General features: G+C 39.1%; 1 long non-coding RNA gene across 1 annotated transcript; it reads right to left on the bottom strand.

Annotated features, from left to right (window-relative positions):
* Positions 1–11,665: 11,665 nt before the first annotated feature.
* LOC120099301 (uncharacterized) lies at positions 11,666–59,567 on the bottom strand. The gene is made up of 4 exons (XR_005498379.2): positions 58,054–59,567; positions 56,347–56,434; positions 25,240–25,418; positions 11,666–13,418 (listed from the first exon to the last, which is right to left on the bottom strand). It is a non-coding gene; the product is annotated as an uncharacterized LOC120099301 (long non-coding RNA).
* Between the last annotated feature and the right edge of the window lie 6,025 nt (positions 59,568–65,592).

Raw genomic sequence — 65,592 nt, forward strand, 5'->3', positions numbered from 1 at the left:
GGAAGCAGACAAGGAGGGGGAAGAGGGGAACATGAACTGGTATTGGGTGGGAGAAAGGGACTGGGGCCCTGAGAATCAGCAGAAAGAATGGAAAGAGACAACCTTAGGATGTAGGAAGTAGGGGGACCCTCGAGAATGTACCACAGACCTGGGAGGCGAGAGGCTCTCAGGACTCAAAGGGAAGGACCTTAGATGAAATGCTCTACAGATGAAATGCTCTACAGTGGGGAGAGGGAACTTGTAGACCCCCACCTCCAGCAGAAAGCCTGGACATCAAGTGAGGAATGGGATTGCCATTCCCCAATCAAAAACTCTGACCCAGAATTATCCCTGTCTGAAGGAAATGCAGGGAGAAAAATGAAGAAGAGCCTGAGGAAAAGGAGGTCCAGCAATAGACCCAAAGCAGGATCCAGATCAAGGCGAGGTACCAAGACCTGACACCATTACTGATGCTATGGAGAGCTACAAAAAGGGGCCTATCATGACTGCCCTTCAAAAGACCCAACAGGCAGCTGGAAGAGTCAGATGCAGATATATATACCCAACCAGTACACAGAAACTGCTAACCTCTGTGATTGAATTAGGGAAAAACTGGAAGAAGCTGAGGAGGAGGACGACCCTCTAGGGGAACCAGCAGTCTCAATTAACCTGGACCTCTGAGATCTTTCAGACATTGGGCCGCCAACCAGGCAGCACACACCAGCTGTTATGAGGACCCCAACACGTATACAGCAGAGGACTGCTGGGTCTGGTTTCAGTCAGAAAAGATACACCTAACCCTCAAGAGACTGGAGGTCCCAGAGAGTGAGGAGGTCTGATGGGGTGGGGGATTGGGGGTGGATGGAACCTCCTAGTGGAGAAGGGAGGGAAGGAGGTATGGGATGAGAAACAGTCAGAGGGTGGACTCAGAGAGGTATAAAACATGGAGTGTTAAAAAAATTAAAACAAAATTTAAAAGAGAGAAAAGAAAAAGAGAGAAAGAAAATAATCTTTTTTTTCTGGAGCTGGGGACAGAACCCAGGGCCTTGGGCTTGCTAGGCAAGCGCTCTATCGCTGAGCTAAATCCCCAACCCCTCTTTTTTTTTTTTTTTTAAGGAACCATCCATTTTATTGTTCTGTAGTAAGGCACAGATCTTTGACCATGCAGACTTCCTCAAGGAGCTGCCACAGACACCCACTTTTAGCAGGTTACCAGGTGACCATGGAAACCAAACCAGGGAGGCTGCCTTCTGTTCTCACCAGGCTAACCAGGGTGTTCTTCCCCCTTCACTCATTCTGGCTGAGCTCTGCCAATGGTCAAATCCTACAGCTTTCTAATCTACTCCCTTAGCCCAGGAATCCCTGCTCATTCACTTCCTGCGGCAAAGGAGATCATACTCTGTCCTTGAATGGTAGGCAAGCACACTATCACCCAGATATGCCTCCTAGACCCCCTCCTCATTAGTCTGTATCGGTAACATCATAATTAAGGTACTAATAATCAATCCAGGGGACCAAATTAAACAAGACATAATTACTCCTATGTACCAACTTCAAGACAAAACGGTCCTGCCCAGACCTCTCTGCCTCACTGTTCTGTCTCCTTCGCCTGTTCCTCACCGCAGGTGCCCAGGATGTATCCACTGTACCTATTTCACAGGGAGGCTCAGGGGTGGGTTTTTGATCTATTTGGAGGGTTTTTTTAATTCAGAGTGAGAGATAGAGATCGAGTTTCCTCTTCTATGTGTGGATACCTAATTTTGCCAGTATCATTTGTTGAAATGGCTATCTTTTCTCATGTGTATTTTTAAATATATTTATTTATTTAAAATATATTAAATATATTTATTTAAAAATAGAGTAGCTGTATCTATGTGTGTTATATCTGGGTTATTCTATTCCTCTGACCTGTTTAATTTTGCGCCAGTACCATGCTTTTTTTGTTGTTATTGTAAAAAGCTAATTCTTTAAACTGGCTAAGAAAATTGACATATTTTCAGGAATATTGACAAAGCAAAAGAGAAAAACAATTGCATTACCAGTATGACCAGTATCCAGAATGAAACAGGAGACATCATTATATATTCTATCACCATGAAAGAGATAATAAGATAATGCTACAACTTCACATATTTCTTTGACTGTGTGGAGTACATAAACTGATTCCTTGAAAACCATAAATTAACACTAAGCACGTCATATAAAATAGAACATTTGAATAGTAGGATAAATGCAGAAAATTTAACTTGTAGTTTAGAAAATTCCCCAAGCAGAAATATCCAGGTGTTTGGATTGTTATTTCTCTGGATTATTCTATAAAACATTTCAAGAAAGATAAACCAATTTTGTATATTTTTCCAGAAAATAGAAGAGACTAGGAATCTTCCCAAATCCTTTTGTTTCATAGATTCAAAATCTAAACATAGTCTAAAAAAGGAATCTATGTCTTTTGACTGTACATATAAAAAAATCTGAACAAATGTTACCAGATAGAATTCAATTTTATATAAAAGAACATTATACAGCATGAGCAAGAAAAATTTGTTCAAGAAATATGGCTGTCTTCAAAGTTCAAGTAATATAACTTGTCATATTAACATGATAAAAAAATTATATGCCAATATTCATCAATGTTCAAATAGCATTCAGTCAAGTCAATAATACCTGTGCATAACGGGAAACTTTCAGAAAATAGGTAGGAGCATCACCAACAAGGATAATGGCATCTTGATAAGAACTACTTATAAAAGTCCTAGGGCTGACAGTATACTAAATGATGAAAACTGTGTGTTCTCCTCTAAAAAACAAAAGCAAAACAATACTATCTGCTCTCACCTGTCACTTGCCATAAAACTAGGAATTCTAGCTAATGTGATTTGGATGTGGCTTATCCCCAAGGACTTCTATATTGGAAACTATTCCTGGGATGGTGATATGTTAAGAGGTGGGAGTTAATGGGGCATCACTCGCAGAAAAGATTAGATAGTAGTTCTCAGGAGACTACTGGATTTGTTTTCCTTATTGAAGTTGTTGTGGTAGTGGGGGTTATTTGCTTTGCTTTGGTTTGGGTTTGGGTTTTTGAGACAGGGTTTTTCTGGGTAGCCTTGGCTGTCTTGAAACTCATAGACCAGGCTGGCCTCAAACTCACAGAAATAAGACGGCCTCTGTCTCTGGAGTGCTGGGATTAAAGGTGTGTGCTGCCATTGCCTGGCTTACAATTAAAGTTTAAAAAACACAAACTAAAGCAAAAATACACACACAAAAACCAAGCCTGAGCTCTACCGAGTTTTCTGGTTTCCCGTCCAGTTATGTAATCTCTCCTTCTGGCAGTCTTTCCTATGATGCCCTTTGACATTTGAGCAGTAGTAATTTGAATCTAAACCTGGACTTTCAGCCTCCAAAACTGTGACTTTAAATGAACTACTTTTGTAAAGTTATCTTACCTCAGGTATTCCATTATAGTAACAAAATAGACTAATGCATGCATAAGATATAGAAAAATGGCATATTGGATCAAAGTGTAGGAAATAAAACCATCCTTATTAGTAGACAATACAATAACCTATTTTTTTTAAAAAAAAGAAATCCAAAAGCACCTACAAGAGCCCTTGGTCCTGCCAAGACTGAACCCCCAGTGAACGTGATTGTTGGGGGGAGGGTGGTAATGGGGGAGAGGATGGGAAGGGGAACACCAATATAGAAGGGGAGGGGGAGGGGCTAGGGGGATGTTTCCCTGGAATCCGGGAAGGAGAATAACAATCGAAATGTAAATAAGAAATACTCAGGTTAATAAAGATGGGAAAAAATAAAATAAAATAAAATAAAAAGAATAAATGAATGAATTGTACCAACTTTTGGGATACAGAACAAATATTGTGATGGCTCATGGCTGTAATACCGACACTAGAGAGGTAGACAAAAGAGGAAAGCTTTAAGGTCAAGGCCAGGTTGAGCTACATAATGCATTCTGTCTCTGTAGAGACAGTGAGATCTGACTCAAAAATAGATAAAATAAAATCAATCAATAAACACAAAGACATGCTGTATTCAGAAACTTGGAAAACCCAACACAATTAAGAAGCAGTTTCTTCGAAAAATTTTTTATAAATTCAATGTAATCCATACAAAAAGTGATCAAAACTTTTGTGCATACAAATGAGAATATCCCATACAAACTAGAATATCTAAAACAATTTTGAAAAAGAATGAAATTAGAGAAATCAATGCCTTGATTTCAATGTATTATACAACCAGAGTAGTCAGGACGGTGTGGAAGAATCAATGGACCATGCAGAGTGTCTAAAGCTAAATCCACCCAAATATGTCTAACTTACTGTGTTTTTAGAGATGAGATTTTGTGGTATACCCAGGACTGTCCTCAGACTCACAATCCTACTTCAACTTCCTTGGTATCTTCAATCATAGTCACACATACCCAACATAGCCACTGGCTTCCTACACTGGTTTTTGAAAAATTTAAAGAATTGATTTAAGGTATAAAATATAGCCTTTTCAATATATAGGGTTGGGGTAATTGATCACCATCAGTTAAAAAAGTGAAACTGGATTTAAGTTTTATGCTTTATATAAATATTAATTGAAATTCATCTCAGGTTTAAACATAAAATATAAACTGTATAACTAAAAAATGTGGTCTAGGGTTGGGTAAAGAGTTCTTAGATTTGATTCCAAATGCATATGCCATAGAAAGAATATTGTAGGTCTGGGGAGATGGTTCAGTAGGTTAAATGTGTCATATAAGTATGAGGAGTCAAATTCAATCCCTCAGAATATACATGATTTCTTTTTCTTTTTGGAAAAGCCAGACATGATGGTATGTGCTCATAATCCTCCTACTGGGTACATAGAGTCAGCAGGATCACTGAGGTTTATTTTGGCCAGGTAACTAAGGCAAATTGACGAACTAAAGGGGCAGCAAAAGACCTTTTCTACAAAGATAGGGTGGAGAGCTGGAAAGATGACTCAGAGGTTTAGAGCACTGGTTGCTTTTCCAGATGTCCTGAGTTCAATTTCCAGCAAGCACGTAATGGCTCATATCCATCTATAATGAAATCTGGTTCCCTCTTCAGGCCTGCAGGCATACATGCAGGCAGAACACTGTATACATAATAAAAATATTTTTAAAATAATGAGGTGAGAGCAATTAAGGAAGATGTTGCACATTGTCTCTCTATTTTCTATCACACATGTGCATACATACACATAAACACATACACATGAACATGCCGAAAAGAAAAAGAACAATTGATAAACTTTTTTAACTGAAATTTGAAACTTTACTCTGAGAAAAAGCCCACTGTGGTCAGAGATGTTAATATGTCTGGAACTTTAGCACTCAGAATGCTGAGGCAGGAAGATTGTGAGTTTAAGGAGTACCTGGGCTACACAGCAAATTAGACTTAATAAATGAGTTCTGTGAGCCCATTTATTCTTAGAGTTCTTAGAATAAATAAATATGTTAATAAATTAATATTAATTAACTTTGCAAACTCACTTATTCTTAGTGTTCTTAAAATAAATGGCTTGATAAAGTGATAATTAATTAATTAGTTCTGAGAACTTTCAGGATACAGAGCAAATCCTGTGATGGCCAATGCATAAGGCATAAATGCAAGTTCATGGCCAACTTGGCCTGCATAGTGAGTTGTTTCAAGTGTTATTTCTTTGTCTGGAGATAGATAAGCCCAAAGAAAATAAATACAAACTATGTAGCTAAGAAAAGACTAATATGTAGAATTTATTTTGTTTTCTTGGATTTTTCTTTGTTTTTGTTCATTTGTTTGTGGTTTTTTGAGACAGGGTTTCTCTGGGTAGTCTTGACTGTCCTTGAACTCTGGTTGTAGACCAGGCTGGCCTCCAACTCACAGAGATCTGTCTCCCTCTAAGTGTTGGGATTAAAAGTGGCTGACATCCCTGCCAGTTTAGAATTTGTAAAAAATTCTCAAAACTTATTAGGAACAAACAAACAAAATCCAACATGAGCTTGCAGGATGGATCAGTTTGTAAAGTGCTTTTGCTTTTTAAATACAGGGCCCTGAGTTCAAAATCCAAAACTACTCATGAGCCTAAGGAGGTAAACAAAGATTTCCATATCTGGGGGAACAGAAACTTGAGAGTCTCACAATTCCTCCCTAGCAATATAAAAAGGAATAAAGAACTAAGAACTTCTATGGCATATATGCCCAGCAGTGGTATAGTTGGGTCTTCAGGTAGAACTATTTTCAATTTTCTGAGGAACTTCCAGACTGATTTCCAGAGTGGTTGTACCAGTTTGCAATCCCACCAAAAATGGAAGAGTGTTCCTCTTTCTCCACATCCTTGCCAGCATCTGCAAGATGAGTTTTTGATCTTAGCCATTCTGACTGGTGTCAGGTGGTATCTTTTTTTTTTTTTTTTTTTTTTGAAATAGCAATTTTTTTTTTATTTTTTTTTATTTTTTTTTTTTTTTAGGGAAAATTTCCAAAAGTTTATTTGTATCAACACAGGCAAATACGTATTAAAAAGAGCATGAGATATGCTTTTCCTTTTATTTTTTTTTTTATTAACTTGAGTATTTCTTATATACATTTCGAGTGTTATTCCCTTTCCCGGTTTAAGGGCAAACATCCCCCTCCCCCCTCCCCTTCCTTATGGGTGTTCCCCTCCCAACCCTCCCCCCATTGCCGCCCTCCCCCCATAGACTAGTTCACTGGGGGTTCAGTCTTAGCAGGACCCAGGGCTTCCCCTTCCACTGGTGCTCTTACTAGGATATTCATTGCTACCTATGGGGTCAGAGTCCAGGGTCAGTCCATGTATAGTCTTTAGGTAGTGGCTTAGTCCCTGGAAGCTCTGGTTGCTTGGCATTGTTGTACTTTTGGGGTCTCGAGCCCCTTCAAGCTCTTCCAGTTCTTTCTCTGATTCCTTCAATAGGGGACCTATTCTCAGTTCAGTGGTTTGCTGCTGGCATTCGCCTCTATATTTGCTGTATTCTGGCTGTGTCTCTCAGGAGCGATCTACATCCGGCTCCTGTCGGTCTGCACTTCTTTGCTTCATCCATCTTGTCTAATTGGGTGGCTGTATATGTATGGGCCACATGTGGGGCAGGCTCTGAATGGGTGTTCCTTCAGTCTCTGTTTTAATCTTTGCCTCTCCCTTCCCTGCCAAGGGTACTCTTTTTCCTCATTTAAAGAAGGAGTGAAGCATTCACATTTTGATCATCCGTCTTGAGTTTCGTTTGTTCTAGGGATCTAGGGTAATTCAAGCATTTGGGCTAATAGCCACTTATCAATGAGTGCATACCATGTATGTCTTTCTGTGATTGGGTTAGCTCACTCAGGATGATATTTTCCAGTTCCAACCATTTGCCTACGAATTTCATAAACTCGTTGTTTTTGATAGCTGAGTAATATTCCATTGTGTAGATGTACCACATTTTCTGTATCCATTCCTCTGTTGAAGGGCATCTGGGTTCTTTCCAGCTTCTGGCTATTATAAATAAGGCTGCGATGAACATAGTGGAGCACGTGTCTCTTTTATATGTTGAGGCATCTTTTGGGTATATGCCCAAGAGAGGTAGAGCTGGATCCTCAGGCAGTTCAATGTCCAATTTTCTGAGGAACCTCCAGACTGATTTCCAGAATGGTTTTACCAGTCTGCAATCTCACCAACAATGGAGGAGTGTTCCTCTTTCTCCACATCCTCGCCAGCATCTGCTGTCACCTGAGTTTTTGATCTTAGCCAATCGCACTGGTGAGAGGTGAAATCTCAGGGTTGTTTTGATTTGCATTTCCCTTATGACTAAAGATGTTGAACATTTCTTTAGGTGTTTCTCAGCCATTCGGCATTCCTCAGCTGTGAATTCTTTGTTTAGCTCTGAACCCCATTTTTTAATAGGGTTATTTGTTTCCCTGCGGTCTAACTTCTTGAGTTCTTTGTATATTTTGGATATAAGGCCTCTATCTGTTGTAGGATTGGTAAAGATCTTTTCCCAATCTGTTGGTTGCCGTTTTGTCCTAACCACAGTGTCCTTTGCCTTACAGAAGCTTTGCAGTTTTATGAGATCCCATTTGTCGATTCTTGATCTTAGAGCATAAGCCATTGGTGTTTTGTTCAGGAAATTTTTTCCAGTGCCCATGTGTTCCAGATGCTTCCCTAGTTTTTCTTCTATTAGTTTGAGTGTGTCTGGTTTGATGTGGAGGTCCTTGATCCACTTGGACTTAAGCTTTGTACAGGGTGATAAGGATGGATCGATCTGCATTCTTCTACATGTTGCCCTCCAGTTGAACCAGCACCATTTGCTGAAAATGCTATCTTTTTTCCATTGGATGGTTTTGGCTCCTTTGTCAAAAATCAAGTGACCATAGGTGTGTGGGTTCATTTCTGGGTCTTCAATTCTATTCCATTGGTCTATCTGTCTGTCTCTGTACCAATACCATGCAGTTTTTATCACTATTGCTCTGTAATACTGCTTGAGTTCAGGGATAGTGATTCCCCCTGAAGTCCTTTTATTGTTGAGGATAGCTTTAGCTATCCTGGGTTTTTTGTTATTCCAGATGAATTTGCAAATTGTTCTGTCTAACTCTTTGAAGAATTGGATTGGTATTTTGATGGGGATTGCATTGAATCTGTAGATTGCTTTTGGTAAAATGGCCATTTTTACCATATTAATCCTGCCAATCCATGAGCATGGGAGATCTTTCCATCTTCTGAGGTCTTCTTCAATTTCTTTCCTCAGTGTCTTGACGTTCTTATTGTACAGATCTTTTACTTGCTTGGTTAAAGTCACACCGAGATACTTTATATTATTTGGGTCTATTATGAAGGGTGTCGTTGCCCTAATTTCTTTCTCGGCTTGTTTCTCTTTTGTATAGAGGAAGGCAACTGATTTATTTGAGTTAATTTTATACCCAGCCACTTTGCTGAAGTTGTTTATCAGCTTTAGTAGTTCTCTGGTGGAACTTTTGTGATCACTTAAATATACTATCATGTCATCTGCAAATAGTGATATTTTGACCTCTTCTTTTCCGATCTGTATCCCTTTGATCTCCATTTGTTGTCTGATTGCTCTGGCTAGAACTTCGAGAACTATATTGAATAAGTAGGGAGAGAGTGGGCAGCCTTGTCTAGTCCCTGATTTTAGTGGGATTGCTTCAAGTTTCTCTCCATTTAGTTTAATGTTAGCAACTGGTTTGCTGTATATGGCTTTTACTATGTTCAGGTATGGGCCTTGAATTCCTATTCTTTCCAGGACTTTTATCATGAAGGGGTGTTGAATTTTGTCAAATGCTTTCTCAGCATCTAATGAAATGATCATGTGGTTCTGTTCTTTCAGTTTGTTTATATAATGGATCACGTTGATGGTTTTCCGTATATTAAACCATCCCTGCATGCCTGGGATGAAGCCTACTTCATCATGGTGGATGATTATTTGATGTGCTCTTGAATTCGGTTTGCCAGAATTTTATTGAGTATTTTTGCGTCGATATTCATAAGGGATATTGGTCTGAAGTTCTCTTTCTTTGTTGTGTCTTTGTGTGGTTTAGGTATAAGAGTAATTGTGGCTTCGTAGAAGGAATTCGGTAGGGCTCCATCTGTTTCAATTTTGTGGAATAGTTTGGATAATATTGGTATGAGGTCTTCTATGAAGGTTTGATAGAATTCTGCACTAAACCCGTCTGGACCTGGGCTCTTTTTGGTTGGGAGACCTTTAATGACTGCTTCTATTTCCTTAGGAGTTATGGGGTTGTTTAACTGGTTTATCTGTTCCTGATTTAACTTCGATACCTGGTATCTGTCTAGGAAATTGTCCATTTCCTGAAGATTTTCAAATTTTGTTGAATATAGGTTTTTATAGTAAGATCTGATGATTTTTTGAATTTCCTCCGAATCTGTAGTTATCTCTCTCTTTTCATTTCTGATTTTGTTAATTTGGACACACTCTCTGTGTCCTCTCGTTAGTCTGGCTAAGGGTTTATCTATCTTGTTGATTTTCTCAAAGAACCAACTTTTGGTTCTGTTGATTCTTTCTATGGTCCTTTTTGTTTCTACTTGGTTGATTTCAGCTCTGAGTTTGATTATTTCCTGCCTTCTACTCCTCCTGGGTGTATTTGCTTCTTTTTGTTCTAGAGCTTTTAGGTGTGCTGTCAAGCTGCTGACATATGCTCTTTCCTGTTTCTTTCTGCAGGCACTCAGAGCTATGAGTTTTCCTCTTAGCACAGCTTTCATTGTGTCCCATAAGTTTGAGTATGTTGTATCTTCATTTTCATTAAATTCTAAAAAGATTTTAATTTCTTTCTTTATTTCTTCCTTGACCAGGTTATCATTTAGTAGAGCATTGTTCAATTTCCACGTATATGTGGGCATTCTTCCCTTATTGTTATTGAAGACCAGTTTTAGGCGGTGGTGGTCCGATAGCACGCATGGGATTATTTCTATCTTTCTGTACCTGTTGAGGCCCGTTTTTTGACCAATTATATGGTCAATTTTGGAGAAAGTACCATGAGGAGCTGAGAAGAAGGTATATCCTTTTGCTTTAGGATAGAATGTTCTATAAATATCCGTTAAGTCCATTTTGCTCATGACTTCTCTTAGTCTGTCGACATCACTGTTTAATTTCTGTTTCCATGATCTGTCCATTGATGAGAGTGGGGTGTTGAAATCTCCCACTATTATTGTGTGAGGTGCAATGTGTGTTTTGAGCTTTAGTAAGGTTTCTTTTAAGTATGTAGGTGCCCTTGTATTTGGGGCATAGATATTTAGGATTGAGAGTTCATCTTGGTTGATTTTTCCTTTGATGAATATGAAGTGTCCTTCCTTATCTTTTTTGATGACTTTTAGTTGGAAATTGATTTTATTTGATATTAGAATGGCTACTCCAGCTTGCTTCTTCTGACCATTTGCTTGGAAAGTTGTTTTCCAGCCTTTCACTCTGAGGTAGTGTCTGTCTTTGTCTCTGAGGTGTGTTTCCTGTAGGCAGCAGAATGCAGGGTCCTCGTTGCGTATCCAGTTTGTTAATCTATGTCTTTTTATTGGGGAGTTGAGGCCATTGATATTGAGAGATATTAAGGAATAGTGATTATTGCTTCCCGTTATATTCATATTTGGATGTGAGGTTATGTTTGTGTGCTTTCATTCTCTTCGTTTTGTTGCCAAGACGATTAGTTTCTTGCTTCTTCTAGGGTATACCTTGCCTCCTTATGTTGGGCTTTACCATTTATTATCCTTTGTAGTGCTGGATTTGTAGAAAGATATTGTGTAAATTTGGTTTTGTCATGGAATATCTTGGTTTCTCCATCAATGTTAATTGAGAGTTTTGCTGGATACAGTAATCTGGGCTGGCATTTGTGTTCTCTTAGGGTCTGTATAACATCAGTCCAGGATCTTCTGGCCTTCATAGTTTCTGGTGAGAAGTCTGGTGTGATTCTGATAGGTCTCCCTTTATATGTTACTTGACCTTTTTCCCTTACTGCTTTTAATATTCTTTCTTTATTTTGTGCGTTTGGTGTTTTGACAATTATGTGACGGGAGGTGTTTCTTTTCTGGTCCAATCTATTTGGAGTTCTGTAGGCTTCTTGTATGTCTATGGGTATCTCTTTTTTTAGGTTAGGGAAGTTTTCTTCTATGATTTTGTTGAAGATATTTACTGGTCCTTTGAGCTGGGAGTCTTCACTCTCTTCTATACCTATTATCCTTAGGTTTGATCTTCTCATTGAGTCCTGGATTTCCTGTATGTTTTGGACCAGTAGCTTTTTCCGCTTTACATTATCTTTGACAGTTGAGTCAATGATTTCTATGGAATCTTCCGCTCCTGAGATTCTCTCTTCCATCTCTTGTATTCTGTTGGTGAAGCTTGTATCTACAGCTCCTTGTCTCTTCTTTTGGTTTTCTATATCCAGGGTTGTTTCCATGTGTTCTTTCTTGATTGCTTCTATTTCCATTTTTAATTCCTTCAACTGTTTGATTGTGTTTTCCTGGAATTCTTTCAGGGATTTTTGCGAATCCTCTCTGTAGGCTTTTACTTGTTTATTAATGTTTTCCTGTGCTTCCCTAAGTGTGTTCAGGTCTTTCTTGAAGTCCTCCAGCATCATGATCAAATATGATTTTGAAACTAGATCTTGCTTTTCTGGTGTGTTTGGATATTCCATGTTTGTTTTGGTGGGAGAATTGGGCTCCGATGATGGCATGTAGTCTTGGTTTCTGTTGCTTGGGTTCCTGTGCTTGCCTCTCGCCATCAGATTATCTCTAGTGTTACTTTGTTCTGCTATTTCTGACAGTGGCTAGACTGTCCTATAAGCCTGTGTGTCAGGAGTGCTGTAGACCTGTTTTCCTCTCTTTCAGTCAGTTATGGGGACAGAGTGTTCTGCTTTCGGGCGTGTAGTTTTTCCTCTCTACAGGTCTTCAGCTGTTCCTGTGGGCCTGTGTCTTGAGTTCACCAGGCAGCTTTCTTGCAGCAGAAAATTTGGTCTTACCTGTGGTCCCGAGGCTCAGGTTTGCTCGTGGGGTGCTGCCCAGGGGCTCTCTGCAGTGGCAGCAACCAGGAAGACCTGTGCCGCCCCTTCCGGGAGCTTCAGTGCACCAGGGTTCCAGATGGTCTTTGGCTTTTTCCTCTGGCGTCTGAGATGTGTGTGCAGGGAGCAGTCTCTTCTGGTTTCCCAGGCTTGTCTGCCTCTCTGAAGGTTTAGCTCTCCCTCCCACGGGATTTGGGTGCAGAGAACTGTTTATCCGGTCTGTTTCCTTCAGGGTCCGGCGGTGTCTCTGGCAGGGGTCCTGCCGCTCCTGGGCCCTCCCCCACGGGAGCCCAGAGGCCTTATACAGTTTCCTCTTGGGCCATGGATGTGGGCAGGGGTGAGCAGTGTTGGTGGTCTCTTCCGCTCTGCCGCCTCAGGAGTGCCCACCTGACCAGGCGGTTGGGTCTCTTTCTCACCGGGTCTCCAGGTGGTATCTTGATGTCGTTTTGATTTGCATTTCCCTGATGAATAAGGATGTTGAACATTTCATTCGGTGTTTCTTAGCCATTCGATATTCCTCAGCTGGGAACTCTTTGTTTAGCTTTGTACCCCATTTTTAATAGGGTTATTTGACTCTCTGGAGTCTACCTTCTTGAGTTCTTTGTATATATTGGGTATTAGCCCTCTATCAGATGTAGGATTGGTAAATATCTTTTACCAGTCTGTTGGTTGCCATTTGTCCTAATGACAGTGTCCTTTGACCTACAGAAGCTTTGCAGTTTTATGAGGTCACATTTGTCGATTCTTGATCTTAGAGTATAAGCCATTGGTATTCTGTTCAGGAAATTTTCCCCAGTGTCCATGTGTCCGAGGTTCTTGCCCACTTTCTCTTCTATTAGTTTGAGTGTATTTGATTTTATGTTGAGGTCCTTGACCCAATTGGACTTGAGCTTTGTGCAAAATGGACTAGGGGTCCCTTTGCAGAGGGGAGACCTGTAAGGGGGACAATATTTTACATGTCAATAAATAAAATAATCAATAGAAATAGTAAAATAAAATATTGTTTAAAAAAGAACTGCTAGAAAGACTCAGGACTACAGAACTGCAGAGAAGATAGTCTAACTATCCGAGTTGTCTGCAAGTAGCTCTTCGCATGTTAGAGTGTGCTATCTGGAGATGCAGTAGTTCTTCACATGTTAGAGTGTGCTATCTGGAGATGCGATGCAGCTCTTTTAAGTCATCCATACACCATGCTAATACCCCCACACATATACCTGTTAATAATTCATTGGTTTGCTATATAACACACACACACATACATATGCATATACATATACATACCATGGAGCATAGCAGCACATATCTGCAATCCCAGTGCTACGAAAACAGAGACAATAAGGTCCCTGGGGTTCACTGGTCAACAAGTCTAGCCTAACTGGTGTGTTCTAGACCAATGAGAGTCCCTGTTTCCAAAAACATAGATGGAATTCCTGAGGAGGCCTCCATATGCATGCATTCACATGCAAACACCCATTCCACCCCACCACTATGTTGGGTATTTTATGTCAAATTGACATGACTGTAGTTATTGGAGAGAAGGAGGGAGACTGGTCTGAGAATATGCCTCCATCAGATTGGGCCACATGGAAACCTGTAGAGCATTTTCTTAATTACTAATTATCAAGGGAGGGTTTAGTCAATTTTGGGTGGTGCCACCCTTGGGCTGGTGGTCCTAGGTTCTATAAGAAAGGAGGCTAAGCAAGCCATAATGAACAAGCCAGTAAGCAAAATTTCACCATAACCATCAGGAGCTGTGGGATTTTGCATGTGAATGGATATATGTGAAGTCCTCCTCAGTTCCTGCCCTGTTTGGGTTCCTTTTCTGACTTCCTCCAATGATAAACAGTGTTCTAGTTAGTTTTATGTCAACTTAACACAAGCTAGAGTTCTCTGAAAGGAAAGAACCTCAATTGATAAAATGCCAACATAAGATACAGCTGTAGGATATTTTCTTAATTAGTGAATGATGGGGAAGGTTCCTGTCTTTAGTGGGTGGTGCCATCCCTGGGTTGGTGCTCCTGCTTTCTGTAGAAGGGGAGGGAAGGGGAGGGATTAGGGGGCTAATGGACAGGAAACCCGGAAAGGGAATAACATTTGATATGTAAAGAAGAAATACCCTATTTAGTAAAAATGGAAGGAAGAAGGAAAGAAGGAAAGAAGGAAAGAAGGAAAGAAGGAAAGAAAGAAAGAAAGAAAGAAAGAAAGAAAGAAAGAAAGAAAGAAAGCTGAGTAAGCCAGGAGGAGGAACCCAGTAAGCAGCATCCATCCATGGGTTCTGCATCAGCTCCTGCCCGCAAGTTCCTGCTTGGTTTGACTTCCTGTCTGGACACTTTCTTTGATGATGAAGAACAGATGAAGTATAAGCCAAATATATCCTTTCCTCCCCAATCTGCTTTTGGTCATGCTGTTTCAGCACAGCGATGGTAACTCTAACGCACACTAAATAGCAACAAAACCAAACAGTAGAAAGTGTGGGAAAGAAATAACATTTCATCAAAGAACATATACTGGCATGTGCAAATCAAAACCATAGTGAAATATGATTATAGCCTGTCAAAAATAATGGCAACTCTCTAAAAAATAGCAAGAATTCAAAGTACTTATCATTCATGCATTGCTGGTGGGCTTTTAAAATGGTTTTGGAACTAAGCTCTGTTAATTTCTTTTCTGAACTGACCATATAACTACCATATGAGCCAGAAATGCACAAATGTGAATTCCCATGTTCATAACAGCACTGTTCACAATAGCCAAGAAATGGGAGTACCTTGTATGTTCCACATATGTACCACAGAAAAACAAAATATGATATATACATAATTGGAATATTATTCCATTTTTAAGGAAAGAAATACTGTCATATGATAGATACCATGTGGGTAAATCTTAAGGACATTATGCCAAATGAAATAAGGCAGCCCCTCAAATACACATGTTGTATGGTTCCTTATGTGAAGTATCTAAAAGAGTCAAATGCATAGCTTCAGAGGACTGGATAGTCATTATCAGGAATCAGGATGAGAATGAGGAGTTACTTAATGAGTACAGTTTATTTTCTCAAGATAAAAACAGCACTGGAGATTTACTGTACAATTATATGCTTGTACTTAACACTGTCTAACTGCACACTAAAATTGCTAATGTGGTAAATATGATGCTCTGTTTATTTTACTACAATTAATAATAAAATAAATAATTCATACTACACTATAAATTTCTATTTTCTAAACACAGCAATTATTCTGAATGACTATATTGTGTAATGTTATACATGCTAAGGAAAACCATTAAATAACCTAAGTGTGTACCTTAAAAATATGCCACAAATTTTAACTTGATTGGCGTTTTTTCTTTAATATATCCAGAATAATATTGACTAGATTTCTTTAGACTTTTTAAGAGTCCCTAATTTCTATTCAACCATTTTCCATTATCTTTTCCTTTTTTTAAACACCACTCAAGTTACTCAGCTTTCTGGCACTGTGACTCCACGTCTCTCCCCAGAGCCTTCAACTTGGCAGTTCTTAACTTCAGGAACTTCTATCATTTCTGCTGCCCACTCTTATTGGATCCTGCACTTAACTCCCCGAGACAGAAGTACAGATCAAGAAAGCTGCCATGAACTGCATACAACTGAAGAATTTCCAGACCCACAAGCCAGGGACTTGAATGGCATGTTCTAGAACTGGTATAAGGAACACTATAGTAGACAGCAGCAATCTTATTTGGAAGTGGTGGTACATGCCTAGGATCCCAGCACTCTTAGAGCAGAGGCCAAGGCCCACGCAGGAGGATCACAAATGTCAAGACTGCTTGAACAATCTTAGTCTTAAAGGGGCGTAGAGTTAAGTACCTAGCCAATTCTAGGTAAGTTTATGTTATGTAGGGGGTTCCAAATCTGTTTCGGCTACATAGTGACCCTTTCTAAAACCAAAACAAATAGAATCAAGCAAAAATCACCAAGGCGTGTAGAGGTAGCTCAGCAGAAGAAAGGCTTCACTGTACTGTGTAAAGACACTGGGTTTTTCCTATGCACTGCAAAAAAAGGTAGCAAAACTTTTAGAACAGAATTTTACAAGATACTGAAATCAAAAGTGTTCAAAATTACCTCCAGAGCAAGGAAGAGAAAATTGAACACAGTTGGAAAAAGCTCTTACTAAACATTCTCCTGTCAGATCCATCTGTCTAAAACACAATTGGAGTTACTAATAAGAGATCACAGAGTCAGTCCACAAATACACAATTTTAAAAAATTAATTGTATCAGTATTGGACCTCTAACACACACTAGCTCCTAGAAGCAGTGGAAGCCAGAGTGTAATTCCAGACATATACTTAGTTAAGCTTTCAGCTTTGTGGAGAAAAGCCTGGAGCAAGAAACGCAGTCAGTCCCACTTAAGCATGGTGTACTAACCTGCCGTGTAGCTGGTGGTTTCATGTGTGTCTCTTGCTAATGGTATCTAGAAGCAGCCCTCTCACACACACCATTATTAGGTCACAAACGAGCTTTCAGGAAGTAAAACCTTAAAATCACACAGGATCTGTTCCTTCCAAGGTCCCAGATGTGACTTAATACTGTCACTACTTTAAATTCTTTTTTTTTTTTTTTTTGGTTCTTTTTTTCGGAGCTGGGGACCGAACCCAGGGCTTTGCACTTCCTAGGTAAGCGCTCTACCACTGAGCTAAATCCCCAGCCCCACTACTTTAAATTCTTAATAATTTGATTTGTAAATATGTACTTTCTAAATGACTTCAATGAGACAGTACATTATACACATAAACAGAAAAGAGTTGTGTAAGAAAGGAAAAGGCACAGTTGGTAGAACACCTACCTAGCACGCACAAGCCCTGATTGTAATTCCAAGTCACATAAAACCAGGCATAGTAGCACATGCCTCACATGCTTCCAAATGTTGTCATATGGGACTGAAAAGATGACTCAGCAGTTAAGAGCACTTGCTGCTTTTTTGAAGGTCCTGGGTGTGATTCCCAGCATTCACATGTTGGCTCACAACAGTCTATAACCCAGTTCCAGGGTATCTGACATCTTCTTCTGGTCTCTGTGGCTACCAGACATGCAAAATGTTCATACACATAAACTATTTTAAATGTTGGCATATATGCAATTTATATGTACATATGCAAATTTATGTTAAATTAAATGGTATTAAACCACACAGTCTAACTACTCTCGTTGTTCAATGTGTTAGTTTATTCCTGATAGCTCTCATATTACTAAATGTATATACTATTTTCATTTTAATAAGCAGATTACTTTGTTGATTCTTCTAAATATAAAAATATTAGGTCATGTTATCTGGACTCACCCCAGATAGAAAGCCCATGACTGTCTAAGGTATGGAAACCACCAAAGTCCCACTCAGTGAACCAACCAGTTTTATTGGGCTTACTTACAGGAGTATGGGTGAAGGGTGACTTACAGGAACAGAAATGACTCAGTGACAGCTGTGTCACCAAGGCCTACCTCAGCAAGGGTGACAGGTCATAAAGCCAGGAACTTGGAGCAATTGTACAGCCTGCAGGCAGCTCAATATACTGGAGTGGGTTCTTTCCAGGTACTTCAGTTTGTCTAAACCCCTTCCAGACAGCTGGTCAAACTAGTTTTGCTTCTCATTTCCCTGATGACTAAGATGTTAAGCATTTCCTTGTTTCTGACCAATTGAGATTCTTTTACAGAACATTCTCTCTTTAGAAATTTTAATTCTCCAAAACACCATTCTTAATTTGATTTTTTTGATGTCTACTTTCTTGAGTTCTTTGTAGATGTTGGATATCTAATGTGGAGCTGAAAAACCTTTTCCCTACTTGTAGGCTGCTGCTTTGTTGGATTGATGGTGTACTGTCCGGCGCGCGACTTTCCTCCGGCAAGAAGCACGCGGACATTAGAAATCCTTGCTATGACCAAACTGTATTTTAATCTTAGAAGAGGAAGCGCCCGCCGCGCCAACATGGCGTGCTTATAAAACCCTAGTGCGGCGCACCCACACCTGATTGGTTGTTTACCCATGATCTCATAAGGCACACCCCAGAGTGGGCAAAGACCTGGCACGAAGGCACTCTTGCACATGCGCACAGTTAACTTCCTGAAAGGGGGCCGGCTGGCGCGGCAAAGGCTGGCGCCATCTTGTAATGGCGGAGGCTATCCTGGCCTTCCACGTGGGGTGCAGTGGAAGCCAACGCCATCTAGTGGTGGCAAATGTTATTGCGGCCCTCTACAGTGTACTTTGCCTTACAGAAGCTTCTCAGTTTCATGATGTCACATTTATTAATTGTTGTTCTTAGTGTTCCCATTCAGAAAGTTGTCATCTGTGCCAATGTGGTCAAGGCTATTCCCTGTTTTCTCTTCTATCAGATCTGTGAGAGAGGAGTGGGTGGTTTTATGTGGAGGTGTTTGATCAATTTAGTCTTGGATTTTATGAAGAATGATAAGTATGTATCTTTGCATTCCTCTGCCTGCCAACATCCAGTTTGACCAGCACTATTTGTTGAAGATGCTTTCCTTCTCCACCAGAAACTTGAAGTTCTTATTATATAGGGCTTTTACTTGCTTGGTTAGAGTTACACCAAGGTATTCTGTACTATTTATGGCTATTGTGAAGGGTGTTGTTTCTCTGATTTTTTTCTTAGCTCATTTGTCATATGTATACAGGAGGGCTACTAATTTTTTTAGTTGAATTTGTATGAAGCTACTTTGGTGCAGGAGTTTATCAGCTGTAAGAGTTCCCTAGTAGAACTTTTGGAGTCGCTTATGTACGTTATCATATCAAGTACAAATTGATACACTGATTCTTCCTTTCCAATTTGTATCACCCTGATCCCCTTTAGTTGTTTTATTTGCTCCTGCTAGAACTTCAAGTACTATGTTGAATAGATATGGAGTAAACAGCCTTGTCTTGTTCCTGATTTTAGTGAAATTATTTTGAGTTTCTCTACATTTGATGTTGAGTATTGGCTTGCTGTAAATTGCCTTTATGATTGTTTAGATATGCCACTTGTATCCATGATCCCTCCAAAACTTTTGTCATGAAGGCGATATTTTGGCATCTGAAGAAGAAACTTAAGGGTTCTTTGGAAAGTCAGTTGTGTTGGAGGGTGTGTTGCTGGGGCAAACAGGTGAAAGTGTCTTTGCCTGAAGTGGGCAAGATGAAAGGCTAAGGCAGACTCATGAAGGAATGTTTTGCTGAAGCAGACACAGGAGAAAGGATGGTCTGTGTTGTACTAAAGCAAGCGTGTGAAAGAACACGTGATGGAGGATTCTTTGCTAACAACACACATTTATTGATCCTCAATATATTGTGTAGGTGAGCTCTATTTGTCAGGACTCCATAGAAGGAAATGCACCAAAACCATTCTGGTGGTGTTCTGCAGCTTCTTGTCACCTCCTTATACTTGAGCTGATTGGCAGAGTGATGTCATGTGGAGCCATTTACTGAGGCAAGACACATGCTGAGGCAAGACCTGTGATGTTTGGAGAGATAGAGAAAGGACTCCGCAGACAGTGACTGAGGCTGAGCTTTGCTTGCTATACAGCTAGCTGTACAACACTTGCTCTCTGGTCTTTGCTGATCTTAGCTTTGCTCAGAGAATCATAGCCCAGAACTCCTGGCATTCTTGCTAGTCCCTCCTGCTGACTCCTGCTGTACCTAGGCTTTCTCTGCTAGGTAGTGGTTGAATACAGGTTGTTAAAGTATATCCTTATGATTCTCTGGATTTTCTTTGTGTCTGTTGCTCTGCTCTTGGTTTGTTTCTGATATTGTTAATTTGGATATTCTCTGCCTCTTAGTTTGGAATTTCCTCAAAGAGCCAGCTCTTTGTTTGACTGACTCTTTGTATTCTTCTGTTTCTACTTTACTGATTTCAGCCCTCGGTTTGATTATCTCTTGCCACCTACTCCTCCTGGCTGTCCTCATTTTTTTTGTTCTAGAGCTTTCAAGAGTGTTGTTAAATTGCTAGTATTTTTATAGGCACTTAGTGCTATGAACTTTCCTCTTAGAGCAGTTTTCATCATGACCATAATTTTGGGTATGTTTTGCATTCATTTTTGTGGGGCACTGAAAGACACCCTGGTTCCTGGTTGAGGTTTGAGTCCTGGAGACTCTGAAAGGGATGGTAGCTGCTTTGCCTGGCTCCCAGGAAACAAGGCAGGTCAGAAGCCTGCAGCCCCTCCCACCCCCAGATTTGTGACCATCACTCACATAAGGGCAACACCCCAAGACCCTTCATATGTAGAGGATGTGACTACAGGTCATGTAGGCTCAAGACAGATCTCTATTACAATGAGGACCTAAAGATCTGGAGGCTTGGGCAATGACTTTCCCTTCCCAGACACTCCTCCCTGCAAAAGGTATTTAATGTCAGGCTAACTCTGAGAAGTGGGGTACGGTTTCATTCATCTTACTTCTGCCATGACAATAAATGCCTTGAGACCATGGACTGCCTCTTTTCATGGGATCCACCATGGGGAGCCATAGAGAAGCCCTTCTCCTACAGAGGTACAATCTCATCTCCGGCAGAAGGACTCCCTGTGCTCCCAGCAGTGGCCACCACCAAGCCCAAGCCTGCAGCCCACACAGTCCAGCCAAAGACTCTTCCCCTGAAGAACCAGCCAGAGCCCTCCCCCTCTTTTCCCCTCAGCCCGGGAATAGATCTAGCCCTGAGGACCCCCACTCTATTCTCAGCTCTTCTGAGGCACCAAAGTGATGCCTGGATGCCCAAGAGCTTAAGAACATGGCCCGGCCTCCTTACAGGCCCAGGGAATCCTGAACCAGCGCCAGTTGTTTCCCATGCTCAGACTTTACTTACCCCCAGAGCGGTGTCCAGCAGCTTCTCACAGCCCTACAACCAACCAGCGGTGGCATGGGGTAAGCCTGTCAAACTTCCCATGTCCAGCGTCCCAGCAGCCTGAGCCCTGTGTTGGAGGGGGGGGGCACCTAATCCTACATATTTTCATTGAATTCTAGGAAGTTACTAATTTCTTTATTTATACCTTGACCCAGTAGTCATTCAGATGGGCATTGTTCAGTTTCCATGAGGGTGTATGCTATTGTTTCTGTTGTTATTGATATCTGGTTTTAAACCATGGTGGTCCGATAGGATTCAGGGAGTTATTTCAATTTTCTTGTATCTATTTAGACTTGCTTTGTGCCTGAATGTGTAGCCAATTTTGGAGAAAATTGTATGAGGTGCTGAGAAGTGGTATTTGTTTTTGTGTGTGTTTGGGTAAAATATTCTGTAAATATCAGTTAGGACCTTTTGGTTTATAACATCTGTTAGTTCCAGTATTTCTTTGTTTACTTTTTGCCTGGATGATCTATGCCTTGGTGATAGTGGAGTACTTAAGTCTCATACTATCAGTATGTGAGAAATAATATGTGATTTTACCTGTAGTTGTGTTTCTTTTACAGAAGTCGGTGCCCTTCTGTGCTCTCATGTTAAGAGTTGAAATGTCATCTGGTGGTTACTTCTTTAATAATTATGTAGTGTCCTTCCCCATCTCTTTTAATTAAATTTGGTTTGAAGTCTATTTTGTTTGATATTGAATTGGTTATAGTATCTTGCTACTTTGATCCATCTGATTGGAATGTCTTTTTCTAACTCTTTACCCTAAGGTGATGTCTATCTTTGATGTTGAGTGATGCTTTTGTATACAGAAGGATGGATCCAGTTTCCCCATGTTACTCCCCAGTGTTACTCTGTGTCTTTTTATTGTAAAATTAAGACTATTGGTATTGAGAGGAACAGCAGGCCTCACTGACAAGGCGATGGCTACTTCTACATAAACCTTGGTAAACAGCTAGTGGGTCCCACACAGCTGTGGAGGTAACTTCCACAAGAGGGCAAAATAAAGCCTGACTGAGAGTCTAGAGATTGGTGAGGCAGACAATGACAGCCAATCAGGAACTGCTACTGCTCCCAGAATCTGAGCTTTTGATTCTGCACCTTCTCAACCACTGCCCCCAAAGGATACTCCAGGCAGGAAGGAGGACACAGGCAACAGGGTATCAATGACTAATGATTGTTAATTCATGCTATTTTGTTGTTATTGTTGCTGTTGTTGGTGGTGATAATGATAAGAGGGGAGAGGGGAGAGGACATTTCTTTGTTTTGCTGATGTCAGATGATTTAGTTCCTGTGTTATAGTGGGTGTAGTGACTCACCTTGGGTCCTTCTGTAGGCCTGGATTTGTAGATATTGTTTAAATTTGACTTTGTCATAAAGTATCTTGTTTCTCCATCTCTGGTAATTGAAAGTTTTGCTAATCTGGGCTCGTATCTGTGGTTCCTTAGAGTCTGCAGCACATCTGTCCAAGGCCTTCTGGCTTTTAGAGTATCCATTGAGAACCCAGGTGTAATTTTAGTAGACTTGCCTTAATTTTAGTAGACTTGCCTTTATGTGTTACTTGATCTTTTTCTCTTGAAGCTTTTAATATTTTTACTTTACTTTATGTTCAGTGTTTTGATTATTATTGGCTTGGATACCTGCTTTCTCATTGAATCTATTTGGTTTGGATTTTTGTATGCTTCTTGTACCTTGATAGTCATCTCTTTCTTTAGGTTAGAAATTCTTCTATGATTTTGTTTAAAAAGTCCCCTGGACCTTTGAGCTGGAATTATTATCCTTCATTTATTTCTATTATTTTTAGGTTTGTTTTTTTCATAGTGTCCTAGATTCCCTGGATGCTTTGTGTCAGGAATTTTTTAGATTTAACATTTTCTTTGACTGATGGTTCCATTTCTTCTATCATACCTTCAATGCCTGAGATTCTTTCTTCCATTTTTTATTCTGTTGATAAAGCTTGCCTCTGTAGATCCTTTTCTCATTCCTAAATTTTTCATTTCCAGAATTTCCTCTGCTTGTGCTTTCTTTATTAATTCTTTGTTTTTCATTTTAAGTGCTTGAAAAGTTTTGTTTCCTTCAACTATTGTTTTTTCTTGGCTCTTTAAAAATATCATATTTATTTCTTCCAAGTGTTTGTTAGTGATTACCTGAATTTCGTTAAGGAAGTCATTAATTTCCTTTTTAAGAACCATTATCATCTTCTTATAATTGCCTTAAAGGTCCTTTTCTTGTGTTTCAGCTATATTGAAATATTCAGGACCTGCAGTAATAGGATAGCTAGGCTCTGGTGGAGACATATTGCCTGGGATGTTTTTTGATTATGCTCCTCCTCTGGTGTCTAGGCATCTGGATTTAGGGTGATTATAAGTCTAGGGGCTGATTTCTGGGGTTGTCTTTGTTGGGTGGGTGTTTTATTCCTTTCTGTTTCCTCTCTGGATTTTCAGAAAGTGCGCTGACTATGTATTTCCTGTTTTACTTGCCTCCTCAGCTGGTTTGTTCAAGGGACAGTTCTTGCTGGTATTGGAGGCTGGGGGAAGGGGAAGCCTAGAAGGCACCCTCTGGAGACACAGGAGACATGGACCAGTGGGAAGGGAGGCTCCAGGTCGTGTTCTGTTGCAGTAATAGGGAGCATCTTGAGTATTAGATTTGTTGAAAAATCCAAATATCTATCCTCTACCCCAAGGTAATATCTGTCCTTGATGTTGAAGTGTGCTTTTGTATGTATAAATACTGGGTATGGTGTGCCCAAAATCATAGAAGAAAAATTTTCTAACCTAGAGAAAGCAATGCATATGAAGGTACAAGAAACATATAGAAACCAAATAGATTCAACAGGAAAAGCAGGTCCCAATGCCACATAATGGTATGCACTTGCTGATAAGTGGTTATTAGCCCAAAAGCTCAGAATACACAAGATACAATTCACAGATTATACCAAGCTCAAGAAGAAGGAAGAAAAAATGTGGATGTTTCAGTTATTTTTAGAAGGGGGAACAAAATACTCATGTGAGGAAATACAGGTACAAAGAGTAGAGTGGGGACTGAACGAAAGGCCATCCAGAGACTGTACCACCTGGGGATCCATCTCATGTGCAGCCACCAAACCCAATCACTATTACACTATTGCTGATGCCAAGAAGTGCTTGCTGACAGGACCCTGGTATGGACTCCTGAGAGGCTCTGCCAGAGCCCTACTTAAATAGATGAGGATGATTGCAGCTAACCATCAGGGGACTCCAGTGGAGGAGTTGGAAGAACTGGGAGAGCTGAAGGGGTTTACAACCCCATAGGAAGAACAATAATGTCAGTCAACCAGACCCCCCCCAGAGCTCCTAGGGACTAAATCACCAACCAAAGAGTACACGTGGAGGGATTCATGGCTTCATCCTCATATGTAGCAGAGGATGGCATTGTCTGGCATCGATGGGAAAGAAGCTCATGGTCCTGTGAAGACTTGTTTCCCTGGTGTAGGGGAATGCCAGGGTGTTGAGGTGGGAGTGGGTTGGTGGGAAGAAGAACATCTTCATAGAAGCAGGGGAAGGAGGGATGGGAGAGGGTGGAACCAGGTAAGGCAATAACATTTAAAATGTAAATACATATAATATCCCATGAAAATATGCAAAATATAATCAAAACACTAAATACACAAGAATAAAGAAAGAATATTAAAAGTTTCAAGGGAAAAACACCAAGGAAAGGTCAGAGACTGCACCACCTGGGGATCCATCCCATGTGCAGCCACCAAACCTATTTAGAATTGTGCCTGTCTTCTCAATAGATACTTTAAAAGCTAGATGGTCTTAGACAGATTTGCTATAGACTCTAAGAGACCACAGATACAAGCCCAGGTTAGTATATTCAGCAATACCAAGAGAGAAGGTCCACAAGCAACCTACCTGGTCTTCTGGCAGATATGAACTATGGTGGATCAGGAGGGTGTCCTCTTGAGTTGAGGCTGGGATACAGTGATGAAGGGGGAATGGTCTGTAGGATCCAGAGGATATGTGGACAGGGAGGACGGTATGCTGAAGCTGGTATTCTGTGACACTGCTAGGGACAGCCCTGAGGATTGGGTCTGGAAGAACAGAGAGAGTGAAAACGTCCATGGGTAACCTACCTGGTCTTCTGGAAGGCAGAGCCTGTCTCATTGTCTTTCTTTTTTTTTTCTTTTTATTTATTTATTTTATTTTTTTAACTTGAGTATTTCTTATTTACATTTCGAATGTTATTCCCTTTCCATTGTCATTGTCTTTCTTAAACAACAGGTCTTGTATATAATTACTTTGCCAATTCCTTGCTTTTTAACAACTGAGGTCATCTCATTTTGAACTTATTGAAATGTGACCATATGTTCAATGATTGAGTTGTTTTCAGATCTTGTTGCTGTAAAATTATAAAAAATGCCGTCTTTTATCCTGCACAAGTTCTGGCACCATAGTGCCCCATAATATCTGGTAGATATCTTCATCTCAGACAGCAAAGTGTCTCACCTGCTTTGCTCTATTCCATATCACACTGCCAATGGCTACTCTCTGAGCCTGGCAACAATCTCTCTACCCATCTAGTTCCCAAGGCAGGTTGCCACCATGCCAGACTACACATCCCAATTCTGGGCGGTCAAGTGTCTCTAGCTACCACACACTGTCTTAAATTCAATTAAATCACTACATGAAAGAACATACAACACAGTAACCTCTGATCCAATTGATAATTACCCACCTAGAGAATATACAGTTTGCTCCTCTAGATACACAAAATTCTGTACACATCCATCCCTTAAGAATATTCATAACAACCTGTAAAGGTACAGAGAAGAATCTTACCATCCGCATCTATGCTACTCCCCCCCCCCCATGTTTCCTCCTCTTCTCTAAAACTTTTTTCCTGCCTATCTTTCCTTCTCATCCAGTGACAGGCCTTGTTCTATTTTGTACCTGCCTTCACCTGCATAATGACATCATCCTACAAGATTTTCCTATTTTTAAAACCACTACAATGAATTTTTGGTTTTATGTGTTTCTGTGAGGGTTCATATTTGATATCTTGTTGGGCTATTTCTTTAAAATAAACTAATTTATGTATAATAGCTGAATTTATCCTTTTCAATGCAAGGGACTGGCTCTAATGCTTTAAGAATTGTCTGAACTTATTAATAATCATCTACATTTCCTTCCTAGGAAGCTTTTTCCAGTAACCAGAACTACAGTTCACTTATTACTACACAGATAACAAAATGTTCTCTTCTTCTCAAAGTAGGGTTTACCCTCTCCATTTCCTGAATGTACTTATTGGTACAAAATTTCAGATTAACAAAATTAAAAATAAATTAGAAGATACTTCAAAAAAATTAATGTCACATACAATTTAATGCCTTAAGCATATTATTAAATAACCCTCCAAAACACCATACCAACGTAAACTGTAAGTAATGATTGTCCTTGTTCACAGGATTTCAACAGCATGCACAAATCTAGGCAAATTTATTTCATATAATATTTTATAATGTAAACCTTTTAGTTTATCTTTCCAAGTACTTTGGAAGTTAAGCTTTTATAATTTGTTTTTGTGAATATTCTATTTAATCTTTGTCCATTATTCTATTTTGTGCTCTTCTTATTAATTAATAAGCATATTTAATTAACATATTAACACAGCTTTACCATTTTTATTTAATTTATGTTAGTATATGCTTTTCAAATTTTAAAATTTTTATGAAGTCCAAACTTATAATTTTCCTTTCCATTTTTGTTAAAAGAGCAATCCATATGCTTCTCCTATGAATGTGTATCTACATGTTATTCTGTAACTCAATGGTTTCATCTAAGCATATATTCTAATCTTTATTTGAGTGGAAAATGTGAAATAAGGACCCTTTTCACTAAATAAGTGGTCCTAATATTCTGGTACCCTTTATAAAGATGAAAAATATAATCCTTGTAATTTTCTAGAACACTGTAGCCTCAGAGTAGTAATCATATGTAACTACCATAAACCTCTATATCTGACATTATGCCAACTTTAATTAATCTAGAGTTACTTAAATTCAACTTTCTTGTTCTTTAGTCTATATTTAAATATTGCTAAGCTGAAAGAATATTTCCAGATGTGTCCTGAAGATATATAATGCCCTCTGCTCTGTATCACATGTTCTGAAAAGTCAGTAGATGGGATTTCTTAATAATTTTCTGACCAAAGTTTTAGAATTCTTGAATATTTCTACTACTTGATTGTTTCAAGTATCATCCCTGAATAAAGTCAGAAACGTTCATTTAAGAAAGCCTAGTGATACAAACAATCACTTTGGCAGAAATATCAGCTGAACAAAGAATCAATTATTTTAGAGTGGAAATCCCCCTACACTGTTAAGGAAGTTAACCAATTACTGGAGAGCCCCTAGTTTTCCATTCTAATATCCTTTATAAAGAAAGAAGGCTTGCTTATCTCAAAGACTGACATGTCTTACAGAGCATGGAAAATCAAGAACCTTCAAGGCACAAGAGGTACAACTATGGTGCCATTGGCAAGATGGTGGCATATATCAACAAGAAGATTAACTTCAACAAATACCCCCAAATTACTTTTAGAAAGTCAGTAGGAGGCATGACCACTCAAAAGAGAAACAGAGTTTCTCCAAAACCGTCAGCCTTAGAAAATCATAATTATTGGTCAGTGAACAGGCTGCTAAAAGTAAAACTATCCTACACTGATATGGTGTGATTGGGGTACTCTAAAGTTCTGGGGAAGAAAAAATTTCCAAAGTAGGCTGCCATCATAAAGGTCAAATTTTGTGTTGGAAATACAGAAGAGATTTTTGGTTTTTTTTTTTCAGAAGGGAATTATGCCCTAATGTTTGAAGCAACATAATAGATTCACTAAATTTTCATAAATGCTTAAAGCAAGAAGGAAGTGGAGAAGGAGGAAAAAGATGAAGAAAAGGAAAGAGGAGGAAGAGGAGCAGGTGGAGGAGGAGGAAAAGGAGGAGGAGATGGTGGTGGTGGTGAAAAAGGAAGAGGAGGAGGAGAGGAGGAGGAGAAGAAGGAGGAGGAGGAGAAGGAGAAAGAGGAGGAGGAGAAAGAGAAGGAGAAAGAGAAGGAGGAGGGGGAGGAGGAGGAGGAGGAGGAGGAGGAGGAGGAGGAGGAGGAGGAGGAGGAGGAGGAGGAGGGAAGCAACCACATCATGCCAATAAGTAAAATTTCCATCTTCATCTACTTTTATTCTTGCCTGGCTTACTCTAACATGCTCCTAAGTTATTAAAACCAAATTTCAAATCTATAGAAAGAATTATTTAATTAAATTTCTTTCAAAATGCATTGCCTTACTCTTTAATTTGGTTTTGGCCAAAGTACACAGTGCTGGAAGGTACTAGGTAAAGGCATGTTACTTCAAAATTCTTTTAAGTTTCTTTTATACACAAGACACCACCAGCTAAAGATACTATGCAAATCAGAAAACTCTATTTTTAACAAACAAGAATAGTATTTGTAGAATTTTTAAACTTCTATATCTAGAATAGGTTAAAACAACAAGCTGAGAACCTATCAGAGAACATAAAGTCCCAGGGAGTCTGAGATACTGCTTCACCCCAAGAAATATCAATAACTTAAATATTGTATCCATCTAGGATAAGATAGGATTATAATAACCCACTAGTTAGATCAAAAAGGTATTAAGTAAAATATGCATAGCAAATGTCAAGGGTATTCTGAATAGAAAATGAAAAGAAAATGAGAAGATGGATAATCTTCCAAAGGGTTTTCAACTTGTCTAATGAGAGTTATCCATACATAGGCTACACTCTTTACAACAAGAAACTCCCACACTTGGCCAGAAAGGTACCCCAGTAAATTCCCATTCACATACTCACACTTGTAAAACATAAAATTAGACCAAAAAAGCATGAATTGAACAAACACTTAATATTGTTTATGTGGCACATATAATTAAAATGATATAGAATCAATGAAATCAATTGTGGTCCTGTTAAAGTATAGTGAAGGTAGACATGTTAAGTGCATAATACAGTTAACCTGATAATATTAGTATGATTCAAAATGTACAGGAAAATCCTAGAAGGGCCAATGGTTCATGATGTAGTAGAGGCTGGCCATGAACTCCTACTTTTGGTTACCAAATTCTTGGATTGAAAGTATATGCCACCATGCCTGATTCCCTTTGCAATTTCCAAATACAAAATACTTGTGTTTATTTTAAATATGCAAAAGCATAAATATTGAACAACATGTTTTATTAAAATGTAAGAATTGGACAAAAGCATCTTTCCGTGCCCATCCATCATTTTTAAACAAGTGTATACATTTACTTGTGCAAATATAACAGTTTCTTTTTTTTTTTTTTTGGAGGAAAAGGTTTATTTGGTTTGCATAGATCAAGGCACAGTCCCCTGAGGCAAGCCAAGGCTATAACACAAACTCAGCAGAAACTTGGAGGCAGGAATTGATGTTAAAGCCATGTAGAAGTGCTGCTTACTGGCCTGGTCCTCATGATTTATTCTGCCTGCTTTCCTTTGTTTTGTTGGATATTTACATTTTATTTTATTTATTATTTTTTTTTATTAACTTGAGTATTTCTTATATACATTTCGAGTGTTATTCCCTTTCCCGGTTTCCGGGCAAACATCCCCCTCCCCCCTCCCCTTCCTTATGGGTGTTCCCCTCCCAACCCTCCCCCCATTGCCGCCCTCCCCCCATAGACTAGTTCACTGTGGGTTCAGTCTTAGCAGGACCCAGGGCTTCCCCTTCCACTGGTGCTCTTACTAGGATATTCATTGCTACCTATGGGGTCAGAGTCCAGGGTCAGTCCATGTATAGTCTTTAGGTAGTGGCTTAGTCCCTGGAAGCTCTGGTTGCTTGGCATTGTTGTACTTTTGGGGTCTCGAGCCCCTTCAAGCTCTTCCAGTTCTTTCTCTGATTCCTTCAATAGGGGACCTATTCTCAGTTCAGTGGTTTGCTGCTGGCATTCGCCTCTATATTTGCTGTATTCTGGCTGTGTCTCTCAGGAGCGATCTACATCCGGCTCCTGTCGGTCTGCACTTCTTTGCTTCATCCATCTTGTCTAATTGGGTGGCTGTATATGTATGGGCCACATGTGGGGCAGGCTCTGAATGGGTGTTCCTTCAGTCTCTGTTTTAATCTTTGCCTCTCCCTTCCCTGCCAAGGGTATTCTTTTTCCTCATTTAAAGAAGGAGTGAAGCATTCACATTTTGATCATCCGTCTTGAGTTTCGTTTGTTCTAGGGATCTAGGGTAATTCAAGCATTTGGGCTAATAGCCACTTATCAATGAGTGCATACCATGTATGTCTTTCTGTGATTGGGTTAGCTCACTCAGGATGATATTTTCCAGTTCCAACCATTTGCCTACGAATTTCATAAACTCGTTGTTTTTGATAGCTGAGTAATATTCCATTGTGTAGATGTACCACATTTTCTGTATCCATTCCTCTGTTGAAGGGCATCTGGGTTCTTTCCAGCTTCTGGCTATTATAAATAAGGCTGCGATGAACATAGTGGAGCACGTGTCTCTTTTATATGTTGAGGCATCTTTTGGGTATATGCCCAAGAGAGGTATAGCTGGATCCTCAGGCAGTTCAATGTCCAATTTTCTGAGGAACCTCCAGACTGATTTCCAGAATGGTTTTACCAGTCTGCAATCCCACCAACAATGGAGGAGTGTTCCTCTTTCTCCACATCCTCGCCAGCATCTGCTGTCACCTGAGTTTTTGATCTTAGCCAATCGCACTGGTGTGAGGTGAAATCTCAGGGTTGTTTTGATTTGCATTTCCCTTATGACTAAAGATGTTGAACATTTCTTTAGGTGTTTCTCAGCCATTCGGCATTCCTCAGCTGTGAATTCTTTGTTTAGCTCTGAACCCCATTTTTTAATAGGGTTATTTGTTTCCCTGCGGTCTAACTTCTTGAGTTCTTTGTATATTTTGGAAATAAGGCCTCTATCTGTTGTAGGATTGGTAAAGATCTTTTCCCAATCTGTTGGTTGCCGTTTTGTCCTAACCACAGTGTCCTTTGCCTTACAGAAGCTTTGCAGTTTTATGAGATCCCATTTGTCGATTCTTGATCTTAGAGCATAAGCCATTGGTGTTTTGTTCAGGAAATTTTTTCCAGTGCCCATGTGTTCCAGATGCTTCCCTAGTTTTTCTTCTATTAGTTTGAGTGTGTCTGGTTTGATGTGGAGGTCCTTGATCCACTTGGACTTAAGCTTTGTACAGGGTGATAAGGATGGATCGATCTGCATTCTTCTACATGTTGCCCTCCAGTTGAACCAGCACCATTTGCTGAAAATACTATCTTTTTTCCATTGGATGGTTTTGGCTCCTTTGTCAAAAATCAAGTGACCATAGGTGTGTGGGTTCATTTCTGGGTCTTCAATTCTATTCCATTGGTCTATCTGTCTGTCTCTGTACCAATACCATGCAGTTTTTATCACTATTGCTCTGTAATACTGCTTGAGTTCAGGGATAGTGATTCCCCCTGAAGTCCTTTTATTGTTGAGGATAGCTTTAGCTATCCTGGGTTTTTTGTTATTCCAGATGAATTTGCAAATTGTTCTGTCTAACTCTTTGAAGAATTGGATTGGTATTTTGATGGGGATTGCATTGAATCTGTAGATTGCTTTTGGTAAAATGGCCATTTTTACCATATTAATCCTGCCAATCCATGAGCATGGGAGATCTTTCCATCTTCTGAGGTCTTCTTCAATTTCTTTCCTCAGTGTCTTGAAGTTCTTATTGTACAGATCTTTTACTTGCTTGGTTAAAGTTACACCGAGGTACTTTATATTATTTGGGTCTATTATGAAGGGTGTCGTTTCCCGAATTTCTTTCTCGGCTTGTTTCTCTTTTGTATAGAGGAAGGCAACTGATTTATTTGAGTTAATTTTATACCCAGCCACTTTGCTGAAGTTGTTTATCAGCTTTAGTAGTTCTCTGGTGGAACTTTTGGGATCACTTAAATATACTATCATGTCATCTGCAAATAGTGATATTTTGACCTCTTCTTTTCCGATCTGTATCCCTTTGATCTCCTTTTGTTGTCTGATTGCTCTGGCTAGAACTTCAAGAACTATATTGAATAAGTAGGGAGAGAGTGGGCAGCCTTGTCTAGTCCCTGATTTTAGTGGGATTGCTTCAAGTTTCTCTCCATTTAGTTTAATGTTAGCAACTGGTTTGCTGTATATGGCTTTTACTATGTTTAGGTATGGGCCTTGAATTCCTATTCTTTCCAGGACTTTTATCATGAAGGGGTGTTGAATTTTGTCAAATGCTTTCTCAGCATCTAATGAAATGATCATGTGGTTCTGTTCTTTCAGTTTGTTTATATAATGGATCACGTTGATGGTTTTCCGTATATTAAACCATCCCTGCATGCCTGGGATGAAGCCTACTTGATCATGGTGGATGATTGTTTTGATGTGCTCTTGAATTCGGTTTGCCAGAATTTTATTGAGTATTTTTGCGTCGATATTCATAAGGGAAATTGGTCTGAAGTTCTCTTTCTTTGTTGTGTCTTTGTGTGGTTTAGGTATAAGAGTAATTGTGGCTTCATAGAAGGAATTCGGTAGGGCTCCATCTGTTTCAATTTTGTGGAATAGTTTGGATAATATTGGTATGAGGTCTTCTATGAAGGTTTGATAGAATTCTGCACTAAACCCGTCTGGACCTGGGCTCTTTTTGGTTGGGAGACCTTTAATGACTGCTTCTATTTCCTTAGGAGTTATGGGGTTGTTTAACTGGTTTCTCTGTTCCTGATTTAACTTCGATACCTGGTATCTGTCTAGGAAATTGTCCATTTCCTGAAGATTTTCAAATTTTGTTGAATATAGGTTTTTATAGTAAGATCTGATGATTTTTTGAATTTCCTCCGAATCTGTAGTTATGTCTCCCTTTTCATTTCTGATTTTGTTAATTTGGACACACTCTCTGTGTCCTCTCGTTAGTCTGGCTAAGGGTTTATCTATCTTGTTGATTTTCTCAAAGAACCAACTTTTGGTTCTGTTGATTCTTTCTATGGTCCTTTTTGTTTCTACTTGGTTGATTTCAGCTCTGAGTTTGATTATTTCCTGCCTTCTACTCCTCCTGGGTGTATTTGCTTCTTTTTGTTCTAGAGCTTTTAGGTGTGCTGTCAAGCTGCTGACATATGCTCTTTCCTGTTTCTTTCTGCAGGCACTCAGCGCTATGAGTTTTCCTCTTAGCACAGCTTTCATTGTGTCCCATAAGTTTGAGTATGTTGTATCTTCATTTTCATTAAATTCTAAAAAGTTTTTAATTTCTTTCTTTATTTCTTCCTTGACCAGGTTATCATTGAGTAGAGCATTGTTCAATTTCCACGTATATGTGGGCATTCTTCCCTTATTGTTATTGAAGACCAGTTTTAGGCCGTGGTGTTCCGATAGCACGCATGGGATTATTTCTATCTTTCTGTACCTGTTGAGGCCCGTTTTTTGACCAATTATATGGTCAATTTTGGAGAAAGTACCATGAGGAGCTGAGAAGAAGGTATATCCTTTTGCTTTAGGATAGAATGTTCTATAAATATCCGTTAAGTCCATTTGGCTCATGACTTCTCTTAGTCTGTCTACATCACTGTTTAATTTCTGTTTCCATGATCTGTCCATTGATGAGAGTGGGGTGTTGAAATCTCCCACTATTATTGTGTGAGGTGCAATGTGTGTTTTGAGCTTTAGTAAGGTTTCTTTTACATATGTAGGTGCCCTTGTATTTGGGGCATAGATATTTAGGATTGAGAGTTCATCTTGGTTGATTTTTCCTTTGATGAATATGAAGTGTCCTTCCTTATCTTTTTTGATGACTTTTAGTTGGAAATTGATTTTATTTGATATTAGAATGGCTACACAGCTTGCTTCTTCTGACCATTTGCTTGGAAAGTTGTTTTCCAGCCTCTCACTCTGAGGTAGTGTCTGTCTTTGTCTCTGAGGTGTGTTTCCTGTAGGCAGCAGAATGCAGGTTCCTCGTTGCGTATCCAGTTTGTTAATCTATGTCTTTTTATTGGGGAGTTGAGGCCATTGATATTGAGCGATATTAAGGAATAGTGATTATTGCTTCCCGTTATATTCATATTTGATGTGAGGTTATGTTTGTGTGCTTTCATTCTCTTTGTTTTGTTGCCAAGACGATTAGTTTCTTGCTTCTTCTAGGGTATAGCTTGCCTCCTTATGTTGGGCTTTACCATTTATTATCCTTTCTAGTGCTGGATTTGTAGAAAGATATTGTGTAAATTTGGTTTTGTCATGGAATATCTTGGTTTCTCCATCAATGTTAATTGAGAGTTTTGCTGGATACAGTAATCTGGGCTGGCATTTGTGTTCTCTTAGGGTCTGTATAACATCAGTCCAGGATCTTCTGGCCTTCATAGTTTCTGGCGAGAAGTCTGGTGTGATTCTGATAGGTCTCCCTTTATATGTTACTTGACCTTTTTCCCTTACTGCTTTTAATATTCTTTCTTTATTTTGTGCGTTTGGTGTTTTGACAATTATGTGACGGGAGGTGTTTCTTTTCTGGTCCAATCTATTTGGAGTTCTGTAGGCTTCCTGTATGTCTATGGGTATCTCTTTTTTTAGGTTAGGGAAGTTTTCTTCTATGATTTTGTTGAAGATATTTACTGGTCCTTTGAGCTGGGAGTCTTCACTCTCTTCTATACCTATTATCCTTAGGTTTGATCTTCTCATTGAGTCCTGGATTTCCTGTATGTTTTGGACCAGTAGCTTTTTCCGCTTTACATTATCTTTGACAGTTGAGTCAATGATTTCTATGGAATCTTCTGCTCCTGAGATTCTCTCTTCCATCTCTTGTATTCTGTTGGTGAAGCTTGTATCTACAGCTCCTTGTCTCTTCTTTTGGTTTTCTATATCCAGGGTTGTTTCCATGTGTTCTTTCTTGATTGCTTCTATTTCCATTTTTAATTCCTTCAACTGTTTGATTGTGTTTTCCTGGAATTCTTTCAGGGATTTTTGCGATTCCTCTCTGTAGGCTTTTACTTGTTTATTAATGTTTTCCTGTGCTTCCCTAAGTGTGTTCAGGTCTTTCCTGAAGTCCTCCAGCATCATGATCAAATATGATTTTGAAACTAGATCTTGCTTTTCTGGTGTGTTTGGATATTCCATGTTTGTTTTGGTGGGAGAATTGAGCTCCGATGATGGCATGTAGTCTTGGTTTCTGTTGCTTGGGTTCCTGTGCTTGCCTCTCGCCATCAGATTATCTCTAGTGTTACTTTGTTCTGCTATTTCTGACAGTGGCTAGACTGTCCTATAAGCCTGTGTGTCAGGAGTGCTGTAGACCTGTTTTCCTCTCTTTCAGTCAGTTATGGGGACAGAGTGTTCTGCTTTCGGGCGTGTAGTTTTTCCTCTCTACAGGTCTTCAGCTGTTCCTGTGGGCCTGTGTCTTGAGTTCACCAGGCAGCTTTCTTGCAGCAGAAAATTTGGTCTTACCTGTGGTCCCGAGGCTCAGGTTTGCTCGTGGGGTGCTGTCCAGGGGCTCTCTGCAGCGGCAGCAACCAGGAAGACCTGTGCCGCCCCTTCCGGGAGCTTCAGTGCACCAGGGTTCCAGATGGTCTTTGGCTTTTTCCTCTGGAGTCCGAGATGTGTGTGCAGGGAGCAGTCTCTTCTGGTTTCCCAGGCCTGTCTGCCTCTCTGAAGGTTTAGCTCTCCCTCCCACGGGATTTGGGTGCAGAGAACTGTTTATCCGGTCTGTTTCCTTCAGGGTCCGACGGTGTCTGTGGCAGGGGTCCTGCCGCTCCTGGGCCCTCCCCCACGGGAGCCCAGAGGCCTTATACAGTTTCCTCTTGGGCCAGGGATGTGGGCAGGGGTGAGCAGTGTTGGTGGTCTCTTCTGCTCTGCAGCCTCAGGAGTGCCCACCTGACCAGGCGGTTGGGTCTCTCTCTCACCGGGTCTGGGAGCAGAGAGCTGCTGCGGGCCGGGATCAGTATAACAGTTTCGATGACCATTTACTTTTACTTTGCGCATCTGTGCCAGTGTGTATTAAAACTGGTATTCTAGCAAAAGAATTTCAAGATTGAGAAAAAACTTACTTAAGGCTCTGTTAGATACACACACACACACACACACACACACACACACACACACCACCACCACCAACTGTTTGTTAAGAAGAGTGTTCCCAATTATGCTCCTACCAATAGTAAAAAAAAAAAAAAAACAAAAAACAAAATCAAAAAAACTCATTTCTTTACATTAGACAAGCAGACAGTGTGTTATGTGTGGTGGGGGCTGGCATGAGCTTTTGAAACCTCAAAGCTCATGCTAGTTGCACACATTCTTCAACAAGGCCACACCTCCTTCGACAAGGCCACACTGACTAAGCATTCAAATATATGAGTATAGAGGCATTTTATTCAAACCACCAAAACACTCCTCTTGGGCATATTTTCAAAGGATTTTTAAAAAATCATTTAAGAATATCAATTCTGGAAAGTAACCAAGAATTCAATGTTAAGAGAATTTATAGGAATTCACTGACCAAAAACCAGAGAAGAAGTAGCTCATAACTGGAACAGGGCTCTTCATATAATAAATATATCCCACTTATATATCTTTCTTTACACACACACACACACACACACACACACACACACACACACACACTGCACACACAAATCAAGGTAGATGATAGATTGATAATACATTATACATAAATACATATATATACACACACAAATATTGTTTCAACATTTAAATATACCTCAAATATACTAACTCCTCAATGTCTTACTAGTCAATATCATATCTCATTTGTGTTGTTACAAGCATCCTACTAATTGGTTTTCATAGTTGTATTCCTGTAACAAGCTAATCCATACTGCATTTCTTTTCTTTTACCTGATTTTTAGGTTAGCATACAGACTAAAGTTTCATCATACCATCTTCACACAGTGTGCCAGTATGTTCTCAATCCTTATTTTCCCTGTTGCTCTCTCCTATATGCAACTTTAATTTTTTAAAGCCTATTTTTAAATAAACTTTATTTGAGAAGAAGGTTTATTTATTCCTATATATCTCTTGAAAATATATAATATTTTATCATTTTCAGATAAATTTATAAAGCAGAATTCCATAGCTGTGATTAAACTACATACTTTGAAAATACTACTACATGACAGATCTCCTGGGAGTGATTACTCAGACCACTTTTTGTTGTTTTTTATTTACATTTCTTTTTTTTTTTTGGTTCTTTTTTTTGGAGCTGGGGACCGAACCCAGGGCCTTGCGCTTCCTAGTTTATTTACATTTCAAATGTTATCCCCTTTCCTGATTTCCAGTCCATAACCACCGTGTCCCATCCCCTCTTCCTCTTCTTCTATGAGGATATTCCTTCACCCAACCACCCACCCCGTCCCGCCTCCCTACCATGATATTCCCCTATACTGGGGACTCCAGCTTTGGCAAGACCAAGGGCTTCTACTCCATTGATGCCAAACAAGGCCATCCTCTGCTACATGTGGAGCTAGAGCCATGGGTCTGTCGATGTGTACTCTTTGGATGGTGGTTGAGCCCTTGGGAGCTCTGGTTTGTTGTTATTGTCGTTCTTATGGAGTTGCAAACTTCTTCAGCTCCTTCAATCCTTTCTCTAACTCTGTTAATGGGGACCCCATTCTCAGTTGAATGGCGGTCTGCTAGCATTTGCCTATGTATTTGTCATACTCTAGCAGAGCCTCTGAGGAGACAGTTATATCAGTCTCCTGTCAGCCTGCACTTCTCAGAATTAGCAATATTTTCCGGGTTTGGTGGCTGTATATGGGCTGGATCCCCAGGTAGGGGAGGTTCTGAATCGCCATTCCTTCGGTCTCTGCTCCAAACTTTGACTCCATATCTCCTCCTGTGAATATTTTTGTTACCCCCTTCTAAGAAGGACTGAAGGATCTACACTTTGGCCGTCCTTCTTCTTGAGTTTCATGTGGTTTGTGGACTGTATCTTGGGTAATCGGAGCTTTTGTGCTAATATTCACCTCTCAGTGAGTGCATAACATGTGTGTTTTTTGTGATTGGGTTATGTTACTCAGGATGATATTTTCTAGTTCCATCCACTTGCCAAAGAATTCCATGAAGTCATTGTTTTTAATAGCTGAGTAGTACTCCATTGTGTAGATATACAATATTTTCTGTATCCATTCATCTAGTAAAGGACATCTGGGTTCTTTACAGCTTCTGGTTATTATAAATAAGGCTTCTATGAACATAGTGGATCATGTCCTCATGATACGATGTGCATCTTTTGGGTATATACCCAGGAGTGATATAGCTGGGTCCTCAGGTAGTAATTACTATATCCAATTTTCTGAGGAACCTCCCAATTGATTTCCAGAGTAGTTGTACCAGCTTATGATCCCACCAACAATAGAGGATTGTGCCTCTTTCTCCACATCTTTGTCAGTATCTGTTGTCACCCGAATATTTATCTTAGGCATTCTGACTTGTGTAAGGTGGTATCTCAGGGTTGTTTTGATTTGCATTTCTCAGATGACTAAGGATATTGAACATTTCTTTTTTCTTTCTTTTTTTTTAATTAACTTGAGTGTTTATTATTTACATTTCGAGTGTTATTCCCTTTCCCAGTTTCCAGGCAAACATCCCCCTAATCCCTCCCCTTCCCCTTCTTTATGGGTGTTCCCCTCCCCATCCTCCCCCCATTGCCGCCCTCCCCCCAACAATCACGTTCACTGGGAGTTCAGTCTTAGCAGAACCAAGGGCTTCCCCTTCCACTGGTGATCTTACTAGAATATTCATTGCTACCTATGAGGTCAGAATCCAGGGTCAGTCCATGTATAGTCCTTAGGTAGTGGCTTAGTCCCTGGAAGCTCTGGTTGCTTGGCATTGTTGTACCTATGGGGTCTCGAGCCCCTTCAAGCTCTTCCAGTTCTTTCTCTGATTCCTTCAACGGGGGTCCTATTCTCAGTTCAGTGGTTTGCTGCTGGCATTTGCCTCTGTATTTGCTGTATTCTGGCTGTGTCTCTCAGGAGCGATCTACATCCAGCTCCTGTCGGCCTGCACTTCTTTGCTTCATCCATCTTGTCTAATTGGATGGCTGTATATGTTTGGGCCACATGTGGGGCAGGCTCTGAATGGGTTGAACATTTCTTTAGGTGCTTCTCAGCCATTGGATATTCCTCAGCTGAGAATTCTTTGTTTAGCTCTGTACCCCATTTTTAATAGGGTTATTTGATTCTCTGGAGTCTAACTTCTTGAGTTATATATATATATATATATATATATATATATATATATATATATATATATTGGGTATTAGCCCTCGATGGGGTGCAGGATTGGTTGCCATTTTGTTCTAATGACAGTGTCTTTTGTTTTACAGAAGCTTTGCAATTTTGTGAGGTCCCATTTGTTGATTCTTGATCTCAGAGCATCAGCCGCTGGTGTTTTGTTCAAGAAATTTTCCCCAGTGCCCATGTGTTCCAGGGTCTTTCCCCACTTCTTCTCTATTAATTTGACTGTATCTGGTTTTATATGGAAGTCCTTGATCCATTTGGACTTGATCTTTGTACAGAGTGATAAGAATGTGTCAACCGCATTCTTCTACAAGCTGACTGCCAGTTGAACCAGCACCATGTTATTTTTTTTTCTACTGGACAGTTTTAGCTCCTTTGTCAAATATCAAGTGACCATAGGTGTATGGGTTCATTTCTGGGACTTTAATTCTATTCCATTGATCTATCTGCCTGTCTGTGTACCAATACCATACTGTTTTTTTTTTTTTATCACTGTTTCTCTGTAATGCAGCTTGAGGTAAGGGATGGTGATTCCCCCAGAAGTTCTTTTATTGTTGAGCATAGTTTCCACTATCCTGGGTTTTTTGTTATTCTAAATGAACTTCTTAATTGCTCTTTCTAACTATGAAAAACTGATTTGGAATTTTGATGGGAATTGAATTGAGTCTTTAGATTGTTTTTGGCAAAATGGCCATTTTTACTATATAAATCCTGCCCATCCACGAGCATGGGAGATCTTTCCATCTTCTGAGATCTTATTAAATTTCTTTCTTCAGAGACTTGAAGTTCTTGTCATACAGATCTTTCACTTGCTTGGTTAGAGTCACACAGAGGTATTTTATGTTATTTATGACTATTGTGAAGGCTGTGGTTTCTCTAATTTCATTCTTAGCCTGTTTATCCTTTGAGTAGAGGAAGGCTACTGGTTTCTTTCAGTCAATTTTATATCCAGCCACTTTGCTGAAGGTGTTTATCAGGCTCTTCAGGTCACATAAGTATACTATCATTTCATCTGCAAATAGTGATATTTTGACTTCTTCCTTCCCAATTCGTATTTCTTTTTCTTGCTTTTGTTCTCTGATTGCTCTGGCTATGTCTATGAGTACTATATTGAATAGGTAGGGGGAGAATGGGCAGCCTTGTCTAGTCCCTGATTTTAGTGCGATTGTTTCAAGTTTCTCTCTATATAGTTTGATATTGGCTACTGGTTAGCTAGCTGTACACAGCTTTTACAATGTTTAGGTATGGGCCTTGAATTCCTGATTTTTGAAGACTTTTACCATGAAGGGCTGTTGAATTTTGTCAAATGCTTTCTCAGCATCTAATGAGATATGTGGTTATTTTTTTTTTTACTTTGAGTTTGTTTATATAGTGGATTATGTTGATGGATTTCTGAATATTGAGCCATACTTGCATCCATGAGATGAAGCCTACTTTATCATGATGAATGACTATTTTCATATTTTCTTGGATTCTACTTGTGAGAATTTTATTGAGTATTTTTTGTGTAGATATTCATAAGGAAAACTGGTCTGAAGTTCTTTTTCTTTATTGGGCCTTTGTGTTGTTTAAGTATAAGCATAATTGTGGCTTCATAGAAGGAATTGTGTAGTGTTCCTTCTGTTTCTACTTTGTGGAATAATTTGGAGAATATTGGTATGAGGTTTTTTTATGATGTTCTGATAGAATTCTGTACTAAACCCATCTGGTCCTTGGCATTTTTTGTTTGGGAGGCTTTTGATAACTGCTGCTACTATTTTAGGAGTTATGGGATGGTTTAGATGTTTTACCTGATCCTGATTAAAATTTGGTACCTGGTATCTCTCTAGAAAACTGTCCATTTCATCCAGATTTTCCAGTTTTTTGACCATAGACTTTTGAACTATGATCTGTTGATTTTTTTTTAATTTCCTCAGATTTTTTTTGTTATGCCTCCCTTTTCATTTCTGATTTTGTTAATTTGGATGCTTTCTTTGTGTCCTCTGGTTAGTTTGGCTAAGGGTTTATTTATGTTGCTGATTTTCTCAAAGCCCCAGCTCCTAGTTTTGTGGATTCTTTATATAGTTCTTTTTGTTTTTACTTGGTTGATTTCAGCCTGAGTTTGATTCTTTTCTGCCATCTATGTAGCTTGGGTGTATTTGCTTCTTTTTGTTATAGAACTTTATGGTGTGCTATCTAACTGCTAATGTATGCTCTCTCCAGTTTCTTTTTGGAGGCTCTATGAGTTTTCCTCCTAGTGCTGCTTTCATTGTGTCCCATAAGATTGGGTATGTTGTGCCTTCATTTTCATTAAATTCTAGAAAGTCTTAATTTCTTTTTTACTTCTTCCCTGACCAAGTTTTCATTGAGTAGAACATTGTTCAGTTTCCACATGTACGTGGGTTTTCTGTTGCTCTTGCTGTTATTGAAGACCAACTTTAGGTTATAGTGGTCTGATGGGATGCATGGGATTATCTCAATCTTCTTGTATTGGTTAAGGGTTCTTTTGTAACCAATTATATGGTCAGTTTTGAAGAATGTACCATGAGGTGCTGAGAAGAATGCACATTCTTTGGTTTAAGATGAAACGTTCTGTAGATACCTATTCAATCCTTTTCGTTCATAACTTATGTTAGTTTCACTGTGTTTCTGTTTACATGATCTGTCCATTGATGAGAGTGGGGTGTTGAAATCTCCCACTATTATTGTGTGAGCTTCAATGTGTGTTTGATCTTTAATATGGTTTCTCTTATGAATGTAGGTACACTTGCTTTTGGAGCATAGATATTCAGGATTGAGAGTTCATTTTGGTGATTTTTCCTCAGATGAATATGAAGTATTCTTCCTTACCTTTTTTGATAACTGTTTGAAAGTCAATTTTATTGGATATTAAATGGCTACTCGAGCTTTTTTCTTGAGACCATCTGCTTGGAAAATTGTTTTCCAGCCTTTTGCTCTTAGGTAGTGTCTGTCTTTGTCACTGAGGTGTTTTTCTTGTGTGCAGAAAAAGGCTGGGTCCTCTTTATGTATCCAGTCTGTTAGTCTATGTCTTTTTATTGGGGGAATTGGGTCCATTGGTGTTAAAAGATATTAAATAATATTGTTTTTCCTGTCATTTTGTTGTTACAGGTAGAATTATGTTTGTGTGGCTCTCTTCTTTTAAGTTTGCTGCAAGAAGATTATTTTCTTGCTTTTCTAGGATATAGTTTCCCTCCTTGTGTTGGAGTTTCCCTCTATTATGCTTTGTAGGACTGGATTTGTAGAAAGATATTGTGTAAATTTGGTTTGTCATGGATTATCTTGGCTTCTCCATCCATGTTAATTGAGAGATTTGTTGGATAAATTAGCCTGGACTGGCATTTGTGATCTCTTTGTGTCTGTAGGACATCTGCTCAGGATCTTCTGGCTTTCATAGTCTGTGGTAAGAAGTCTCATAGAATTATGATATGCCTGTCTTATATGTTACTTGACCTTTTCCCCTTACTGCTTTTAATATTTTTCTTTGTTTTGTGCATTTGGTGTTTTGAATATTATATAATAAAAGGAGTTCCTTTTCTGGTCCAATCTCTTTGGAGTTCTGTAGGTTTCTTTTATATTTTTGGGCATCTCTTTCTTTAGCTTAGGGAAGTTTTCTTCTATAATTTTGTTGAAGTTATTTACTGGCAATTTAAGTTGGAAATCTTCACTCTGTTTTCTACCTATTATACTTAGGCTTGATCTTCTCATTGTGTCCTGGCTTTCCTGCATGGTTTGGGTTAGGAGCTTTTTGTATTTTGCAGGGTTTATTTTTGACAGTTGTGTCAATGTTTTCTATGATATCCTCTGCCTCTGTGATTCTCTCTTCTATCTCTTGTACTATGTTGGTGATGCTTGTATCTATGACTCCTGATCTCTTTCCTAGGTTTTCTATTTTCAGGGTTGTCTCCCTTTGTGATTTCTTTATTGTTTCTATTTCAACTTTAGATTTTGGATGGTTTTGTACAAATCCTTGGATGGTAGTGTTTTCCTGTAATTCTTTAAGGGATTCCTGTGTTTCCTCTATAAGGGCTTCTACTTGTTTACCTGTATTTCTTTAAGGGAGATATTTATGTCTGTTTTAAAGCCCTCTATCATTATCATGAGATGTGATTTTAAATCCAAATCTTGCTTTTCCACTGTGTTTGGATATTTAGTATTTGCTTTGGTAGGAAGACTGGGCTCTGATGATGCCAAGTAGACTTGGTTTCTGTTGCTTAGTTTCCTGTGCTTGCCTCTTGCCATATGATTGTCTCTGGTGTTAGTTGGTCTTGTTGTCTCTGAGAGTAGCTTGACCCTCCTGTAACCCTGCATGTCAGCACAGTCAGAGACCGGCTTTCTCCCATTAGTATCTGGGCACAGAGAGCTGTGGGACCAGGTCAGCTCTGGGCATAGAGAGAAACAGGATGGGTCCTGTCCCATAGCCCCTGGGTTTTTGTGTCCAGAGGGCTCCAGGCAGGTTCCTCTTGAACCAGGAATGTGAGCAGAAGTGGTGGTCTCCCCTCAGCTCTCAGGATAGTCCACACTTCAGATACTCCAGCTCCCTCTCCCTCAGGATTTAGGTACCTCAATGCCTATTTTTAATGATGAATCCTAAATGCTGTAACTTCCCTTTTAGCCCACTACCCAACAGAGCTAATGGAAAAGAAAGGATAAAGGGGAAGTAGACCTGTTTAGAAAGGGTTCCTTGGAGCAATTCCTATCTGTTTTGTCTGAAAATAGGCAGTTTGTTCACAGGTTAGCAATGATAGCTCGATCTATTCACAAACACTTTACAGATATGCCAGGAGTCCAGTTTGGTAGAGTGAAGGTAGCAGTCAATAATCAGCAGTGGTCAGATTACCTAGCACAGACAGTCTAGACTCAGCAGGAGGGATCCAGGAGGATGCCAGGAGTTCTTAGCCATGCCTTTGTCAAGGAAGTGGAGATGAGCAATGATGCAAGACCAAGAAATTTTGCACAGCTTCTTCTATAAACAATCCTATCTCAGCCTCTGGTGCTGTTTGTGGAGTCCTTTTTATACTCCTTCCAAACATCATGTGTCCTTCATGGGTCTTACCTCAGTACCACTTCCCTTAGTATGTGCCTCCGTCTCAGCTAACATCACTTTGCCAATCTGTTCAATCCCCAGAAGCAGCAAGAAAGTGCAGCACACCACCAAAAATTTTTGGTATGTTTCTCTCTATGAAGTTCTGACAAATTGAGCTCAACTATGCAGTGTAAGTCAGACCAATACATGAGTGTTGTTAGAGAAGACTCCTTCATCACATGTCCTTTCACGTGCTTGCTTTAGCAGAACATCCTCTCTCCTGTGTCTGCTTTAGTGAAACATTCCTTCATGAGTCGATCTTAGCCTTTCACCTGTGTCCACCTCAGCTAAATGTTCTATCATGTGTTTACTCCAGCAAAACACCATCCAAACGACTTTCCAAAGAACCCTTAAGTTTACACTTCACCTATATGCTTCCTCTCTGACTAGTTCTTTCCCTTGCCCTAGTTAGTCCCGTCTTCTCCTTTCTTTTTTTTTTTTTTTTTTTTTTTTTTTTTTTTGCTTCTTTTTTTCGGAGCTGGGGACCGAACCCAGGGCCTTGCGCTTCCTAGGTAAGCGCTCTACCGCTGAGCTAAATCCCCAGCCCCCCGTCTTCTCCTTTCTTATCAATTATCTTCCATTATGTTTTCAATATCCTATATCCCTTGAGAGATACTTCCTCTGATTATTCTGACTATAAGAAAGAATTTATATTTGTGTTAGACTCTGGGTTCTTCTACTTAGCCTACCATTTTCATGTAAACATGTTTTGATTGCTTTTTATGAATATATATAATTTGTTTTATTCATTTATTCATAGATGTATAGTTAGGTTGTTTCCATTTCATCCCTATTGTAAATATTGCAACAATAAATATGAATATTTAAGTAGTCAAAGTATTAAAATTTCTACAACAATATGAACAGCCATTTAAAATAAAAATAGAAGAAACAGTGGGGAAGCATTTCGAACACATGGGCACTGGAGAAAATTTCCTGAACAAAACACCAGTGGCTTATGCTCTAAGATCAAGAATCGACAAATGGGATCTCATAAAACTGCAAAGCTTCTGTAAGGCAAAGGACACTGTTGGTTGTCCAACCAACAGACTGGGAAAAGATCTTTACCCATCCTACAACTGATAGAGGGCTTATATCCAAAATATACAAAGAACTCAAGAAGTTAGACTGCAGGGAGACAAATAACCCTATTAAAAAATGGGGTTCAGAGCTAAACAAAGAATTCACAGCTGAGGAATGCCGAATGGCTGAGAAACACCTAAAAAAATGTTCAACATCTTTAGTCATAAGGGAAATGCAAATCAAAACAACACTGAGATTTCACCTCACATCAGTCAGAATGGCTAAGATCAAAAACTCAGGTGACAGCAAATGCTGGCGAGGCTGTGGAGAAAGAGGAACACTCTTCCATTGTTGGTGGGATTGCAGACTGGTACAACCATTCTGGAAATCAGTCTGGAGGTTCCTCAGAAAATTGGACATTGAACTACCTGAGGACCCAGCTGTACCTCTCTTGGGCATATACCCAAAAGGTGCCCCAACATATAACAAAGACACGTGCTCCACTATGTTCATAGCAGCCTTATTTATAATAGCCAGAAGCTGGAAAGAACCCAGATGCCCTTCAACAGAGGAATGGAAACAGAAAATGTGCTACATCTACACAATGGAGTACTACTCAGCTATCAAAAACAATGCCTTTATGAAATTCATAGGCAAACGGATGGAACTGGAAAATATCATCCTGAGTGAGGTGACCCAATCACAAAAAAACACACATGGTATGCACTCATTGATAAGTGGCTATTAGCCCAAATGCTTGAATTGCCCTAGATGCACAGAACACATGAAACTCTAGAAGGATGACCAAAATGCAAATGCTTCACTCCTTCTTTAAAAGGGGAACAAGAATATCCTCGGCAGGGAATAGGGAGGCAAAGTTTAGAACAGAGGCAGAAGGAAAACCCATCCAGAGCCTGCCCCACATGTGGCCCATACATATACAGCCACCAAACAAGATAAGATGGATGAAGCAAAGAAGTGCAGGCTGACAGGAACCAGATATAAATGTCTCCTGAGAGACGCACCCAGAATACAGCAAATACATAGGCGAATGCCAGCAGCAAACCACTGAACTGAGAATGGGACCCCCCGTTGAAGGAATCAGAGAAAGGACTGGAAGAGCTTGAAGGGGCTCTAGACCCCATGTGAACAACAATGCCAAGCAACCAGAGCTTCCAGGGACTAAGCCACTACCCAAAGACTACACATGGACTGACCCTGGGCTCCAATCTCATAGGTAGCAATGAATAGCCTAGTAAGAGCACCAGTGGAATGGGAAGCCCTTGGTCCTGCCAAGACTTAACCCCCAATAAACGTGATTGTTGGGGGAAGGGTATTAATGGAGGGAGGATGGGGAGGGGAAGCCCATATAGAAGGGGAGGGGGAGGGGTTAGGGGGATGTTGGCCCAGAAACCGGGAAGGGGAATAACAATCAAAATGTAAATAAGAAATACTCAAGTTAATAAAGATGAAAAAAAAAGAAAAGAAAAAAATAGAAATAGGGTCTCATTATTTCTCATCTCAAAACAAGTTAGTAAGTAATTATGTTCAGGCTCCTTGTCATGGCTTTACAAGTTGTATATGACCTATCCTTTAGCTACCTCTATAACTTTTGCCTTGTGTAATACTTTCTCCAATCTGCCTGATCTAGTCATACTGGTTTCTTTTCTGTTTCTCAGACAAGCCAAATTTGCTTCTTCCTTGAGATTTATTGCAGCCTCTGTTCTTTACAGCAGACTGTTATTCTTATGTGCTTCATATAGTTCTCTCTTTATTGTCAGTAATCACTTACCTTTAATGCTACCTCAGTAAATAGCAAACTTCTGTGACTTGCCAATCAAAGGGATACCCACTCATTTTCCTTTGAATTATGTTGTGGTATAATTAAAATAAAAAGCAGCACGACCAGTTCCAGTGTGTCAAGGCTCCATGATGGGCTCCTGATACTCTCTGACCCGGGCAGTTGCTCCCTGGCATTAGTTCTGGCACTGTAGGGCCATATAGAACTAACATTAATTTATTTCAGCAGCCAATGGCTTCAGTGAGGCACCATGCCACATTGGCCTATCTTCTGGCTCCATGAGTCTCTCTGCTTCTATTGCTGGTCACCCTGGCCAGCCCTGGCCAGGGGGGATCTCTGGTCCCAGCTACCCAGTAATATCAAGACTCAACAAACTGTAACCCAACAACCAGATTTATATATTAAATATTCAATGTACAATACATCCACACAATAAACTTACAACCAATTGATAAGGATATAAACTGTCCACCTAGATAAGATAAATTTGTCTACAGAAATCCATCCCAGCTACCTTGGCAATTCAGGACCACCCGAATCTGGGTCATCCTTCTCAGTCTTCATTTTGATTCTCCCTCCTTCTCCTTCTCCTTCTCCTTCTCCCTCTCTCCCACCCTACAAAAAGTTTGTCCCCGCCTTATTCTTTTACTGTCCAATCATGGCCTTGATCTAACTTGTTCCAGCCCTTGCCTACATAATGACGTCAACCTACAGCACTATTGTATTTATAAAACTCCACATAATAGTAAGCAACGCCTTGTGTTGGTTTTGCGCATCTCCAGCCAGAAGATTTCTCTCAATCTTGATATGCCTTGTTGGCTGTGCTATGCTCAGTAAGTATGTTAATACCTTGTGTATAGCACTGACTCTCAGTAAACATTTTGATGAATGAAGAGAACACTAGTACAAACATTTGCAATCTGAATAAGTTTGTTGTGACAGATCAGCTTTTACTCTCTTTTTGTGGTTCTTTTGTACCTAGATCTCAGATATGGCAACTGAGGTGCAGTCTCATGTATGGTTCTCAGAAGGTGAGCCTACATTCAGTTTGGTTGCTGGCAATATGTTTCCTTGAGCATAGTTTTCCTTCCCACGCTGCTCAGTATTATTGACCTACATCTATAAATCTCTAGGCTCTCATTTTCTAGAGTAGGCATTCTCAAACTTGGCTACATAGAGAGAATTACCTGTGGAAATTTAATGAATAATGATATGTTCAGGTATCAACTTCAGAGGCTCTCATTAACTAGACATAAGCATTCTGAGCATTGGGATCCTTTAAGACTTCTAGGTTGACACCCACTGTTTTAGAAGAACTTTTTTTCCACATGGGTAATTCATGTTTGCTTATCAATAAAGTCCTGGTAGGTCAATTTCAAGTCCTCCCAATTCTGAGTCATCATCAGTAATAAATTTAGATTCAAGCTGGGATATTGGGTATGAGGATGTGCTTCTAGCTTCCAATATTAAAACAATAATACAACAGTACAATAATATTTTGATGAAACACAAGGATCCTAAATGCATACCTCTTGATCATTGTATCTGAGTTGGGACACATTTAAGAAATGCTGTGGGGCTGGGGAGATAGCTCAGCAGTTAAGAGCACAAGCTAGTCTCACAGACAGTCAGGTTCAATTCCCAGCACTCACATGACATCTCACAACTGTCTGTAAGTCCAGTTCCAGGAAGGTTGAGGCCCTTTGTGTGCTCCAGGTACACATGTAACATACAGATACACACTCAGGCAGAAAAGTCATACACGTGGAATAGTAACAATTATTTTAAGAAGGGATAAATGTCTCTGTTTGTTGTCACTAGGTTTTCAGGTAAGATAAGCAAAAGAGGAAGGAATGGCTTTGCCAAACTTTCAGAAAACCCATCTCCCCCATTCATGGTTCATGTCACATTGATGAGTACAAATCTAAATTTTCTATCTTGTATCCTGCCCACTTTTCAAATCTCCAGTCGCATATATTCATTCAAGTGACACCTGCTTCTTCTATAACCTCCTCATCTTTAACCAAATAGTAAAGTAAGGCACATGCCTCCCTAAAACTGAATTGCCCCTTTTAGTGATACTTCTACTCATGACATTTTTACTATCCCAGTTACTCAAAACCACATAGTACTGCGTTTCTTTATCACTATTTGTGTACTCCCTCTATGCTTCCAACTGAGTTTACTTTCCAAGCATTTCACACATCTAAGTCTTGCTATCTATACCCATTACTATGGTTTAAATCAAGTCCTAAAAGACTTCTTGTCTAAGCTAATTATAATAATTTTCTAAATATTTTCTCAGATTCAGTTTGTGGTAATCAATTCTTTCTTTAACACTTCCACCATGGTAATATATTCTTACAATCTGAGCACTTGGGAGGTGGAGGAAAGAGATCAGGAGTTCAAGGTCATCCTTGGCTATATAGTGGATTTGAAGTTAGTCTGGGCCATATGAGACCCTGTCCCAAAAAATCAAAACTACTGATGACTGTAATAGTTTCTCACTTAAAATCCTTCAGAAGCTCCATTATGAACACGTAAGTAAAATTCAAATATCTTTTTAGGTACATTTAACCTCTAGTTCTTAGTAAGGAGGAATAGAAGAAGTTCCAGGTCAGCTTGTTTATTGGCAACCTTGAGGCCAGCCTAGACTACACAGTAAGATCATGGCTCAAAAAGAAACAGGAAAATGGGGAGAAAGACTTAGTTCCTCCTCTCGCATACTAAGATTTAACACTTTCAACTTTCAGTTCCTCATCTGTGTCCTTACAAGTGCTATTTCCTCTTTTTATAATAATCTCCTTTTAATCCAGTAAAGCTACTCAGCATTCAGAGTCTCAGCTAAAGGATTTCCTTCTCTTTCTAGGCAAAAGAAGTTTCTCTACCCTCATCCAAAAAAAAATATAGGCTGTGAATGGTAGCATACAGCCTTTAATCCAAGCACATGGGAGGCAGAGGCAGGAGAATCTCTGTACGGCCAGCCAAAGTGTGTTCCGGGACAACCAGGGATATGTAATAGAGCTTGTCTCACAAAACCTATTTTTTAAAGTTTTTCTCTGGTGCCATAGAGACTTTCAAAGATTTTAAAAGCTCTCCAGGTGTATAACTGTCATCATATACCATAAAGCTACAATATATTTTAACCAGGTCTCATCAGCCTCTACTTTCTCTGCTAGATTGTCATGCTGTTGCCAAAATGAAACCATGTTTTACACAATTTTGTAATCCCACTATCTGCTAAAAATGAATGAATATTAAAAATCCATTTCTATTATTACTTTTATTATACTATAAACATATATAGTTTTCTTTTTTTATCAAAATGTGGTATAGTATTATTACCTTATGAGACTAGAAGAATTGTCTTACTAATTGAGACTAAATACTTTTACCAATGGGATAATTGATCATGTGTCCTCACTAACATCAAATTCAACCTGCTCAGAGATATGTCACAATCATTTGTTTTCTCTAATAATTTATTGTAGGACCATGATAAGTAAAATAATAAATCTCTCCGGAAGATATTTATAACTGTAGCTGGTCATATTTCCTGAGGATATATTTACTAGTGGCATGCAGCAACATTCCAGGGCCTGTCTGCAAGCATGGAATGCAATGAACCCACCCAGAGTTTTCTTTTTAAGATAGAACTCGATCCTGGGACCAAGAACAATTTATCCCCAGAGAAGTCTCTCTACATGGCTCCATTACACCATCACATTCTTACCAACAGCTGCCTCGCTAAATAGTCTTGAAGATGGCTCAGCAAGCCCAGGTCAGAAATCTTGAAGATATTTATGGAATTACTAAAGAGTCCAGAGACCCTGGAAATGGAGGGCACCTGTTGCTGTCATTCCACAACAAAGAAGATGACAAAACTTGAGCCTTCATTTTAGGAAAGAATGTTTAATCATACATTGGAAGTCCCTGGACATGGAGCCATAAGAAACCCAAGTTGGGTTTAGGATATGTGTATTATTTTATCTGTGCCCCATACTTTGGCAAGGTGTCCAATGAAAGGACCTTCTCAACCATTTCACCTTGACGATCTAGCTCCATATATTTAAGATCTAGGACCTTTACATATTTCCAAAAGAACAGAGTCATAAATATTTTATTGGGCTATGAGCTGGCAACAAGTGTCTGGAAGCAATGTATAGCTAATTTAAAAAATACAGGATTTAAAAGTAATTGATTTTTCTGCCTACATAGTCATAAAACATAGTTTAGAGCTACAAACACAAGGAAGCTAATGGTTATTGCTGCCTTAATCTAAGAAGGACCATTAAGAATTTTTCAATAGCAAATGTGCTTTCTATTTTCAGGACAGAGATGGCATGCATTATGAATGTGAGCCCTTGTTCTTTAGTGAAGGGCTTTATGTGGTTACAAATGGAATGAAATGGGCCTTTCTGGTTGGACTTGATTTGTTTTTTCTACCAACAGTTTCCCTCACTCTATTCCAAAACACATGCAGAAAACACTGAAAAGAAAATCTGGGAACGATTGGTATATTTGCAATGATGGCAGATAATGATAGCCACTGAGCAGGTGAATTTACAAAGAAGTTCCTTTCAGGATTTATTGTGAATATAAAGGGTGACAATATTCCCTAGACCCCAAACTCAGCTTTTCCAATTAATCTCCTCCATGGCCTACCTCTTATTTCCCAGGTTATAATATAGGCTTTAACTTCCCCTTTGTTCTTTCAAAGCACATGTTTCTTTATTATCTGCCTTCAACAGACATGATTTTTGGCTTCAGATTGAAACAGCCCTGGCTTCCTGACTACCTTTCATCACTTACTTAGCTAGTTTCCCTCTGACTGCTTCTAGAATGTCCTGTTTTTCCCTACCTCTGTCCTGCTTGTGATAGAAATCCTGCTCCCACACTGTTCCTGGTCCCTGTTCCCAGGATAATAATACCCAGAACAGGCTACAGTTTCCCTTTAGTGCCTCTTTCCAGACTCCCTTCCTGGCCCCTGCACTTTGTATCCACGATCATATATTCTGTACCCCTACAAGCTTCTTCCAACCCTTGACATTTCAATACCAAATGTTTTGTCTCACTTTTCCCAAAACACTCTCAAATTTTGGATTTGTTTTCTGTGAGTCTAGTTTTAGATATCATCCAGCTGTCATGTCAAACTGCATTTCCTTATCTGCATCCAATTTAGGTTTTTGTCCCCATTCAGGAGTTACTGACACAAATATTCAGAGGAACTATCACAACTATGAATTACCATCAAGTGTGTGTGTGTGTGTGTGTGTGTGTGTGTGTGTGTGAGAGAGAGAGAGAGAGAGAGAGAGAGAGAAAGAGAGAGAGTCTTATATTTTAATATTTTCCCTTAAACTTCTCCTTCCAAATTTCAGTCAACTAGAGCAAAGACAATATTAGTTTACAGATATTCTGAGTGTTTGTGCCTAGAAGCTACAATTCATGGTGAAATGACAAAGCCTGACGTTGTAAAAAGTATGACATGGAGCTTGGCATAACAACATGCAGTTATAATCCAAATTGGAAAGGATAAGAAAGGGAGATTGATTGAGGCTAGTATTTCAGGGTTAAACTGGGAAACATAGCAAAACTACATATTGTGTGTTTGTGTGTATGTTCGCTTTAAAAACAATGTTTAAAGTATTACTGACTTCTTGTATCACATTCTCTTTCAGGAAATTTTAAAATGTTGATATAAGTCCATACTCAAGCAGACAGAATTTGATAATGAAATTTCAGAACCCATTTTTTTAATATTCTTTGCAAGTGAATGTATAGATTGAATACTACTAACAGTAACAGATGTCACTTTATATAGCTATATTCAGTTTAAGCATTAAGATCTTTGTCATGGTCATTAAACCATATACATATAACCATATATAGTTAGTTCTTTAATTTGGCGGTTTAAGAAGAAAGCAAAACCATCCATTGAAAACAAATGAATCTGAACTCTATTGAAAAGAACTATATATTACCATGCATGGTGGAGCATGCCCAAGAATACAGCACTTAGCTCACTGAGGTAGGAGAATAATGAGTTCAAGGGTATCATGGGCTTTACAATAAGCTATAGGCTAGCCTGAGAAACATGGTGTGATAATTACTAGAAAAGAAAAGAAGGAAGACAGAAAAAGAGAGGGGCAAGAAGAGAAGAAAGGAGGGGAGGGGAAAGATGAGAAAACAAGCTGTTCACCATCTTGAGCACATGTACACATTTTATACATACACACACATACCTTCTGCTCAGTTTACTGCATTTATTTCAATAAAATGGAATATAATTGACTATAGTGTGCTGTGATATTAATCTCCAGATCTCCCTAAGGAAGTCGCCCATATGCATTTTCTGGAGCTCTTTGCTTGCTCTTTCTAATTTTCCCTAATTCCTTTGTGATATTTAATTCCTACTTGCTTCAGAATGCTTATGGGGATCAGGAACACCAAGTAATTGCTCTAATTAATTATTAAGAATTAATTAATTACAATGTTAAACTTTGCTGCTTTAAATATACACTACAAACCACTGGATACCTGTGAACTAGTTAGTAAGAATGGGCAATTGTTTCAGTTAATGTGTAACTTGAAGCTTCCACAAGTGGTGCTGGAAAAGGGAGAAGGAGATATGATAGCTAATCATGATTGTTGATATGATTAGAAAGGGAAACAACTAAAAGACATCTAAGGGTCTGGGAATGGATTTACAGGAAAGATTTAGTTGAGGGAACTGGCAATTCCCACCTACCTGTCCAGTTCTAAAGAGCCCTGAGGAAAAGGAAGTGCTAATGCTTGCTCCTCACTGGTCAGGGAATTTGGTTTTGCTGTTGCTGTCACTGCTGCATTTGCCATCAGAGCTCTGCTTCTTTAACTTTTCATTCTGTACTGAACACTAGCATCTAAGATTTGAAACCAGGACTGCTGAACAGTCAGTCATTCAACTTTATAGACTAAGAAAAGACCAGACTTACTCTACCCAGCAGTTGGCCATTGTTAAACTATCCATCACTATTGTGTAAATCAATGTAATAAAACTCCCATTAAAACTCCAATGCCTATTCTTGGTTGTCAAAGTGACTACATCTAGAATGACAATCCAGCAATGGAGGGCACACCTTTACGATTTGGGTGGGGGATGGTTTTAAGTGGGTGGAATCCACTTCTAGTCTAGACCTTTGAGATAAGAAGACACAAGCCTTTGATGTAGATCCTGAGGTGGGAAGCCACCTTTTTAATCTGGGTCACACCTTCTGCTGGAAGCACATGTGAGGACATGGAAGAAGTAAACATTTGCTCTTTACATGCTTTCCCTTGCCTTGCTAGTATGTCTATTATAGTCCATTTCTTTGGGATTTCCAGAATATATTGAAGACTAGCTGAGACATCCAGCCTCATGGACTGAAAATTTTCTGGATTCAACTATCCATTCATAGCCAGCCATTGTTGAATTAGTTGAATCATAGCCTGCATGTTATTTTAATAAATACCACACACACACACACACACACACACACACACACACACACACAGAGAGAGAGAGAGAGAGAGAGAGAGAGAGAGAGAGAGAGAGAGAGAGAGAGAGAGAGAGAAGTAAGTAGTTCTGGTACTCTAGAGAACCATGACTAATACAAAAATATATTTCCTGACTAATAATTTATCTAAAGATATATTCTAAGCAACATGTGGCTCTATCCAGGATACCTGAGATCTGTACGAAACACAAATTTGTGGATAGGATAGATAATTTGGATTGAGATTAACAGGTCTAACTGATTCCACAGTTGTGTTAACTGTATTATTTGAATATTTTCATTTAAAAAAATAAATCTTCAGGATAATAAAACCATAGAGGGTACACTTAAATATACATTGCTTGGAAAAATTTGGAGTATAATAAGATGAAAACAAATTATTTCATTTCCCTTGCTACAAAGACATATAATAGAATATCCTCCTCTATAATATCAGAATTCTCCTCTACTATTATCCCAATTCATGCTTCTATGATAGTGTCAACTAAGGTCCAGAGTCTTTTCCAATACTCTTATGAAATATAGCTTGCATTCCAAATTTTTCACATATAGAGCATGAAGATAGAACATCTATTTCTATTTCTATAGCCTCATTGATTTCTATTCCACAACCAAAATGGTGGATGCTGAGCACACCAAAAGAACAATATTTAAGACTCCAATCAAATAAGTGAATAATCTTGACTTAGTCTCCCCTCTACACTCTCTGTCTCCGTCTCTCTCTGTCTCTCTCTCTCTCTGTCTCTCTCTCTCTTTCTTTGTATGTGTGAGTATCTCTCTCTCACCCCTATGATAAAATACCCTGGCAAAAGGAAACTTAAAGAAAGAAGGGTTAATTTTGGATCACAGTTCAAGTTAATGTCTATCCTGGTACAGGAGCCAAGGTAACAGCAACTTGAAGCAGAAAGTCACATTACATCTTCAGTCAAGAAGAAGAGAATAATGTGCATGCTTGCGCTCTGGTCACTTTCTCCTCTTTATACAATTCAGTATCCTAACCCAAGGTCCTACTCACAGTGGGTTTGTCTTCCAACTTTAATTAACCCAATGAAGATTCCTGTTAGAGACATACTCAGAGGCCTGTCTCTCAGGTGATCCTAGATTTCATCATCTTGAAAATTAAGGTCGAATATCACAGACTGCCTCTTGGGTAAAGTTTTGCTGATAAAGTAGCTCAGTTTGAAACCAATTAAAGCTCTATTTGTACTACACAGACGAAATATTCTCACTCTACTAGAACAAAAATGGTATGCCACCTTCTACACAGAGTTTGACTCACTTTCTGTAGCTCTTCAGGAACTGCTACTTGAAGTGGAATAGATGTTTTCAACCACAGCCACCACCAATTGTGACTCAGCTCTGCAGGGCTGAAAAAAACAGACAGGATGCATGAAGCATGCAAAAAGGCAAGGCAGGTTTTCAGTATAAACCTAAGTTCTAGCCAGAAAATGGAGGAAGACTGTTATCGGGGGAAGCTGAAGAAGGCTGAGATCCAGAAGACTGGGCTTCAAACATGGAAACCATGAATACAGGCAAAAGACCATCAGTGAAAAATAAGGGTTCAATGTTTTAACAACAGAAAAATTACTAATTGGAGCCCCATCTGTTGGTGACTTGGGTCACACTGAGGCACAGGATACTGGAGCTTCAAGTCAAAATTAAAATCAAATGCTCAGATTATAAATATACCAGTGAAGAAGGACTCTACAAATCCAGGCACTTGTAATCCTAGCACTTAGAAGGTAGAAGTAGAAAAATAAGGAGTTCAAGGTCATTCTCAGCTACAAAGCAAGTTTGACTATGTATCAAAGAGGTTGGGGAAGAACTAAGCCACAGTACTGTTAATTCACTAAATAGGGCAATGCCTGACATGTAATGAATATTTAATCTATTTTTAATTCTGTTTAAGAATTAGTGAGTAGGGCTGGGGACATGAGCCAGCTGGTACAGGTGTTTGCTGCCAAGCCTGATGACCTGTGTTTGATTCCCCCGGACCCACAGAATAGGAGTGAATTGAATTATCTAAGTTGTCCTATGACCTCCACACACATATTGTGCTCTCTCTCTCTCTCTCTCTCTCTCTCTCTCTCTCTCTCTCTCACTTTGTGTGTGTCTCTCTTTCTCAGACGTACTTTCTCTCTTACACACACACACTCACACACACACAGACTCACATGCACACACAAACACACTCACATGCACACACAAACACACTCACATGCACACACGCTCGCACACATGCACACACACTAAATTAATTAATATAAAAGTGTTAAAATTTTTAAAGAGGACTGGAGAACTGCTCAGCACTTAAGAGCTCTTCTAGAGGGCCTGAGTTCAATTCCCAGGAACCACATGATGGCTCACAACCATCTCTAATGGGCTCTGATGCCCAGAATGCAGGTATACATGCAGATAGAGAACTCATATACATAAAATAAATAAAAATAAATATTTATTTTTTAAAAAATGTATGAATGTTGAATGATCAAGTAATCAGGGTGAAAGTAGATGATGATGCTAGAAAGTCAGTAGTGACATTAATGCAAAGCATATTGTAGAAACTAAAAGGAAAGAAATCAGCCAGGCATGAAAGCACACCTCTGTAATTCTAGCACTCCATACACTGAGGCAGGTATACCATAAACTCAAAGCTGTCCTGAGCTCCATGGCAAGATACTTTTTTTTCTTTCTCTTTTGGAATTCAGTTCTTTTTAGCAATTTGTTGCGTGAAATAAGACAAGCACAGAAAGACAAATGCTTTGAGATAACACTTATATGTGACCTGTAAAAGCAGCAAACTCAAAAAAAGCAAACAATACAATAGTGAGTGTCTAAGCTTGGGGGAAGTATAGAGCCAGCTGTGAAATAGGAAGATATCTATCAAATGGCACGAAATCTCAGTTACATGACAGGGATAAGTTCTGGAAATCTATTGCACATAGCGACTATAGTTAGGAATAACATAGTGCATGGTCTTACCTACCTGTGGTACCACCACTCAGGAAACTGGAGGAGGAGGGCCCATCTGAATGACATAGAGAGATCCAGTCAAAAAATTAAAGAAATGTAAACATGAAAAGTGCTTTGATCAGGACAACAAAATGCTAAGTTTGTAAGGTGATTGATATATGTTAAATTTTTTCATTTAATCATTTCAAAATATATGCTTCTTTCATTTTCTTGTGCTTTATACTATAAATATATGACTTTTTTGATTAAAGATTTCAAAAAAAGTACTTGTAATGAAATTCAAGTGTTAGACATTGAAGTTAGACACAAATTTTAAAGGCATGCAGTTATAGTAAATGGGAAAAGGCCCTGTAAGCAAGATGGCAGCCATTCCCTAACATCAAGCAGATAGCAGCATAACTGAGGTTCTAGATAATAATTTGCAAATGAGGTGCAAATGTGTGATTCAGTGAATGTGTGAGTATAGGTTAAAGTAGATATTTAAATACATTTAGGTTTTTTTCTAAATTCACTAAGTATTTTTTCTTCTTTTTCATTATACCTTAATCAATATCCATTACAATGCTACATTTAATCACAGGTGCACTCAAGGACAAGGACTTCCATAGCCTCAGCTTGTTTTTGTCATAACTTACCTATTCCTGTGGTTCTTAACTAGAAGCAAGAAAAGAGGGATATTTACTTATATATTGAATTTATACTGATTCATAAGAAATGACCATACACTTAGCAGCTTAATACACTGATGTGTTAGTTTACAGCCTTGTAATTCAGATGTCTGCATACAGTCTGGCTGGACTTAAAGCTCAGTATCATACAGAAGTAAAAAGAGGCTCCATTCAGCAGCTGACTCAGATCCATATACTCCCAGCCAAACAGTGAGTGGAGCTTTGGGACTCTTATGGAAGAACAGGAGGGATTGTGGGGCCCCAAGGCAGATACGAACTCCACAGGAAGACCAACAGAGTCAACTGACCTGGACTCTTGCGGATCTCAGAGACTGAACAACAAATCAAAAAAAAAAAAAAAATACAGGGGCTGGACCTAGGCACATATGTAGCAAATGGGCAGATTGATCTTCATGTGAGTCTCAAACAACTTGAGTGGTGGCTATTCCAAAAGCTGTTGCCTGTTTGTGGGATGTATTCTTCTAGCTGGGATGCCTTTTCTGGCCTCAGTGTGAGAGAATGCATCTAACCTTACAGACAACTTGATGTGCTAGGGTAAGGGGGATACCCAAAGGGCCCCTACCCTCTCAGAGAAGGGGAGGTTGGCAGGGGTGACCAGGAGGGGGACAGTGAGCAGGATGCAAAGTCAATAAGTAAAAAAAAATAGTCTAAACACTTAAATTTCTTAGTAAATAACAATAATGAATAATATACCTACTTCAAAGAAAACCAAAGTGAAGTAAAGCTGCATTCTTATCTGCAGCTTGGGATCCTCTTTCAAGTCCATTAAAGTGGTTGGCAGAATTCACCACAGGACCACATATTGCTGCCTGCATTTACAGGCTGGTAATTGACAGGAAACTTCTGTCAGTTACTACAGAATGCTCTTAATCCACATTCTGTGGTTCTCAGAGGCAGTTCCCAACAGAGATGTTTGCTTCCTTCCAGGAAAGACAGGGCTCCTTTCCCTGAGTTGCTCTTCTCAACTAGCTAGGGAAAACTACATTCAAAGAGTTCCTAAAATTAGGTCAGATCCATCTCTATAATCTCATAATTGTATAGTCAACTGATTTGGGATTTTAATTACAACTACATTTATATTGAGTGTCAGACTGAATAACTCAGAGAAGGTACATGTACCAGGATCTGGGAATGTTGGGCCCATCTTAGAATCCAACTTAATTTATCCTCAACGGAAATATATTAATTTATAGGAAACATGCCATCAAATGAAAATATATAAGAAATATTAACTGCAGTCTATACTTCCCTAGCCCTAGATGGTCCTGAAGAACCCAGAAAGCAACTGACATAGTCTGTTCTTCCAGACCTTGACCAGCTTCCTTGGGTCCCTAAGAATGACATTGCAATATCAGCAGGAAGCAGCCAGAGAGAATGACAGTCACTGACCCAACACCCAGTGACCCAGTTATAAAACAAAAAGGTAGGAATGAAGGATCTTTACAGGCCAGAACACAGCAAACAAGGCATGAGCAGGTTTGCACTTTAACCTCCTCTCTCCCATGCTTTAAAAAAATCATTAAATTATATACATAAAGCTTTCCCCCAAAGTTTTTACCCATATTTGGCCACTTGAGACAAAACATCAAGGTCCAACAATCAAAATTCATTATTTGGCTAACATATTCAGTCAAGATTTACCAACTCACCCTAGCACAGACATTCCTCCTTTTCTTCTTAAAATCCCATTCTGAAGAAAAACAAGCAAAACAAAACAAAACGAAAACAAAAACCAAAACAACAAAGAACAAAAATCAAACATGCCGCTGCTTGCAGCTTGCTGCCGGCTTTTGCCCAATTCATATTCACCCCCAACCACCTCACCTACCCCCAGTTGATACTTCTGGGTTATAAACCTCCTTTATGCTGAGAACTTGGTGTCTGTACCAACTGCAAGGGGGCCACCCCTCCCTTGCATTAACTTCCTGCTCTAATTTTTACTTGTTATATTATTTTAGACAGTTGCTTCATCAACATGTTCATTTGCTACAAGCTAGTGAAGCTACAACAAACTTCAAAAGGACACCAGAGGCATAGGACAACACAGAACAGCTGAGTTTTCACACTGAGAAAGTGAAAGTGCGACCCTTCCTAAACAAAAGTTAAGAGTTTAAGCTCTGAATTTAGATAGACCTGGTATCATATCCTGACACTAAATAAATGCTATCTGTGAAGGTTTTATTGAGTTATATAATTCTTCTAAATGCTAGTGTTTCTACAAGAAAAATGAGGGCAATATGAGGCTCTTCCTCATATAGTTATAAATTAAGCAAAATCATATACACAAAGTATTTAATATGGTATCTGGCATCTAGTAAACACTAATGATAATCATTACTTTACTGTTAAGTAAAAAAAAACTATGTGAAAAAGTATAAAGAGTTACTTCAATAAACATTATTGCTAGGAACATAGAAACCACTAAACCACAAATCTACGTATGCTGAACACTGATATATTAGCATCTACATGTAGTGCTGTATTCATTTTGCAGATGAAATTTTCACTTAACTCTGTCTTTAAACACTGTAAACATGCAAGTTGTATTTCTAAGATAAAACATAAAGAGAATTTGTAAGTATTGTTATGTTTGAAAAGTGTCCCCCTATAAAAATGAGACGAGCCTCCTTCTCTTTCCTCTTTCCCTCCTTTTGGTTATAGGATATTGAAGTACAAAGTCTCTTGTCTAATATGAACCCCAATGTTGAACTTGCAGCCTCTAGAATGGTATGAAATAAACTACTATTCTATAAATTACCCATCTCAAGTATCCCACCATGGCAGCACAGAAGAGACTAAAACAGCATCTTTAAACAGATGAAAAGTTTTGTCAAGACTTAGTAACTGTGATGGGTTGTATATACTTGATCCAGGGAATGGTACTATTAGAAGGTGTGGCCTTCATAAAGTCGTTGTTTTTGATAGCTGAGTAATATTCCATTGTGTAGATGTACCACATTTTCTGTATCCATTCCTCTGTTGACTTTATGAAATTCGTAGGCAAATGGCTGGAACTGGAAAATATCATCCTGAGTGAGCTAACCCAAACACAGAAAGACATACATGGTATGCACTCACTGATAAGTGGCTATTAGCCCAAATGCTTGAATTACCCTAAATGCCTAGAACAAATGAAACTCAAGACAGATGATCAAAATGTGAATGGTTCACTCCTTCTTTAAAAGGGGAACAAGAATACCCTTGGCAGGGAAGAGAGAGGCAAAGATTAAAACAGAGACTGAAGGAACACCCATTCAGAGTCTGCCCCACATGTGGCCCATGCATATACAGCCACCCAATTAGACAAGATGGATGAAGCAAAGAAGTGCAGACCGACAGGAGCCGGATGTAGATCGCTCCTGAGAGACACAGCCAGAATACAGCAAATACAGAGGCGAATACCAGCAGCAAACCACTGAACTGAGAATAGGTCCCCTGTTGAAGGAATCAGAGAAAGAACTGGAAGAGCTTGAAGGTGCTCGAGACCCCATATGTACAACAATGCCAAGCAACCAGAGCTTCCAGGGACTAAGCCACTACCTAAAGACTATACATGGACTGACCCTGGACTCTGACCCCATAGGTAGCAATGAATATCCTAGTAAGAGCACCAGTGGAAGGGGAAGCCCTGGGTCCTGCTAAGACTGAACCCCCAGTGAACTAGACTGGTGGGGGGAGGGCGGCAATGGGGGGAGGGTTGGGAGGGGAACACCCATAAGGAAGGGGAGGGGGGAGAGGGATGTTTGCCCGGAAACCGGGAAAGGGAATAACACTCGAAATGTATATAAGAAATACTCAAGTTAATAAAAAAAAAAATAAAATAAAATTAAAAAAAAAAAGAAGGTGTGGCCTTGTTGGAGTAGGTGTGGCCTGTCACTTTGGGTGTGGACTTTAAGATCATCTTCCTAGCTGCCTGGAAGCCAGTCTTCTACTAGTGGCCTTAAGATAAAGATGGAGAACTCTCAGCTCTGCCTGCACCATGCCTTCCTGGATGCTTCCATGTTCTTGCCTTTGTGATAATGGACTGAACCTCTGAACCTGTGAGGCAGCCCCAATTAAATGCTGTGCTTATAAGAGTTGCCTTGGTCATGGTGTCTGTTCACAGCAGTAAAACCCTAAGACAGTAACTATAATTCTAAAATGATTGAAGTTATAGAAATATAGTTTCAGTTTAAATAATATGAAGAAATTTGTTAATGTTTGAGATGATCACAAAACAAGTATAAAAGAAAACAAAAATGTGACCGGAAAAATAAAAGTTCTATGTCCTTGAAAGACTGTGCATCAGAGAACTTTATAGAAGGAATGTTTTCATCAGATATGAGACTTGGATGGTGACTTTTAAAAGTTCTTCTTTATTCTAAATACAATCACACTGGAAATTAAATTTCAACATCCAAGTTGTGAGATGAAATAATCTATAGAATCATAAAATTCTATTTATCCCTGTTGCTTGGATACATATGTTCAAGACTCCTGATTGATATTTCTACATAAATGCTTGCCAATAGGTAAAGTTCAACAATAAACAGATGGATATATAACCTCCCCCCACATACACACACATACACATTGTTGAAAATTGCAAAGGAATTCTTCAATTTGTGACTAGAGGCTGAGTGTGGTGGTGCACACTTTTGATCCCAGTACTAGGGGTGCAGAGGCAGGCAGGTCTTTGTGATTTCAAGGCCAGCTTGTCTACATACTGTGTTCCAAGGCAGCCAGAGTAACTCAGTGAGACCTCAGTTAGGAGCTGCCTGAGATGGAAGCTAAACTCAGATACTCTGAAAGAGTATCTGTTTTAGAGTATATGTTTTAACAAGTAAACCATCTGCCAAGTCTCAGTCTGTCTCAGTCTCTCTGAGCCTCTGCAACTCCTCATCCAACTTCTTCTATCTTGAGACAAGGTTTCTCTATTTAACCCAAGTTGGTCTTTCTCAAACTCATTAGCTAGCCCAAGATGGCCTGAACCTTTTAGCAATCTCCCTGCTTCAGCTTCCAAATGTTTGGATTATTGGCATACAGTCACATATTTTGATTTGAGTGATTTTTTTTTCCGGAGCTGGGGACCGAACCCAGGGCCTTGCGCTTTCTAGGCAAGCGCTCTACCACTGAGCTAAATCCCCAACCCCTTGAGTGATTTTTTTTAAACATAAAGTTCATGTGCCTTTGTTTACTTCTCTTTATATAAGGCCATATATACTGCTTATTGTTTTGAAAACCAATGTTATGTTTAGATCACATTATTAGAAGCATATTTCTAACATTATGTCTTATTCCTAGACATTTAACATTTGTCTGCCATTTAGTAGCTGCTTTGAAATTACCATTGCTTATTCTCTTACATGTCTATTGAAGTGTAAATAGTATGACAGTTTCAACAGTATAATACCTTCATTCCAAATATATTTTTCTTTTGTTTTGTGAGTATTCTTTCCAAGTTTAGTTTCTCAATGAAATTTATTTTAAAAAAATCCTATGACCTAAATTATGGACTCAATAAATAGATGGATATATAACCTAAATTATGCAAAACACTGAAAAGAAATTAAGCCTTAATTTTGTATGTAAGTCTATCTAGCATATGATAACTTACATGTTTTGTTTTAATACAGTCCTTTTATTTATAAAGTAATACAGTTATTGTAGAATATTTAACAAGTTGCCATATATATACATATATATATATATACATACATATATATACATGTGTATATATATATATATATATATATATACATATACACATGGAAAGAAAATACAATACACATAGCACCTTATTGTGAAATGAAGGGAGTATCAGAAAGGTTACAGTTTGTGAATATACACAAATATATATATGTATATATATATTTGAAAATAGGAGAAAGGGAAGTTATATCTTCTACTCTTCTTGTTTCTTCCCTTTAAAACAATTTATTTATTCATTGTGCATTGGTATTTTGCTTGAATGTATGTCTGTGTGAGGGTGTCAGATTCCTGGAACTGGAGTTATAAACAGTTGTGAGATGCTGGAAGAGTACTCAGTGCTCTTACCCACTGAGCCATCTCTCCAGTCCCTTTCTGTTATTATTTTAATCAGCAATTTAAAAATATAACCATGGGTTCTTTCTAAATACTCTATCATAATTTTCTCTATGTGGCTAAACAAATAGGTATACAAGTAAGGGATTTCACACAAATGAAATTATGACATGTATTATTCTGTATCATCTGTTTTCATTTAACATATTATAAGCTCTTCTTGGGCAAATAAATGTAGGGATTTGTGCCTTACGAACTTAAGATAAACAATTCTTCCTGTCTGCCTATATCCTTTGCTTAACAAAATTATACTATATAGTCCATATAATCTAAGTTAATGAGATAAACATGCAAGTTTTTCTCCACCGGGCACATGGCAGAAATCCAATCTGTTAACCTAGGCCTGAAAAATTACAGTTCTCCCATGACCTTACAGACCTCCTCAGCACAGGCACAAGGCAATATGTTCAATCCCCAATACCACAAAAGGAAAAAGATTTAGAGTTAAGATGTTATGAAGTTTCTTGCAGCCATTTTCATTATCTATAAGATGAAAACCATTACCAATAAAAAAAAGCGAGGCCAACGTATACACACACACACACACACACACACACACACACACACGCACACACACACACACACACACATACATATAGCCTTGAGTGCACCATATGAACTAAATAAAAATGGAAGTACAATTTTACCCATGGAAAGAAAATACAATACACATAGCACCTTATTGTGAAATAAAGGGAGTATCAGAAAGGTTACAGTTTGTGAATTATTTTGAAATAGTGTGAAAACCCCTCCTGAAAGCAAACTAGGAGATGTGAACA

The sequence above is a fragment of the Rattus norvegicus genome, chromosome X, assembly GCF_036323735.1.
Source record: "Rattus norvegicus strain BN/NHsdMcwi chromosome X, GRCr8, whole genome shotgun sequence".
Classification (NCBI taxonomy): Eukaryota; Metazoa; Chordata; class Mammalia; order Rodentia; family Muridae; genus Rattus; species Rattus norvegicus.